The sequence below is a fragment of the Pongo abelii genome, chromosome 14, assembly GCF_028885655.2.
Source record: "Pongo abelii isolate AG06213 chromosome 14, NHGRI_mPonAbe1-v2.0_pri, whole genome shotgun sequence".
Taxonomy (NCBI): domain Eukaryota; kingdom Metazoa; phylum Chordata; class Mammalia; order Primates; family Hominidae; genus Pongo; species Pongo abelii.
This window is the reverse complement of record NC_071999.2, coordinates 32,344,312-32,405,057: the sequence shown is the minus strand read 5'-3', so window position 1 is coordinate 32,405,057 and position 60,746 is coordinate 32,344,312. Positions and strand designations below refer to the sequence as shown.

At 44.4% G+C, this 60,746-nt stretch overlaps 2 protein-coding genes across 11 annotated transcripts; one reads left to right on the top strand and one right to left on the bottom strand.

The window, feature by feature from the left end:
• The first annotated feature begins 29,776 nt into the window (after nucleotides 1-29,776).
• On the top strand, nucleotides 29,777-45,310 carry MTIF3 (mitochondrial translational initiation factor 3). Of its 10 annotated transcripts, none has more exons than XM_054528843.2 (5): nucleotides 29,777-30,076; nucleotides 35,678-35,746; nucleotides 40,503-40,963; nucleotides 43,677-43,834; nucleotides 45,063-45,310. In XM_054528843.2, exons 3-5 carry the CDS (start codon nucleotides 40,504-40,506, stop codon nucleotides 45,276-45,278), a joined length of 834 nt encoding a protein of 277 aa, XP_054384818.2. In that variant the 5' UTR covers nucleotides 29,777-30,076; nucleotides 35,678-35,746; nucleotide 40,503; the 3' UTR covers nucleotides 45,279-45,310. The 10 variants fall into 10 exon arrangements, with proteins under 10 accessions (XP_054384818.2, XP_002824163.4, XP_024086596.3 ...); XM_002824117.5 differs by lacking the exon at nucleotides 29,777-30,076 and adding an exon at nucleotides 30,198-30,292; XM_024230828.3 differs by lacking the exon at nucleotides 29,777-30,076 and adding an exon at nucleotides 30,214-30,292 and having other exon boundaries at nucleotides 35,697-35,746.
• GTF3A (general transcription factor IIIA) lies at nucleotides 45,265-57,148 on the bottom strand. The gene is given in 11 exon segments (XM_009248517.4): nucleotides 45,265-45,520; nucleotides 45,758-45,817; nucleotides 45,916-46,145; nucleotides 46,730-46,810; nucleotides 48,141-48,214; nucleotides 50,329-50,417; nucleotides 50,922-51,018; nucleotides 53,693-53,793; nucleotides 55,955-56,221; nucleotides 56,223-56,437; nucleotides 57,088-57,148. Coding segments are annotated over 11 exon segments (1,440 nt in total). The 3' UTR covers nucleotides 45,265-45,355.
• Between the last annotated feature and the right edge of the window lie 3,598 nt (nucleotides 57,149-60,746).

Here is a 60,746-nt window from a genome sequence, read left to right as displayed (position 1 = left end):
ACAGCAGAAGTTGGATTCTTTTTTGCTCTTCCATCTTCCGCCACATGACGACTCAGCAAGAAGGCCCTTGCCAGATGACGGTACCTTGATCTTGGACTACTCAGCCTCCAGAGCTGTGAGAAAAAAGTTTATGTTCTTTATAAAGTTTATGTTCTTAGGTATTCTGGTATAGCAGCACAAAATAGACTAAGAAAGTATTAGTTTTATTATGGCCTTAAAGCCTGGGCATGGAGGTATTCCAGCTGCTGGATTGAGGGCTGCTCAGGACTGAGTGTCAGAACTAGGAGGTGGCAGAAGAAGAGGCTGTGTGTATGTGTGTGTCCCAGATAAACACCAGTAAGAAAGCCATGGCATTGGTAAGATCATTCTGCATGGCCATGCTCGTCTCCTCTTCCCTGTCACCACTCTATCTTTCCCTCAACCTAGAATATTAATGTCATGTTCTATTTCTCCAATGCCTTGCTCTAAGCTAGCTGTTAATTCCTCTGAAAAATTTGCCTGATGACTACTTAAGAATTAATCAGTTTCCAGGGTATTTTTATAGAGGAAAAACATTAAAATATTTTATTTTATAGAAGAAACAAAATAAAAGGTTACCCTTGTAACCTTTTTTGATTACAAGAGTAATATAGGCTTCTATAGACATTTTGAAATAAAAAATAAAAAACCAATGATAATCCCAGCCGCTCAGAAGAAGCTGTCTTAACATTATGATGTATCAGTATGAAGTCTTTTTTTAAATTGCATATATGCACAAGCCTGTGTGTGTGTTTGTGTGTGTGTTAGGGTTGGTTGTATTCATAGCTAAGATTATATCTTATATATGGTTTTGTACCTTGTTTTATCACATAAGAATCAAAGGCTCTTTGAAGTCAGAAAGTCCCTACCTCCCACCCCAAAACATGAAATTAATTCAGCTTAACAACATCGAGTGAGTTCTCTCCTATGTTTCCCTACTAAGTGCTGGTACAAAGGAAGAATGAATTGGAAACACGCCAACATCACCATATACAGACCCCAGAAGAGCATTCCTGTGTGTTTGTGTGCACAAATCAAGTGAGAAACTGTAAAAAGGTGCCATTGGGAGGAAGTGGTCAGTAGCAGAATAGGACTGTGGGGGTGCCCACCCCATCCACCTGACCCTACCTGGCAAAGCAATGAAGCATGGTCTCACAGAAGAAAGGGTGATGTAGAAACCCCCACTTCAGCCCCCTCCTACACAGAATAAACTCTCCATCCAGAGGAGATGTGTCCTCAGTAATAAGTGTCTTTGGCAAAGAACGCATCCCCTGCACAATTTATTCTTAGGTTCTACCTAGTATCTGGCCTGTCTCATAGATAACAAGCATAGTATTGTGCACTGTGTGCATACAGGTAAAATTCACAATTCCCTTGAGATTTTGGGGCTTCTGAATCCAGGAGTAGTTCATCTCAGCTTTATTTTGTTATTTACTAAAAAATAAAGAATTTTGGATGTGGCTATGGCATACAGTAATATATAGCAGGCAGAGGAGACACGAATAAAGACTACCGCCTTAACAAAGACGCTGGTATCATCCCTCTTTCTGCTGAGCTCCGTTTGACTGTGAAATGCTTAAAGGAGAGAGGCTAGGGTGATGGCTCAGGAGATATTATGTTAATGAAAAGCAGGATAAATGCGCAAATGATTTGCATAGAAGGAACCTGATCCAGCTGATATTTGAAGAGGAAGTCCTGGGGGAGGTGCCCCACATAATGGGCCTTCCTTTGTCAGCCCTGGATCTGAAAGAAGTGTCTGAGCCTAGAAAAACAAGTTCACAGTTTCTGTCTCACCCAGTGAATGCTTGCAAGGCTCCATACCAGTGTTTCCAATCAGAGCAATGATTCTGCAATTGTGTGTGTACTTGTACTAATATTTGCTCTAGTAATGACTAATAATGGTGGGGGCACTGCTCCTGGAGGCCGGTGACGGGGCCAGCTGCCCGTGTGTGCAGATGTTCATGGTTCTGAGCTCAGCCTGCTCAGGACAGTGTAGGAAAAAAGGGATTCCTGAACCACTGTGCTCTTACACAATCATATTGAGGCTTTCTCCTGCTGGGTGTCATTCAAGTTGCCCAGTCCTAGGGAGAATTCACCCCTGCCCCAAGCCCTCACTCCTGCATCCCCAGCTAACACCAGGGCTTATGGCTCAGGACAAGGTCAGGTGGTGGTAATGCTGATGGAGCTGAGGTAGGGTGTTCAGGCCTTGCCAAGAGGGTTTCTGGACCTTATAAGGTACGCAAGGCCCCAGACCCTTTCCACCATTCTTCTCTCCAAGGGAAATGCCGCTTTAAATGTCAGCCAATACAATTCAGGGTAATTATGGGAGCAAATGTGTTCTCACCCATATCTCCCTTCAGAATAGATTTAGGGTAAGAGAAAAGAAGGGCGGTGATGTTGCTGAGCGTCTACTATATGCTGGGTGCTGTGCTGGTGTTTTATTCTCTAAATTCTTCAAGCAATGGCCAGGCATGGTGACTCACACTTGTAATCCCAGCACTTTGGGAGGCTGAGGTGGGCAGATCACCTGAGGGCAGGAGTTCGAGACCAGCCTGGCCAACATTGCGAAACCCCATCTGTACTAAAAATACAAAAAATTAGCCGGGCATGGTGGTGCATGCCTGTAGTCCCAGCTACTCGGGAGGCTGAGGCAAGAGAATTGCTTGAACCCAGGAGGTGGAAGTTGCAGTGAGCCAATATTGCACCACTGCACTCCAGCTGGGTGAGAAAGCAAGACTCTGTCAATAAATAAATAAATAAATTAATTAATTAATTAATTAATTTAGCCTGGCTCCAGCCCCATGCTCCTTCCAACATTTAGTCTTTCATCACATTCACATCTGTGGAGCGCCGCCTATCTGTCAGGCATTCAGGACTGCCGGGGTGAGCTAAACATTGGGTTTGGAGTCTGCTGGCAGAAACAGGGGTCCCCCACAGAACCAGATGTGTAATTACAGGTCTGAGCTGTGCTGGGAGGAAGCACAAGGGGCCCTGAGAGAGGAGGCTGAGCTTCTGACTTGTATGGGACCCTGGGTTTGGATTGGACTGGCGCGGGGAGTTAACCAGGTGAAAAGCTGTGGGAACAGCTTCCCAGGCCCAGGCCCCAGAGGAATGAGAGGACACTGGGGGCCTGGGATGGAGGGAGGCTGGTGATCCTGCAAAGGGGGCACAGCCTGATGGCTTTTTAAAGATTTGGGCCTCATCCCACCTGCAGTCATACAATCAGACTTGCGTTTTTGCAAAGAATATTCTAAAACCACCCAGTATCCATCAACGGATGAACAGATACACAAAATGTGGAATATGATTTAGCCTTAAAAACAAAGGAAATCCTGTCACACGCTACGACTGGATGAACTCTGAGGACATCATGCTATGCCAGGCACAAGGGGACAAACACTGCAAGATTCCACTTATGTGAGGTACCGGAACAGTCAGGTTCCTAGAGACAGAAAATAGAATGGTGGTTGCCAGGGGCTGGGGAAGGCAGGAATGGGGAGTGGTTGTTTAATGAGCACAGAGTTTCTATTTGAGAAGATGAAGGGAGTTCTGGAGATGGATCATGGTGCTGGTTGCACAACAATGTGAATGTTCTTAATGCTGCTGAACTTCAACTTAAAAATGGTTAAAATGGTAAATTTTATGTTATGTGTATTTTAACCAGTTTTTATAAACAAAGAACATCCTAGCTGCCAGGTGGAGAAAAGATTAGAAGGAGGGTTAGATCATGAAGAACAGAACCAGATATGACACTTTCAGGAGTGCAGGTGAGAGATGATACTGTATTCATCTCCTTAGGTAGGAAGCCCCACCTAAAAATTCCTCGGGGGATGTTCTCTGTTTTCCACAATGTCTGATTGGTGTTTGTTCCAATGGAGGCTGCCTCTTTCAACCATGAGCTCCTGTACAAACCCAGCAGAGCGTTGGAGCTCCGTAAACTGGAGGCATCTGAGCTTCCATGGCGTGCCGTTGGCTGTCTTTACCTGCCAGGTGGGCTGGGGCTGAGCCTGGCTATGTTTGTCATCATAGGCCTTTGAGGATGAAAGTAAAAGACTGTGGCTAGGATCCCCAGTGAATCACCTGGGACAAGTCTTTTCTACAGTTTTCAGGCTTCTGGCGATTTAAATATAAAAATGACTAAGTGATGCCAGTCGTGGGTGGGTACCCAGACGTGGGCGCGTGGGAGATTTGGCTTCTGGAGCTTCACTAGACCTTCTTGGGTCTATGTTCCAGGAGGAGGAGGCCCTTCCCAGGCATCACCCCTTTCCTCCTCTGTGTCCCTGAGCAAGGCCTGAGGTGTGTCGTGGCGGCCACGCTCTCCCTGGATGTTTTCGCTGGGGAGTATCCGAGGCTGGTCCCCGACCGTGAGGCAGTACCAGCTTAAAAATGCATATATGAGACTTGGTCTTATAGAAGTGTAATGTTCTGATTCATAAGCAAGTGTGCATCTAGTCTTGGTAATTCCCTTCAGCCCTGCTGCCCTTCCCCATTCTAACCAAACCATAAGGCCGTCTCTTTTTTTGAGACAGAGTCTCACTCTGTTGCCCAGGCGGGAGTGCAGTGGCGGATCTCGACTCACTGCAACCTCCGCCTCCTGGGTTCAAGCGATTCTTCTGCCTCAGCCTCCCGAGTACCTGGAATTATAGGCACACACCACCACACTCAACTGATTTTAGTATTTTCTTTTCTTTTTTTTTAGTAAAGATGGGGTTTCACCATGTTGGCCAGGCTAGTCTCGAACTCCTGACCTCAAGTGATCCTCCTATCTTGGCCTCCCAAAGGGCTGGGATTATAGGTGTGAGCAACCATGCCCATAAGGCTGTCTTTATCTCAGAAGTAGATGAAGCAGTAGGAAAGCTGAGGCCGCTCTGTTTCAGAAGCCAGCACATCTCTGTATCAAATGCCACGGTCATGAAAAACTCAGGCCTTAAACCCCAGATTTGGAAGAAAAGTGAGCAGTCACAGCCAGTTGTCCATGCTCTGGAAGAGATAATGACGTATTTTGCTCAGGAAAGAAGACAGAGAGTCTGAGTCCTTCACCAACCGGGTCTGGCCATTGGCAAGCCGTGTCACCTGTCTGGGCCTGTTTCTTCATCTGCACAAAAATCCAGGAGGTCATGCACTACCCCTAAATCCAGGGGGACACACACTACCCCCCAGATCTAGGAGGTCACAAGACACTCCCAAATCTAGGGGATCATACACTATCTACGCAAGCCAGATGGTTATCCACAGACCGTGAAGTTGGAAAACCCTCAGTTGAATCGTTCTTTCCAGCTCTGATATCCTGAGTCTGTCTCCAACATATCTGCACTTCCTGCAGATTGGAGCCCAATACTTGCCTCCACATGGATGCTACCTTTGCTGGAAGGGCAGTGTGGGATAGTGGGAAGGACACAGCATCTGGGTCAGACAGAGGCAGGTTTAGAAATCTGAGCCAATCACACGTTAGCTTTGTGACATCGGGCAAGCCATTTAACATCTCTGAGCCCTGATTCTTCATCTGAAAAACCAAGATAAACAATATCTTTCAGGGCTATCTTCAGGATGAGAAATAAAATGGAAACCACCCAGCACAGTGCCAGACACACATAAACGGTAGCATTAAGGCATATTGGTTAAATCCACTTTCATCACCCCTAGTTGTGAGGTGATCGGCAAGCACTAAATCAAAATTAATATTAGCTGTTATTGGGGCAGTGTTCTAGTTCTGTGCACAGGTTAAGAGGGGGTTCTTATTTTCAAGTGGGTTTTAAGGACAGCAGCCATAAATCAAAGTGCATTATGGTGCTCCAAGTTGACAAACAGAGCACAGGAAACATAATCTAAAGAACAGATGTCACAAATAGTAGCAATTTTATACAGACAAGCCTTCTTCAGTAAGCCCAAAACTTCCTTCCTGCTCAATAATCTCAGTGTCCTCTTTTGGGAAAGAATTGTTTCAGCTCTTGGGTTCTGTGCCCACAAAGCCACTTGAGAAGAAGCATGTAGTTTCCAATAAAGAAGCCCGGGTTAAAACCTGGGACTTCCCCACCCGCGATGTGGCCATCCACAGGGGCTGGGTTGCTACAGGGACAGCTGGTGGTTAACGCTATCTCGTCATTGGGGCCTATCTGGATGGGTGCTCCAGGTGCACACCACAGAGGGGGTGGTGCTGCTCCAGCCAGACCCCAAAGGTCTCTGCTGGTAACCCATCAAATCAATCTGGTTCAACTTTCATTTAACAAACCTGTGAGTTTTTCAGTTGCCACGGGTCTCAGGTTGAAGATCACATAACCTGAGCATGCCCAGATGAACCAAGCATGTAACCACTGGTGGGACCTAAGTGCTTAAGGAGACGGGATTGAGTTAAGATGCAAACATTCCACGGAAGGATCCAGTCAGATCATGCCTCCTGGCATCACCTCATTGCAAGATCCAATCAGATCACACCTCATTACCTTGTGCTTATAAAAACCCAACCCAGCACCCAGCTCAGGGAGACAGATTTGAGCATAGCCCCCGTCTCCTCGTCAGTCAACTCACACTAAACCTTTCTCACAGCCAAAACCCAGTGACTCAGTGTTTGGCTTTCTGTTGCACACAGGCAAATGGACCCACTTTGGTTTGATGACATGCTTTGCTCCCAGTGAGCAGTGCACAGGCCTGGGCCAGCCTCTCAGGTGAGTCCTCAGCAGAGCTGCTCACCCTTTAACACAGATTCTGACTCTGTAGTTTGGGGATTGCAGGGCCTGAGAGTCTGCAGCTCTCATGAGCTTGTAGGGGGTGCCCATGGACCCAGAGTCCTTATGGGGGAGATGGCTCTTCCTTGAGACTCTCCTAGATGAGTCCCAGGCAATCCAGGCAGAGGGGAGGCCCTGGAGCTGCCTCGGCCATGCTGCAGAGACCATAGGGTCTGCACGTTAGTACTAGCATACTGGGCATTCGCAATCAAAAAGAGAAAGGAAGCAATGGCTCACACCTGTAATTCCAGCACTTTGGGAGGCCGAGGTGGGAGGATCACTTGAGGCCAGCAGTTCGAGACCAGCCTGGACAACATAGGGAGACCCTCATTTCTCCAAAAAGCAAAAAATTAGCCAGTTGTGGTGGCACACCCCTGGGGTCCCAGCTACTCAGGAGGCTGAGGTGGGAGGATCACTTGAGCCCAGGAGGTCAAGGCTGCAGTGAGCCATGACTACACCACTGCACTCCAACCTGGGTGACATAGTAAGACCCTGTCTCAAAAAAAAAAAAAAAAAAAAAAAAAAAGAAAAGAAAAGAAAAATAAATCTCAAAGGATTTAAGGAAATGGATGTGCTTTCAAGGCTAAAATAAAGCTATTTTGGAGGAAGTTCTACCTTCTAAGCATCTTTAAAGGTAACCCATTCAACTATTTTAAAAAAGCAAAAACAAAATCCCATCTGTTTCTGGTCTTTTTTTTGTTACCCCTCCCCAGAGAAGAAACTGGAAGACAAGATTCCTGGCCCCCTTTTCCAGTTCTCCTGCGGTGCTTCCATCACACCGAGGGTGATGAACCATCTGTATCCAGACAGACCACTCTCAGTCCCTGGTTAGCGGGAGGGGTGGCTACTGGGCTGAATTCAGATCTGTGTGATTCCACAGAGTAGGACCACCTTCCTTCTAAGGCCAACTGTCCTGTCTTCTTTTCTGCAAACTTTACTCGTTTTATTTTGTTTGTTTGTTCGAGACAGGTTTGTTCTGTCACCTAGGCTGAAGTGCAGTGTTGCAATCACAGCTTATACTACAGCCTTGACCTCCTGGACTCAAGTGATCCTCCCACCTCAGTCTCCCAAATAGCTGGTCCACAGGCACATACCACCATGCCCGGCTAAGTTTTAAAGGTTATTTGTAGAGATGGAGTATCCCTATGTTGCCCAGGCTGGTCTCAAACTCCTGCCCACAAGCAATTCTTCCACCTCAGCCTCCCAAAGTGCTGGGATTATAGATGTGAGCCACCATGCTCAGCTTGCAACATTTACTCTTTTGTTGATTAATTATTTTGAAAACTTCCATATACAATACATACATAAAAACAAATAACAGGCCGGGCACAGTGGCTCACACCTGTAATCCCAACAATTTGGGAGGCCGAGGCGGGTGGATCACTTGAAGTCAGGAGTTCAAGACCAGCCTGGCCAATATGGTGAAACCCTATCTTTACTAAAAATACAAAAATTAGCCGGGCATGGTGGCGCATGCCTGTAATCCCAGCTACTCGGGATGCTGAGGCACGAAAATCACTTGAAACCGGGAGGCAGAGGTTGCAGTGAGCTGAGACTGCGCCATACTCCAGCCTGGGAGACAGAGCAAGACTCCATCTCAAAAAAAAAAAAAAAAAAAGAAAGAAAAGAAAAGAAACAAATCAAATAACGAACAGAAGATTCCAACCAATTCCTTAAAAAATTAAAGTGATGATTAATTATAATTGAAGTCCATGCTATTTTTTAGACTTTATTTTTTTAAAGCAGTTTTAAGTTCACAGCAAAATTATAGAGTTCCCATATAGCGTTGACCCCATTGACTCACAGCCTTCCTTACTATCAACATCTTGCACAGGGTGCTGCATTTATTACAATCCATGAACCTACATTGACACATTATCATCCAGAGTCCATAGTTTACATTAGGGTTCACTCTTGGTGTTGCACGTTATGCGTTCTGATAAATACATTACATATGTATCTACCATTATAGTGTCCTACAGAACAGTTTTACTGCAGTAAAAAATCCCAGCGCTCTGCCTATTCAACCCTCCCTTCTCCCTAACCCTAGGCAACCACTGATCTTTTTACTGCCTCCATAGTTTTGCCTTTTCCAGAATGTCATATAGCAGGAAATCAACCCCACGCTACTTTGTTAACTAGTTTTCCTTACTCATGTAAGTCAGGAATGAAAATGAAATTGGCAGATCCAAGCTGGCCTGACATTGGGACAGTTGCTCATTCTCTTTATGCTTCAGTTTCCTTATCCATAAAACGAAAGGGGTGGAGAGCTGAACTTGGACGTGCCTCAGCACTCAAGGTTGGTAGAAATTAGTTTAACTCTACAAGTCCCTTGAAGGCAGGACCGATAACATTCTTCTAATCCCAGCTGCCAAAACAGGATTTGAAACATAGTGGGTGCTCAGTAACTGAATAGTGAATGAATTTTATTCACATTTTTAGTTTAATGGTCATAATTTATCCAAACATTAAAGAAATTGATATTGAAATCTATATGAATTGATACCTCCAGAGCCAAACTATAAATTTCAACATGACCCCTTATTCTAATTGTAAAGATAAATTAGACTCTACTAAATTTCTCTACCAAAAAGTGCAAAAATTATCAAAAAAGGTACAAATGCATCACAAGAATAATCTATGTGATTAATAATTCATGTGATTAAATGTCAGAAAGATATGGATTTTGTTTAGGGGCCACTAAACCATTACCATTTTACAAATAAAGAAAACTGGATAAAACTCACTTAGCTCATCCCTGGGATTACAGACATAATTATATAAATAAATCCCACATCACTGATGTTTCACAAAATTAAGATTCACTAAGTAAGTACTTTCTACAACCTTTATAAGTTATTTTCATAAGTTTCTAATAGGATTGGTGGACACAGTTCTTTCTTAGCCCTGCCCTAAACCATACAATGAATCTATCATAGACAACTGGTATACTTCAGGTTTGAGCATGTATTTGCATTGCCATAGGAAACAGCCCTTTCTTGGTCAGTTTTTGGAACTAGGTTCCTGAGATAAACCATCACGGTCTTTGTCTCCATGGTTATGAAACCGACCCAGTGGTCCCAGAGACAGTTCTTTTGGATAAACATAGAAATGGACCTTTCTGGCTGGGCGCAGTGGCTCACACCTATAATCCCAGCACTTTGGGAGGCCGAGGTGGGAGAATTGCTTGAGCTCAAGAGTTTGAGACCAGCCTGGGCAACATGGCAAGACCTTGTCCCTACTAAAAATACAAAAAAAAAAATTAGCTGGGTGTGGTGATGTGCACCTGTGGTCCCAGCTACTCAGGAGGCTGAGGGGGGAGGATAACTTGAGCCCAGGGGGCAGAGGTTGCAGTGAGCCAAGGTCCTGCCACTGCACTCCAGCCTGGGTGACAGGGTGGGTCTTTAAAGCTTGAAATTTACATTTGTTTTATCTGAGTTCCTTCCTCAGGAAAGGACCCCCAGGCCTCTCAAAAAGTATCAAAGATCTCAACCTCACCAGATCACTGCATCCAGACAGTGAGGGCCAGGCCCCTCCCTAGTTCCTGTTTTCCAACACATTGTTACATTTCTTCCCTGCTATATAAACTCCTAATTTTAGTATGTCAGGGAGATGGATTTGAGACTGATCTCCCACCTCCTCCTCGCCTACAGCACCCAATTAAAGCCTTCTTCTCTGGCAGTAATCATTGTCTCAGTCATTGGCTTTCTGTGCAGCCAGCGGCAGGTCCTAAACCGAACGCCAGGCATTTCAGTAAGTTACGTTTTTGTTTTTGTTTTTGTTTTTTACTACTTTTTGCCATCACATTCTTGCATTTTGTATTTCTTTGCTTAACATTGTAACATAATGCTTCTATATTATACAGTGTTCACCTTTAGAGGAGAAGGCCTCTTTACTGCCTTCCACTGAACCAGCCACTCATGGTACCTGCCAATCTCCATGGCCTCTGCTGAGCATTCTCTCTGACGGCCCCCAGTCAGGGACACTGGAGGACCGGAGGCTGTGCTCTGGTGCACACCCTCACACTTCTGCTTTCACCTGTTGGACTGTCTTCTAACCAAAAGTCTGTTGTGTTTGTACCCATACCTGTTCTTGCCATCATATTTGATTTTATAATTGCTAAATTTAATTAAATATTACTTAAACCATTAAAATGTGAGTGCAAAAAGAACTATAAAGACTAAGTTGCAAATTTCAATAAAAATGAGTCACTAAAAATAAAGGCTACTGAAATGGATATAGTGAGATAACTATAAAAGCCTGGGGGAGGGGAATCTAGGTGATTCTGCATTCATATAGATCCCCAAATGTCTTTCTTACACCATGGTAGTGTATAGATGTGATTATGCACAAGATAATGTGGAAGTCAAGGCAGCAGACTTACACTGGAAGAAAAGCTTGGGTTCTAAATTGAAAGACAGGAAAGTAAATGTAACTGTATTCTCAAAGTAAAAATAAATATTTAAAATAATTTTTTTAAAATCACTGGTTTCAATTTAATTGCACAAGAGGGATTTATTTTAAAAAGTACATTAACATTCCCGTGTGTTGATGTATCATAATTTAGTAAACCTGTAATTAATTTTCACTCCATTAGATTGTTTGTAAGTTTTTTAAAAATAGTACTACACTGAACACTTTTCATACTATGGTTTTTTGCTTGTTGAATAATTTTTAGGATAATATTAGAGTAGTACAATTTCTGCTTCCAAGGATATAAATACCTTTCTAGATTTTGGTAAGTACTACCTTTTTGCTTTCCAAAAGAGTAATAGTTTCATCTTCTTAACAGTAGTCTAGTGGGTTGTGTTTTTGAGAGGTGACAGCGTGCTGGCCGTCCTCACAGCCCTCGCTCGCTCTCGGCGCCTCCTCTGCTTGGGCTACCACTTTGGTGGCACTTGAGGAGCCCTTCAGCCCACCGCTGTGCTGTGGGAGCCCCTTTCTGGGCTGGCCAAGGCCGGAGCCCACTCAGCTTGCAGAGAGGTGTGGAGGGAGAGGCGCGAGCGGGAACCGGGGTTGCGTGAGGCGCTTGCGGGCCAGCTGGAGTTCCAGGTGGGCGTGAGCCTGGCGGGCCCCGCACTTGGAGCAGCCGGCCGGCCCTACTGGCCGGGGTAATGAGGGACTTAGCACCCGGGCCAGCGGCTGCGGAGGCTGTACTGGGTCCCCCAGCATTGCCAGCCCACCGGCGCTGCGCTCGATTTCTCGCCGGCCCTTAGCTGCCTTCCCGCGGGGCAGGCCTCGGGACTGCAGCTTGCCATGCCTGAGCCTTCCCCCACCTCCGTGGGTTCCTGTGCAGCCCGAGCCTCCCCGAGGAGCGCGGCCCCCTGCTCCAAGGCGCCCAGTCCCATCGACCACCCAAGGGCTGAGGAGTGCAAGCGCACGGCGCGGGACTGGCAGGCAGCTCCACCTGCAGCCCAGGTGCGGGATCCACTAGGTAAAGCCAGCTGAGCTCCTGAGTCTGGTGAGGACTTGGAGAGTCTTTATGTCTAGCTCAGGGATTGTAAACACACCAATCGGCAGTCTGTATCTAGCTCAAGGTTTGTAAACACACCAATCAGCACCTTGTGTTTAGCTCAAGGTTTGTGAGTGCACCAATCGACACTCTGTATCTAGCTGCTCTGGTGGGGCCTTGGACAACCTTTATGTCTAGCTGGGGGATTGTAAATACACCAATTGGCACTCTGTATCTAGCTCAAGGTTTGTAAACACACCAATCAGCACCTTGTGTTTAGCTCAAGGTTTCTAAGTGCACCAATCGACACTCTGTATCTAGCTGCTCTGGTGGGGCCTTGGAGAACCTGTGTGTCGAAACTCTGTATCTAACTAATCTGATGGGGACGTAGAGAACCTTTGTATCTAGCTCAGGGATTATAAAGGCACAAGTCAGCGCCCTGTCAAAACAGCCACCCGGCTCTACCAATCAGCAGGATGTGGGTGGGGCCAGATAAGAGAATAAAAGCAGGCTGCCCGAGCCAGCATTGCCGAGCTGCTTGGGTCCCCTTCCACACTGTGGAAGCTTTGTTCTTTCACTCTTTGCAATAAATTTATCTTGCTACTGCTCACTCTTTGGGTCCACGCTGCTTTTATGAGCTGTAACACTCACTGCAAAGATCTGTAGCTTCACTCCTGAACCCAACGAGACCACAAGCCCACCAGGAGGAGCAAACAACTCCAGACGCGCTGCCTTAAGAGCTGTAACACCGCAAAGGTCTGCAGCTTCACTCCTGAGCCAGCGAGCCTACGAACCCACCAGAAGGAAGAAACTCTGAACACATCCGAACATCAGAAGGAACAAACTGCAGACACGCCACCTTAAGAGCTGTAACACTCACCGCGAGGGTCCGCGGTTTCATTCTTGAAGTCAGTGAGACCAAGAACCCACCACTTCCGGACACATTTTGGCTATCTATTATTACATAACAATCTAACTATAGCTTAAAGCAACCACGGGCTGGTCAAGGTGGCTTGCACCTGTCATCCCAGTACTGTGGGAGGCCAAAGCAGGAGGATGGCTTCAGGCTAGCCTTGGTAACATAGTGAGACCTCGTCTCTATTTTTAAAATAATTTTTAAAAAGCGACAACCATTCCATGAATTCTTACGTTTACAAGGATTGATCAGGGCTCAGCTCGGAAGGTTGATTCTTCTGCTGATTCTTAGACTGGTCTTGCCTGTGGCTGCTTATTCAGCTGCAGGATGAAAGCACTTGGGCATATCCTGAGTCTCTGGCGTGACATCTCCAGGCTCTGACACTGCTTCCAGCCTTCTGGTAAATAAACTGCCAACGTAGGAATGGGAGGGAGGCAGAGAATCCAGGAGTGCAAGAAGGAAAGATACCTTTAAGATCAAACCTTTCAGTTTACCTCTGCTCCCCTCCCACCTCACCCCTACCCTGGCTTCGTTCCACGTGAAGGAGGAGAGAGGAAAACATCACAGTGCAAAAGTCAGAAGATGGACCTGAAAACCCAAGATAGACTTATTGCATTTCAGGGGCATGGAAACCTTTATTTATTTCAAGAACCTTTTGCTTTAGGATTCCAGATTCCCCTTGAAGCAGTGGGAGTAGAATGCTTCTCTGCAAGTCTTTGTCTGCATTCATTCTGGTCCCCACATTTGAGTGTGCAATCAATAATTACTACTTTCTTTTTTAAACACGACTTCAGCAAAGCTGGAGTGTCACCAATACAAGAGGCAACTCTGAAACAAAGACTAAAACGTATAAATAGGCCCTCTGAAAGCACAACAAAGGCTGGGCTGTGACCTCCACAGAGGAATCAATATTTCAAATGAGCCTCTGTGCTCTGGGAGCGCAATTCTAATCACCCGGCCTATCTCCACCCTCCTCCTCATCAGCTTCCTCCCCACTTCCCACCTCCACACAAAAGAACAGTGCCAGAAAGCTCAGATATCACCAAATAAGATCTCTGGCAGCAGTGCCACACCGTGGCTCTCAGCTGAGACCTTCTGGAAGGAATGTGACCCTCAGCAGAGGACCATGGCATCAGGCCTACATTTAGGAAGTTGGCAATGTCTTCAGAATGTAATTGGAAGAGTTCCAAATGATCAACCTGTCAAAAACCATCTCCCCGGGGTGCTGACCTGAAATTTTTCCTGGGTGTAGAATGCAGACAGAAGAGAAGATAAGGGCGAGTTATGGGTGGGAAGACAACATTAAAACGTGGAAGAGGAAAGACAGCCCTTTGTAGGGAGCCAATTTCAGGGGCCATCAAACATAAACTTCACCTTCCTCTCAGCCTCATCCATTCTGGCCTCTGCTGTGGTCCTGCTGAAGGCTTTCTTACAGGTCAGAGTCAAGGTTCATGTTTCTTTTGTGGCAGTTCCAACATCACCAGTTTATAGAAACCCTGAACCTGCCCCCGACAGCACTTCATGTAATATTTTATCATGAAGCAATAATAATAATAATGTGGTATCTAACATTTAGGAGACATCCCAGCTATATGTTAAAATCACTATCTTCATTTTACAGACAAGTGAGAAACATTTGATAACCTGCCCAAGGTAACAGCTAGTGAATGTCCCAAGCCCAGTCTTCCCCGATAGCAAAGCCCAAGCTCTTTCCCATGTTGTCAGGGAGCTGCTGTGCAAGAAACATGCCAACGGGAGGCAGGCCGGGAGGACCCTCAGGCCTGGGAGAGCTGCTCAGTGTCCACCCCTCCAAGAACGCCATATGCACACCCTGTTGTTTGAGTTTGTCTGTTTTCCTAGGGAAGAGCAGCAGAAATGGTAGCCACTTGGCAGTGCAAGTAGGTGTCATCTAGGGCATACTGCCAAAACTTGAGCTTTCTTGAAGCAATATTCTAAGAGGAATGTTGTTTACCTCATTTTCCTCCTCATGTGCCTCAGACTCTGGACAGCAGTGATCAGAGCCGGACCATCAGTTTCAGTTGTGGATTATTACCAATACTCAGCAGAGACCTTTAGCAGTCACCCTAACTCAATCATGTTCAACCAAAGCTTTCATTATCCTAACAATGAAAGTCACGGAGCCCTTTTCCCTTTTTATTTTTTTGAGACAGGGTCTTGCTCTGTCACCCAGGCTGAAGTGCAGTGGCACCATCATAGCTCACTGCAGCCTTGACCGCCTGTGCTCAAACAATCCTCCTATCTCAGCCTCCCAAAGTGCTGTGGGCTGGGTATTATCCTAATAATGAAAGCTTTGGTTGAACATGATTGAATCTGCTCTATAGATTGAGAATTTTATACCATTTATTACATAGTCTGCTTAAATATAATTTTATACAACAAACTACAGTGATAGGCGTTGTGAGGTTCATTATTATATATCTCTTTTTGGGAAGGCTGGGTGGAAACCCTTTGTGGCCTGGACTCTTCAGTTTTCACATAGAAGTCAAAAATCCTCAGATTAAGTATTTTAGAGAGACCTGGGATCAAGAGATTAATACTCTCTTACATTTGTGTATTTCTTTATAGTTTTCAAAAGAGTTTATCTTTTTCACCGTTGCAATTCTGTGACATTATTATCTTATTTTATGGATGAAAAAGCAGGGGACCAGACCATCAAAATTACTTGCTCGGGGACCCACAGCAGGTAAAATACGGAGTTGGGAAATAAATCCAGGTCCTCTGACTCCCACTATGGAGTTCTTTCCTCCACACTAGACACAATTTTGAGAATAAAAGAAATACCGGTATAAATATTCCTTCATGGTAGGTGATTTCCATGGTCACCTTTCTAACAGTATTTTTGAGATGTCAAGGAAGTTCTGGGATTATACTCACTTTAAGAAATACCTAGGTATATATTCAGTTGAATAAGAATATATTATTATTATTACACAGATAACTAGGACACTATTATTTTAGCTACCGTTTATAGAGCAGTAGCTAAGAGCATAGACTCTGGAGACAGATTCCCTAAATCCTGATCCCAGCTCTGCCACCTATTAGTTGGGTGACCTTGGACAAGTTACTTAATCTTTCTGGCCTCAGTTTCCTTACCAATGAAAGGATACATAATAAAAACAATATTACTAAATTATAGATCTTTTAATGAGAACTAAATGAGTCAGTATATGTAAAGTGCTTGGAAGAGTGACTGGCACACATGGTAAATCCTGTATGCATTGTGTGTGCATGGATGTGTAAAGTTATTTATTTATTTTATTTTTAAATTTTTATTTATTTATTTATTTTTGAGACGGAGGCTTGCTCTGTCGCCCAGGCTGGAGTGCAGTGGCGCGATCCTGGCTTACTGCACACTCTGCCTGCTGGTTCACGCCATTCTCCTGCCTCAGCCTCCCAAGTAGCTGGGACTACAGGCGCCCGCCACCATGCCCGGCTAGTTTTTTGTATTTTTTTAGTAAAAACGGGGTTTCACCGTGTTAGCCAGGATGGTCTCGATCTCCTGACCTTGTGATCCGCCCGCTTCAGCCTCCCAAAGTGCTGGGATTACAGGCGTGAGCCACCACGCCTGGCCCACATTATTTATTAATATATGCCCTGAAGCCATTCTGCTTTTAGGCTGGGGCCAAGTGGGATCTGTAGGAGGCCTTAATTTAGAGCGGGACTCCTGGGTGTTGAGGCCGTTTTCTGATCCAGAATTCTCTTTCCCACAAACAAGACAGAATTCCTCCATCAGAAAGACCAGAGAGATAGTGCCCCTGAAAACGCATGTCAGGAATGGCCTGACCTAGCCCTTGTCTTAGAGGCAGGACAAGGCCAAAGGCCCCCAGGGGGAGCGGACATGGGGCAGCCCTGCAAGTGGGGAAAGGCCAGGCAGTTCCTGCTGGCTGAGCACCCTAATCTGCTGCAGCTCACTTCCCTCCAATGTGTACACGCTGCTGGGTCACAGGAAGTGTGTGGCTAAGTGACAGTATCATTTCCAAGAAGATGCTGAAGCTGAAAATTAGCCCGCCAGCAAATGTAGCACAGAGTATACAATGCTACCACCCAGAACACCACGTGGTTCTGGACCGCGTGTGGCTCCAACCACTGGCTGCTGGGCTCAGAGGGCTGCTTCCCCGGGTTGATGGAACCCTGGTGTCCCCTGTCCCAGGGCCTTTTGCTACCTGTTGGTGCCAGCTGACGAGTCCTTTCTGTTGGCAGTTCCTCTCCTGCACAGATTTCTCATTTGTAGCTTTCCTACAGCTGTGTGTGCTGCCTCCTCAGGAAAGCCATGGGTCATTTGTCATGGAATTAGGGACAAAAGTCACCAAATCATTTCGCTTCTTTCCTCAGAAGCCTAATTCCCATTTAGTACAGTATCTTACAGGCAAGTCAGAATTATTCAGTAGCAGCACATGCACCCCCACACCCTAAACTAGAGAGACAGGACGTTAACCAAAGAGTCGAATGGAAGAAAAGAAATTCTAGAGGATTCTAGGACAAATTTCCAGACCCAGCTTCTACAGAGCACCTTAGACACTCCAACACTTTACTTAGGAGTAATTTGTATAGAAAGTGCTAGATCGGCCGGGCGCAGTGGCTCATGCCTGTAATCCCAGCACTTTGGGAGGCCGAGGTGGGCGGATCATGAGGTCAGAAGATCCAGACCATCCTGGCTAAGACGGTGAAGCCCCGTCTCTACTAAAAATACAAAAAATTAGCTGGGCGCGGTGGCAGGCGCCTGTGGTCCCAGCTACTCGGGAGGCTGAGGCAGGAGAATGGCGTGAACCCAGGAGGTGGAGCTTGCAGGGAGCCGAGATCGCACCACTGCACTCCAGCCTGGGCTACAGAGCAGACTCCCTCTCAAAAAAAAAAAAAAAAAAAAAAGAAAGTGCTAGCTCCAGTCTAGTCCCTCTCATGAGAATATTTTAGCCAATTGTCAGTAAAAAACAGAAATCTGTATTCTTGTGAAATAGTAAGCTTTATTGTGTGTGTTAACGAATAAAACAAATTCCATTTGCACACTGACTGAATTTATAAAATCTCTCTCACCAAAACGGATTTACAATCTAATGCAATAGCTATGTTTTCATTTTCATTTTCTTTAATATTATATCAGCAGTAAGCAAAATAAAGTTATGACATCTTTTGAACATAAATGTCGTGAGAATTGACTGTTTTTCTAATTGCTAAAGCCAAAGTATAAAATCTGAGCACCCTCAATCCTGTGGGATATGGACTCACTGGGGAAAACACACAGCAGATGAGCCAGCCAAAGCCTGGCTCCAGATCCAGCAGGCTGCCATGTGGCTCCGCAGACCTCTCCACATGCTTAGAATTCTCTACTGTCCTGTGTTTTGTCTTTGAGTTTGTTACATAACAGTGCTAATGTTTCTCAGCCCCAGTTTTGTCCTTCTGTCCACACTTATTGCCTTTGCCTGGGAAAGCGGTTCTCACTCTGTAGGAGCAGACACACACACACACGCATGCACACGCACATGGCAAAGCTCATGTGTGGGCCCTCCTGCCACACTCCAGGTGTCCAGGAAGCAATCGAAGGTCTCACCTCACCAGGTTTGGGGTAAGATGCAGCTCCTGTGATGCCAACTGTCACTCAGCAGTTCTCTCACCCATTAAAGAAGCAAGTGGGCCAAGCACTTCTATAATCTCAGTGCTTTGGGAGGGTGAGGTGGAAGGATGGCTTCAGCCCAGGAGTTTGAGACCAGCCTGGGCAACATAGTGAGACCTCTTCTCTACAAAAAAAATTTAAAAATAAAAAATTAGCAGGACGTAGTGGCATGCACCTGTAGTTCCAGCTATCGGGAGGCTGAGGCAGGAAGATTGCTTGAGCCCAGGAGGTCAAAGCTGCAGTGAGCTATGATTGCACCACTGCACTCCAGCCTGAGCAACAGAGCAAAACCCATCTCTAAAAATACAAAAAAAGAAAAAAAGAAGTGAACAAGAGGCCAACTACAGACAGAATAGCTTTAAATCCATCCTAATTTGCAAAAAACAAAATCAAGTAAAATCAGTGGCAACTTCTATGACTTAAACTATTATTAACACAAATGACACACACACACCAGTGTGTCATGACATGATGGTTGAGTGTGAAAGACGGCGTGATGAATTGCCAGTGATTATAGATTATAACCTTTAAGTGATGCATCATCATGTGAGGCACACATTTTTATTAGCCCACATTATTCAGTTACATGCTCTCCTAGTAATAATTTGAAGTTGCAGTTATAATTACTAAAGTAAATCCATTTTATGGTGTCTGTTTTTGACTGTGAGTGTTAATACCAAAACATTTGTCCAAGTCGGTCATAAAATCTGCCTATTATATACAGAAAATGACAGATGTGGTTAGACTGGATTTTCTTTTCTTTCTTTTTTTTTTGAGATGGAGTCTTGCTCTGTTGCCCAGGCTGGAGTGCAGGGGCGCAATCTTGGCTCACTGCAAGCTCCACCTCCCGCGTTCACACCATTCTCCTGCCTCAGCCTCCCAAGTACCTGGGACTACAGGCGCCCGCCACCACGCCTGGCTAATTTTTTTGTGTTTTTAGTAGAGATGGAGTTTCACCGTGTTAGCCAGGATGGTCTCGATCTCCTGACCTCGTGATCCACCCATCTCGGCCTCCCAAAGTGCTGGGATTACAGGCGTGAGCCACAGTGCCTGGCCTGGATTTTCTTTTTTGAGACAGTCTCGCTGTGTCGCCCAGGCTGGAGTGCAGTGGCACGATCTCGCACACTGCAACCTCCGCCTCCCACGTTCAAGCGATTCTCCTGCCTCAGCCTCTGGAGTAACTGGGACCACAGGCGCACGCCAGCACACCCGGCTAATTTTTGTACTTTTAGTAGAGACGGGGTTTTACCATATTGGCCAGGCTGGTCTTGAACTCTTGCCCTCAAGTGATCTGCCCACCTCAGCCTTCCAAAATGCTGGGATTACAGGAGTGAGCCACCACGCCCAGTCTAGACTGGATTTTCTAACACACTGTGAGCCAGATCTGATCTTCCTGATTTGGATGTAGAAAGCTCAACCAGAGTTACACATATGTGATCATTTAATAACCCTTTTGACAATTATTATGATTATATTGAATGTAGGTTGCAGATTATTGAGTCTATAATATAGTAACTAATGCAAGCAAATCCAAAGACCTCACTGTTTCTCCTTTATGAGACACAGACTTTCTCTGACTTTTTCATAAATTATTTAGACTTTCTGTGCTTCTAATTCAGTTATTATATGTTACTACAGGCATAAACATGATACTTAACACAGAAGTTTATTTCAACAAAAACCCCTATTATCTCAGCAGAGCTTCCCATGATGATTTAGAAAGTTTCCTCTTAACACTGTAGTAAAACACCTAGTGGCATCTATGCAGTACTCTCAACTCAGCCAGAAAAAGAAGAGGAAGCCCCTAAAAGACACAAAAGCCTACACTAAAGCTTGTATACTCTACTCAGAGACAGCCTGTTCTTTTTTTTTTTTTTTTTTTTTTGAGATGGAGTCTCACTCTGTCACCCAGGCTGGAGTGTAGGGGCACGATCTCGGCTCACTGCAAGCTCCGCCTCTCAGGTTCATGCCATTCTCCTGCCTCAGCCTCCCGAGTAGCTGGGACTACAGGCGCCCGCCACCGCGCCTGGCTAATTTTTTGTATTTTTAGTAGAGACGGGGTTTCACTGTGTTAGCCAGGATGGTCTTGATCTCCTGACCTCGTGATCCACCCGCCTCAGCCTCCCAAAGTGTTAGGATTACAGGCGTGAGCCACCGCACCCGGCCTATTTATCTATTTATTAACTTTGAGTCCAGGATATGGAACCAGTTAGGTTAGTTTTTGTATTTTTTTAGAGACGAGGTTTCACCATGTTGCCAAGGCTTGGATCGAGGGATCCACCTGCCGTTGGCCTCCCAAAGTGCGGGGATGACAGGCGTGAGCCTACCGCACCCGGCTTCCCCCTCCACCCACCGCCTGTCTTCCCGATAGTTTGACGGCAGACTGTTTGGCTGGCTTGCTTAAATTCATTATAAATAGAAATTTAGGATGTCAGCTTCTGGCCTCATGGACTCTGAGCTGAGGAGTCCCTTGGTCTGTCTATCATAGGACCGTACACGTAAGGAGTAGAAAAATCAGCCTCCCAAGTAGCTGGGACTACAGGCGCCGGCCACACGCCCGGCTAATTTTTTGTATTTTTAGCAGAGAGGGAGTTTCACCGTGTTAGCCAGGATGGTCTTGATCTCCTGACCTCGTGATCCGCCCGCCTCGGCCTCCCAAAGTGCTGGGATTACAGACGTGAGCCATGGTGCCTGGCCAGCCTGTTCTCTCTTATCCAGAGACCATTCGAAAGTCTTTGTTGTGTATTTTATAGCCCACAACTGTTCAACAAATACTTAGTGTACACTAAGGATATACAGACGAGCACGCCAGCTGCTGCAGACAACACACAAATTAGTGAAGGTGTCGCCCCTGCCTTCAAGAAGCTGATGATGTCAAGGGTGGGATATGCCAAGTATACAAGTAACTATGTTGAGAGACAGAGAAAAATAAATGCCACAGGATGGGCAGACAAAATGGCGGAGGTCCAAAAAAGGGAGAGATGCATCCCTCTGGGCTAAGGGAAGGCTTCATGGAGAGGTGGTATTGGGTGAGGGCGGGAAGGCTGCATTCCAGGCAGAAGGGAGGGCACATACAGCCACAGAGATAGACAAGTACCAAACACGGTTAGGGAACAGCAGTCATTTGGGTGCTCAACAGGATTGGGTGAAGAAAGAGTTAAAGCTGGAGCGGTGTGGTTGCCATGAACAGAAAGTTGTTGTAAAAAAAAAAAAAAAAAAAAATCCACCTAGGGGTTATCTAAAGACAGAAAACAAAGACCAGTAGACCCCACTGAGACTGGAATTAGAAAGGTAGAAAGGAAGTCTCCTTCCCCGATTTCTCATGGGGCCCCTCTTTCTGCATGGTTCTCTGTCCATGTCTATTTCATTCTCCTCCTCTCGACCAACTCATCTGCTTGAAGAACTCCAGCACGCACAAGGCATTGGCTTGTATCGCGAAAGAAACAACTTTATAAGACTTTTTAGTTCAAGTACTGTGTTGGTTAGGAGTAAGTTCAACTGCAGTATAAGAGTGTGTTTCTCTCTCACATTCAAGAAATTCAGAGGTAATGAACCTGTTGCTGGTGTGATGTGCCATGGTGTGAGCCCCCAGGCGCCTTCCATCTCTCTGCATTTCTGTGCAGGGTTTCCACTCCATGATCCCTTATAAAAAGCAAATTCAAAGACCATGATGGGATGCTCCAGGATGACTTCGAAGCTCAGCTGTTGTGTCTGCTTTCCAGCCAGCAGAAAGGAGGAAGAGGGGAAGAGGACTCCCTGGAAGTTGCACATACCATGCCTGCTTATTTAAGGTGACCATATAATATGTCATCTAAACTGAAATCCTTGTGTGGATAACAGGCATAAAGTAGGATTTACCATTATCTGCCTCATATAAATTGCTAGCCAGAGCTTGGTCCCATGACCACACCTTTCTGTAAGAAAGGCTGAACATACTGTTTTTATTCTGGGCAGCCACGTGTGCATAAAACCTAGGAAAGAGGAAGACGGCTATTGAACTAGTATCTCTGCCACAAGTACCCTTTGACACCCACCCAAGCCCTCTGACAACTCTAATTTCCCAGAGCAAATTCGCAAGCTGTCATAGTCTGTGAACTAGTTTCCTATAGGCCAGGCTTCTATCCCAGTCTAATCGCAAGGTACAAGAGGAGGAGGTGGGACACAGGACATTTCGGTGCAAGGTGCCCCTTTCAGAGGCTGCGTGCAGGAACAGAGACCCTTAGAAAAAGGCCTGAGTGTTGTAGTGGAATTGACTTGTTTCACTACAGCAGCTAAAGATCTGTTGCAGACAGCAATCAATACTAGAGTGGAAAATCACAATCCAACAGGGCAGGCAGGCCATGGAAAACCACCAAAGTTTTTTTTTTTTTTTCAAGGAAATAGTGTGCATGAAGCTTTACTAAGACAAAGTTATCCTGGCAGTGGTGTGGGGGCTGATTTGGATCAAAGCAATATGGAAAGCTAGAAGACTCCTTGGGCAATACCTGTATCAGGCCAGGTGATAATGAATTTGACTTTGAGCAGAACGTTAGAAGGGGAGGAGAACTATTAAAACTGGGTAGGCAGTTATAGCAACAAGAAAGGCCAGATGACAGCCTAATGGTAAGGGAGGGGTAGGAAAATCTATAAAAAGCAGAATTTCAAATTCAGAAACCATGATGGTTTGGCCATGTAGTTAGTGGCACTTAATACACATATGAAGTGTTGTATGTCACCATATCATAATGTACAATCATGATACTCCCAGTTCTTTTTTTTTTTTTTTTTTTTTTGAGATGGAGTTTCGCTGTGTTGCCCAGGCTGGAGTACAGTGGCGCAATCTCGGCTCACTGCAACCTCCGCCTCCCATGTTCATGCCATTCTCCTGCCTCAGCCTCCTGAGTAGCTTGGACTACAGGCATGCGCCACCATGCCTGGCTAATTTTTTGGTATTTTTAGTAGAGATGGGGTTTCACCATGTTGGTCAGGCTGGTCTCGAACTTCTGACCTCAAATGATCTGCCTGCCTCGGCCTCTCAAATTGCTGGGATTACAGGGATGAGCCATCATGCCTGGACTGATACTCCTAGTTCTTAAAAAATATCATACCATACTTCAGAAAGCAAGAATGTAATACATTATATAAAATACTTTCATTCATAATGGTAAAAATATAGAAATTTGTATTGATTTGAGAGGTAAGCTTAGGGTATCTGGAAGATTGCCTTATATAAAACATCTTATTTCCCAAATAATACTTAAATGAGTCCTCACCATACCTGAAACAAACATGTTTTCAAATGCAGATTATAGTTCAGCACTTAGATGTGTAGATTACATTTTCCTTGCTGACCATCAGGTAGAAACATGGCTCTGAAAACCCAAGTTCAGCATTTGAAAATCTCAGCTAAATGAATGATTAAACTCATTCAAAAGCTAAGCCTCGTATTTATCAGAGAAACACAGCTGAAAAACACATAAGGCCTTAGTATGATGCGGGACACTGAGTATCAGTCCTAGGTAATCATACATTTCCAGTTGAAGAGTTAGAATTTACATGACTCTCTTTTGAAAGCCCAATTTCCATAACAGTTCAGTTCTTGAACAGAAAGTGCAGAGTAACAGAATTTTAAGAGCGAGCATAAAGGACATACACAGAAATCTATGGCTATCTTTCTTTGCTTACATAGAAATGCAATAAACAACTAGTCCTGCCCGGTATTATGTTCTAAATTTGAAGAAATGCACCTACAGAGAAGGCCGCTTTGATAATTTTGAATAACTGGGAAAAGTTTACTAGGATGGCCGAGAGAAAAATTCACACAAAGAATCTTCTAGAATTTGGAGCTCTGCATCTGACTGCTGGAGCATTCCTCCATTTCCAATAGGGATTTTTTTTTCACAGATTATTTTTTACTTAGCCAAGCAGGGAGCCTATTTCAAAGCTCCCAATTTGGAAATCATGGAAGCTTTATAAAGTTTTCCACCTGCATCTCTTTTTAGGAACACAGTTCTTTATTCTCTAAGGGATGAAAACCTTTAGCATATAAAAACTTTGTTAAGCTGTCACTATCAATAGGGGGAAAAAAATAACAGTGGACAAAGAAGAAACAAATTGCATCTTCGAATAAGTTTTCTTGAAGCTCTTGTTAAAAGCTATAACCTCTGATGTTAACTAAATTTAACCCATTCTGACCCTCGTGGCGGCCCTTAACCTCTTCTTTCTTCTGTTTCCTGTGGCTGCTGGAGAGAACTAGCCCAGTTATTGGAAAAGCGTTCTCTGTAGCACACAAAGGCCCAGCCTTCCTGCTATCCCATCAGGAGGCCCCGAGTCGACCGAGGGGTCAGCACCTGTGCCGAGAAGCAGGTGACAGTGAACTGCCTGCATCCTTCTTGGGCAAGTTTGTAAGAGTGTCTACCCTTCAAATATCACACTGCAGTTTCAGGCATTCAAGCCACTGAAGTTTAGATTTTCTTTGTGAATGCAGACTTTACACAAATTAATCTATTGCTGTTCAACTGACTGTAAAATTAGTAGATTTACTGTTGCAAAAAAAAAAAGAAAAAAAAGAAGAAAAACTAAGAGCTTTCACTTTCACTTTGGTAAGGTCAGGGATGTGTCCTAGGCTGTTAAAAAGCAGGCTTTAAAAATCTTTGCAGCAGAACCTAGCAACTTGCAAGGTGAAAAAGCAGCAAAACAATGACTCCAATGTACAGTCGAAAGTCTGCTTCTCTATACAGTAAACATCTGAAACTCCACATTTGAGGAACTTTCCAAAATGGAATAATTTGCCTTTAATTCCATTTGCCTCAAAGATGGGAAACTGTGAGAGCACAAATTTATTTTATCACAAACATTCTATTTGCTGTCAGTCCTCCCCTCCTTAAACAGCCTTGTAACTACAACACCTCACATAGGTGTTTAAAAATAGTATAGGGTTGCATTTTTTTTTTTTTTGAGATGGAGTCTCCCTCTGTCATCCAGGCTGGAGTGCAGTGGTGTAATCTTGGCTCACTGCAACCTCCACCTCCCTGGTTCAAGGGATTCTCCTGCCTCCGCCTCTCAAGTAGCTGGGACTACAGGCGTGCACCACCATGCCCAGCTAATCTTTTTTCTTTTTTCCTTTTTTTTTTGTATTTTTAGTAGAGATGGGGTTTCGTCATGTTGGCCACGCTGGTCTTGAACTCCTGACCTCATGATCTGCTCGCCTCGGTCTCCCAAAGTCCTGGGATTACAGGCCTGAGACACCGTGCCCGGCTGGGTTGCATTCTAAATGTAAAATGCTAACTAATCATTTGGTCCTGTTTTGCTTTATCTACACAGCAGTCAGCATGGTACATTTTGTACTAGCTCTTTGTTGTTCTGCATGATGTCCTATGATGGTAATAGAAATTATTTTCATTGTTTCAAAATGATCAAAGTTAACTGAATCACCCCAAAACTCAACACCTCTGAAATGGAAAGACATGTCTCTGTTGTGTTCCAAATGAAACTTCTGAACCTATTTTCTGCTTCTGCAGTTGCAAAAGAGACTTTTCACAGAAGATAAGTGGATCTTCCATATACAAATATTTTTATTTGGCAGATATGAAAGCTTTTTTAAAAATTTATTACAATATGTCATTCATTTTAGACAAACTTATTTTGCTGATTCACAACCACCACATTTTAATAACGGAGGCCATCATATTCTGACAGGAGAAATGGTTAATCTGGAGTCTAATGTTATGGGAAATCTCACTCATGGTAAGGAAATCTATTTTCAATCTAGCAAGTAGTTTGAGAGCACACAAAGGGTTATAACACAGATGTGGTCACCAGATGTTCTCCAGCTCTACTGCAGAACCAGACTAAGTAGCAACATGATGGATTTAGGTTATGTAAAGGAAAAGACTCCCGTCTTATAAAACATTGAAATGAGAAGCTAAATCTCCTTGCCTCGAGTTTTGTCTTGTTTTAAATATAGAGATGTTTTACATGTTTGGAATGGATTAATTATAGTCCTGCCTGAGGAAAATGGTAGAGATTTCATAAGAAGGCTTTCAGCTTTAATAGTTTCTAACAGACAATAATAGACACAAAATATTGGCCTGACAGTATCTTCAGGAAGTTTTGAACGAGTTACCTAACACTCAGCCAAAGCCTCTCGCATGCCTTGTTTCTATGACTCTTGACAAGTCTGTAAACATCAACTAAGGAGAGCATGAACCCTTTTGGCTATTAAACTGGCCTTGTAATGACAGAGTTGCTGCCGTTTAAGATAACTGCTCTCAGCTACATTTAGCTGGCACTACATAGGATCTCACACATAATAGACTTAAATTCCCCCAATTTTAGAAAACTGCCCAGGTAAGAGTTTATAATCTGGAGAGGGAGGAGTATATAATCTATGAACAATTATTTGTTGAAGAATATGCTGAATATCTGAACCCACATGGGCTTTAAAGTTTGAAGATGCTTCGTATCTTCAAAATAAACCCAGGATTTTGACTGGGCATGGTGGCTCACGCCTGTAATCCCAGCACTTTTTGAGGCCAAGGCGGGTGGATTACCTGAGATCAGGAGTTCGAGACCAGCCTGGCCAACATGGTGAAACCCTGTCTGTACTAAAAATATAAAAACTAGCCAGGCGTGGTAGTGGGTGCCTGTAATCCCAGCTACTTGGGAGGCTGAGGCAGAAGAACTGCTTGAATCCAGGAGGCGGAGGTTGCAGAGCCGACACGGTGCCACTGCACTCCAGCCTCGGCAGCAGAGTGAGACTCCGTCTCAAAAAACAAACAAACAAAACAAAACAAAAACAACCACCAGGATTTTTATTATTAGATTTTTAAATGAATTGTTACAGTCATTGTGGCATTATAAAGATGCAGCCCAGTGTTCATAACTTTTTAAAGAAATCACCCACAGACTGATTCTTTTGTGGATCAGATATGTTGTACCTCACTGACCTCGGGCTAAGCAAGTAAATCTCACATACAATCCTGTTTTGGAAGGTCCCTCGGCGTTGGGGAAAAGTGGGAGGACTTGGAAAGCTAACAGGCAAAGGGAGGGACGGGATATTTCCATTATTCCTTCATCAGAGCAAATCACCAATATATTCATTGAAAGAGAAAGTTCATGGGCATGCTATGGAAATTAACGTAGAAATTACTATGTAGTAGAAAACATAGGCATTTTTAGAGTCACCATGATTTGAGTCTTATTGAGTTACATTTTTGAGGGGGTTAAATTATGTGTAGAAACGATAGCAATTGGGAAAGCTCTACACATGTCTCAGAGTCCTCTTCTATGTATATAACGGAGTAGTTTATTAAAGATCTGTGGCATAGTCATAGCATTTCCCCAAACCAAAATCTTCATCTTTATTCAAGGATCTTCAAAGTCTGCCCCTACCAAGCAGAGCTTAAGGCTCTCAATGACTCTTTAAAAGCTGCCAAGTGGCCGGGCGTGGTGGCTCACACCCGTAATCCTACCACTTTGGGAGGCCGAGTGGGGTGGATCACCTGAGGTCAGGAGTTCAAGATCAGACTGGCCAACATGGTGAAACCCCGTCTCTACTAAAAATACAAAAATTAGCCGGACTCAGTGGCAAGCGCCTATAATCCCAGCTACTCGGGAGGCTGAGGCAGGAGAATCGCTTGAACCCGGGAGGCGGAGGTTGCAGTGAGCCGAGATCGCGCCACTGCACTCCAGCCTGGGCGACACAGAGAGACTCCATCTCCAAAAAAAAACAAACAAACAAAAAAAAGCTGCCAAGCTCCATTTCAGCTGGAGGTCAAAGAAGAGTTCAAGGGAAAAGATGAAAAAAATGGCTTCTCTCCATCTGTAGGCATGTCTGTAATTGCCACCCCATCTCTGCATGTCTCCTCCCAGGAACACTAAAGCACCATCTTCTAGGTGTGGAGACATCTGACAATGGAAGTCTAGAAAGCTTCCTAAACCACCTGCTCTGGACACAGCTGCCTTCAAAGAGGGACTGCAAATGGATGCTGGCCGGTAGCTTCAGTTACCAGTGATTACTTGGTGTGAATCTACCTGTGCCATTACCTTAGCAAATTTTAAGTCTTTAGTTTGGGCACTGAATGTTTCAGTTACTTGTACATACTTCGCATCCTTTAATGTTTTCATGGACTCGTAACTTTACTGTTTCTCTCACTACTTCAGTCTAGCAATGCAAGGCACATTTAAAGTTTGCCTGGGTTTGGGGTTTTTTGGCTTTTTAAAATTATTATTATTCTTGATTCTGCTACTAGTTGTGCGACCCTGGGCAAATTTGTTTCAGTTCCCTCATCTGTAAAATGGGTAATAATAGTAATTGGCTCATAAGGTTGTCCTGAAGATTAAATAACTTGAGATATGTTCAGTGCGTAGAACAGTGTCTGGCACATAGGCAAAAGCAATCACAAATATGGGCAATTATAATTGCTGAGCACCTAACTTTTCCCAGGTATTGTGCTACTCAGTCTATCCCCGAATCTACGTCACACAAAATATCTTGGCATTAAGAAATAATTTTGATAGAATAAAATGAATCCTTAATTCTTCTTGATTAATTTGGAAATGGCCAAGATGCACACCTGGACTTTCGGTCTCACACAAGAGTTGTTTCATCACCTCCCTATTTTAACAGTGAGCGTCGAGCTACCAGCAGCTAAAAAGGAAATGGAGATTTCATCTTTGCTCTCAAAGAACTATTTAAAGCTTTAGTAGTTTTGTCATCTGTAATAAAAGACGTAATGCTGATTCAAGGAGTTAATGAGAAATAAGACAACGCCTTCCAGTGGACAAGTAGCCAACAAATGTTAGTTTCTCTTCGTACCAGGAATCCAAACATTCCAGGTATGAAGCCAGACTAGGTGGCTTCACGCCTGTGGACTCGCAGTCGGCCCTTGAGGAATTTCTTATTGAAGAAGAAAAGGAGGGGAGACAGGGGGCCCACAGCCCCAGCACCCGGCTTTCGAGCAGGCTCCACGGATCCGGGTCCGTTTTCCCCTTCGCCAGCTGGGGCCCCGTTCGAACCTCTCCCAACTACAACGCGGAGGCTCCGACGCCCCGGCCCCAGCTTAGTTTTGCCTCCGGGAGCCGCGCGCCACCGGAGACCCGCGGGGAGCCGTTCGCACTCCGAAGCTGTCTGCTCACCTGCAAATCCGAGACAGCGCCCTTTCACTCACGATCCTTATAAAAGACGCTTATAAAACATTTTATTCAGTGTTACATTAAAAAGACGTTTATGAAAGCTATTTATAAAGCCCTTGTGGGAGACCGAGATTGGTGTTAATGTAACTGGAGGAAGGGCTGCTCTGACTGCTGCAGAAATTCGACATTACCCTTCATCGCACCTGTGGAGCAGCGGGAGCCAGGTGAGCAGCAATTTCCCCTCAGGGACTTCCTCCGCGCTCTCCGCATTTTCTGTCGGCGGAACTGAATCCCAACAGTAGAAAAGCGTGGCTCCGCCCATCACTTCCTTTAAAGGACACGGGATGAAGCCCCGCCCACTACGGAGAGCGAAGGGGACTCGCCGGGGATCCGCTGTACTTGCGTCCGCTAGAGTATACCAATCGCTTGCCCCAGCACAGGTAATACTAAACATGAGGCGTGCGGAGCGGTGCGCGGACCGGCACCGGGAGGGCGTGGTCTTAGGGGGCGCCCCTGTAGAGGAGGCACCTGGGAGGTCAGGGCCACCCCCTCCCGCCGGTACCGAGGGCGGAGAGGCTCCGCAGGTCCTGCTGCGGAGTCGGGGGGGTTCTGCCGGGCTGTAAAGCCATTTTCAGCGACGCCGCTGCACGAACTTCCCAGGGATGTCAGACCTAGAGTCGGCGCCGGCCCTACTGAGCTTTTCTAGTTCCGTCCCGCCCTGCGCGCCCACCTTTGTGCGCACGCACGCACGCAGTACGTCGCTACGTCCGGTCTCTAGCCCGGACGCTCCGCCGGTCGCCTTCTGCAGGTGGGCGTCGCCGCCGTCCTACCCGCAACCGGGTCGGGGGCTCCCGGAAGTGCTCTTGCGGATTACTGCCTGGCACAGGTGGGGCAGAGCGAGCAAGGCGAAGAGCGCCTGCGCAGGACATGCTGGACAAATGCATTGTTTTTGCTGCCTGCTGCTGCGGGAGGAGGCCTTATGGGGGAAGGTCGCGAAGTGACTGGGATTTTTTTTCTCATTTGTCATTTAGTGGGCTCCGTGGCTTAAGACTTGAACCAAGTAAACCAAGTTCTCTTACTGAGAAGTCTCAGTTTCAAGTACGTGTTGTGAAAGGCCTAAGTCTTAGAAAAGTAGAGGGTGGAGAGAAGAATCTGAAAATCGACTAGTATTTATTCTGCCAGGCACAACACAGTAACGAATAAGTCCATTTTGTTCCTGCTTCGTAGAGTTTACGGTCTAGTGATGGAGAGCAGTAGTACTAAGATCATCACAAAACTGTAATTGTAATGAATGTTTTAAAGGAAAGATAAACTGGATTGTAGAAGCATTCAGTGTTAAGCTCAGTAAATTGGGGGAGGGATGGGAGAACTGGCTTAGTTTGGGAGGTAATCAGAAGGATGCGCTAAGCATTGATCTGGCGTTTCCTAAACCAAGGACAAGAGTACTGTATTTCAAAAACCGAATGGCCAGTGTGGCCTGGGCATAAAGAAGAAACTGGAGAGGTGGGAAGGGCCTTTTGGCCTGGCGAAGGTGTAGATCTTTAATCTCGGGGCAGTTTTATTTAAGGTGAGGAGGGTCCTGGGTGTAGTGACCGCAGTGCAGTGGGAACTGGTTGCCAGGGCTCAAGCCGAGTTAGGAGACTGGCAGGAATCCAAGCAAGGTGGTCGATGTTTTAAACTGACGGTGGTGACAGTGGATACGGAGAGGACTGAATGGATTCGAGTGGGGTTTAGGAAATGAAGTCGATGAGGCTTGGTGTTGGGTTGACTGGGAAAGTGGAGGCGTCAAAGGTTCTTGGAGGTGACTGGAGGTTGTGGATGGGTAGTGATTCCATCACTAGAGTTCTGGAAGAAGACTAACATAGACATAGGATTAACATAGGAGAATAAGTTAAATTTTTTTTTTTTTTTTTTGAGAGTCTCACCCTGTTGCCTAGGCTGGATGCCTAGGCTGGAGTGCGGTGGCACGATCTCAGCTCATTGCAACCTCTGCTTCCCGGGTTCAAGTGATTCTCCTGCCTCAGCCTCCCAAGTAGCTGGGAATACAGGCTCACGCCACCAGGCCCGGCTAGTTTTTTTTGTATTTTTAGTAGAGATGGGGTTTCACCATGTCGGCCAGGCTGGTCTTGAACTTCTGACCTCAAGTGATCTGCCTTCCTCAGCCTCCCCAAAGTGCTGGGATTACAGGCGTGAGCCACCGCGCCGGGCCGTAAGTCCAATTTTTAATACAGAGTCTTTAGCTCTGGGTTTAAAAGCCTTTTAAAACATATGGTTATTACTTCAATTTAATAGCTAAAGAAATATGGTTAAATAGTTGGCCAAAGATATATGTTGGCTTTTTCCAGTGTTTTAAATGGGAGTTCTAGCACGTAAAAGCTCAGCCTCATTATGGAGAGTACACTTTGTGCTCCCTGTGGAAGAGCAAAACCAGAGCCAACGGAGGGTAGCATGAAGGCCCAGTAACGGTAGCGCAGGTCCTCTGGGATTAAGGCTGCACTGCTCAGGCCAGAATGGGGCAACTGGGACAGTTTGCAGGCAGAAGCAAGGACTTTATGAAACTTCTTTGGAAGGTATAAAAGAGTTCTTAGAGTCATGAGAATTGGCAAAATTAATTTCACAAATATTTAGTCTGCTAGAATCTGTGCAACTTTGATCCAATCTCCCAGGAAAGAACAGATAACAGTATGAGCTTGTGAATATCAGCTATATGAGAAAAGCAGTGGAGTGAACAAATAATAGAAGTTATTTTCGTCTCTGCAGTCCACATGATTTCAAATGCATGCAAGCGATTTTTTATAGGACAAGAATGCCCACCCACCCACCCCTCATATCTATTAAACCACATATTTAAATCATGTTCCAGGAAGTTTCCCTGCAAATATTTTATCAGTACTTCTGGTAGAATGCAAAGTAATGAATTATACAGGGAATACAGCTGTACTTTGGAGCAGTAATAATTGTCTTTTTTTTAGTACAAGAATGTTCACAGCAGCTATTCATAAGAGCCAATAAATAAATAAATAAATAAATAAATAAATAAAGGGAACAGCCTAGGTGTTCATTAACAGAAAACTAGATTTAAAAACTGCGATATATTCATATACTTGGAGGACACTTCTTAGAAATAAAAAGGAACAAAGTAATGATCCATACAACGTGAATGAATCTCGAAACATGCTGAGATGTCTTACAACAAAGAGTAGATACTGTTTGGTTCCGTTTATATGAAGTCTTAGGACAGACTATGATGGGAAAAAATCAGAACAATAGTTGCCTCTTGGGGATGGAGATTGACTTGGAAATGGCAAGAGGGAACTTGCCATTTCCTATCGATAGGAATTTTGTCGATAGGAGTTTTGGTTACAAAGGTGTATGCTCTTGTCAAAACTCAGATAAAGTCTGAGTAATCATCGAATTAAAAATGGATATCTCATACTATAAAGTTATGCATTATAAGTAATTGACATTAAGATAATTGGCTTTTAGAATATTGTGGCTGTCTCGGAGAGTATAGTTGTGGGAGTGAGTGCAGCAAATGCAACAGGATTATCATAAGAACGTAAGCGTTTGTTTCTATTTTGAGTTAGTCTCCTGGCCTCTTCAGCCTAGTGTTGTTTACCTCACAGAGGCATCAGAGAGTTTCATCAGAGAACATGGCTTCCTATTTTTATTCAACTTTGAAAGGTTAGGGGCAGTCTCAGGCATCCTAGCTCAAACTGCCCTTGACCCCACTTATAGTGTTTTCTTACTCTTTTTCTTAAAGTTCATCTTTTTTTTTTGGCCTAACCCAGAGGTTCTGAACAGGATAGGGAAGAGGAAACATCTGTGTTTTGAAAAGCATCCCCAGGTGATGCCGACAGGCCCTGGTTTCTGAGAAACACCACCCCATTGTAGACCAGTTAACTTTTAACCGTTCACTAGCAAAAAATTGTGCAAGTTCTGCCTCAAACTGAAACCATCACCATTTGTTTTATTCTTCTAAAATTTTTATTTCAGTAGCTTTTGGACTGCAAGTGGTTTTTCATTACATGGACGAATTATATAGTGGTGATTTCTGAGATTTTAGTGCACCATCACCCGAATCGTGTACATTGTACCTAATGTGTACTTTTTTTATGCCAGCCTCCTTCCCATCCGCCCCCATCACCATTTATGATGAGACTTTTAGACTTGAGTTTAAGGAAAACTAAATGAAGAAATAAAGGCACTACACATTACAAAAAAATCAGAATTTTAAGTTTATAAAGTTCCTTATTTATGGGTCACTTAGATATAGGCTTGAAACGAATAAAGGGAATATTTTTTTAAATTATGTACAAAGCCAGAATGCCAATGTATTAAATTACAGTGAAATTTAGAACTTACACCGACTAGAATAGTTACATTGACGTTACTAGTGAACCGTTCCTCCCTCTAGGCTATTGATTTGTTCTTTAAAAATGTATTAATTATTGAACACCCGTATAACCATAACCTAAATTCAGCAAATGCTGCCATAAGTGCATTGTTTATATTTTCTGCTGTGTGGTTTCAAAGCAAGTGATAGATGTCATGACACTATCCTAAATACTTCAGCATTTGTTTCTTAAGAATTCCATTTTCACACCTAAGAAAATTAACAGGCGGGTGCCGTGGCTCACTCCCGTAATCCCAATACTTCAGGAGGCCAAGGCAGGTGGATCATTTGAGGTCAGGAGATCGAGACCAGCCTGGCCAACATGGTAAAACCCCATCTCTACTAAAAATACAAAAATTAGCCAGGCGGTAGTGGTGCACACGTGTAATCCCGGCTACTTGGGAGGCTGAAGCAGGAGAATCACTTGAACCTGGGAGGCGGAGGTTGCAGTGAGCCAAGATTGCCCCACTGCACTCCAGTCTGGGTGACAGAGTGAGAACCTGTCTCAAAAAAAAAAAAGAAAATTAACAATACATCTCTAATAGTATCTAATACCTAGTCCCTATTCAGATTTTCCCCTCATCCCCAACATTTCTTTTCAGCATAATTATGTCTCCTTGATTTTTTTTTTTTTTTCTCTCAAGAATAGCTTCCCTCTTCCCTTTTCATTCCCAATGGCATTGGCTTTTTTAGACACTAACCAGGTGTCTTGTTCCATCTGGATTTGTCAGATTGTTTCCTTGTGGCATCTTCTGTTGTTTCTCTGAGTCTGGCCCTTGTATCCCCTGGAAACAGGAAGCTAGACCCTGCATCAGGTTCAGGTCAAACCTTTCTGGCAAAGCTGCTTAATAGAAGGTGCCATGCACTTTGGGTAGCTTCCCATCCGGAGATATGGCAAGGATGGCAGGTTGTCCCACTGTTGGAGATGCTGAGTCTGACGTTGGCTTAGGATGACAGACAGCTGTCTACCCTCAGCAGAGTGTGCTTTTCCCTCTCGGTCTGAAAGTAATCTGTGTGTGACCCTTTGGCATCAGCTCTCTTGCATCCATCCCTGCCTGAATCAGTAGTTTCATTGGGGCTGGAAAAATGGTGATTTTCTTTTTTCTTTTTGAAACAGGGTCTTGCTCTGTTGTCCAGACTGGAGTGCAGTGGTATGATCAGAGCTCACTGCAGCCTCAACCTCCTGGGCCCAAGTGAACCTCCTTCCTCAGCCTCCCCAGTAGCTGGGAGTACAGTTGCGTGTCAACAAACCTGGCTAATTTATTTTTTGTAGAGACTGGGTCTTGCTATGTGTCCCAGGCTGGTCTCAAACTCCTGGCCTTAAGTGATCCTCTCGCCTTGGCCTCCCAAAGTGCTGGGATTACAGGTGTGAGACATCGTGCGTGGCATGATTTTCTAATTACTTTTACTTTTCTTTTGTGTTTATTAGCTGTCATTCTTCTCTACAGAAGAGCTTCTCCTTATCAACTGGGGATGATTACAGTTCTTCCTAAAAAAGGTAGGATAAATGCTCAGTTCTTTTTATTTAATTACCAATTTTCAAAGTAAAGAATCAAGATAATAGTCCCATGCAGTTGTGGCAAATTATCATTTTCATAGATTTTTGTATATTCAGTGTATTGAAATGAATGACAGTAATTATGCCTTACTGTTTAAATTACACCAAAATTGACCAGTGGGAGTCTCTTCATGCTACCAAACTGTGAATGACATGTAAACAAACAAAATCATAATACCACCATGGAAATCTGAAAGCTAAATATTTGATGAAATAAAGGAACGTTTTTTAATTGGGATAATGTTATTGTGAATACTAAAAAGATTAAGGAGTACCTCTTAGAGATACATACTATTTCCTGAAAAAGTAGGATTTACTTTGAAAGCATTCCTGGATGGTTAGGGGGAGATAGTTGAGGGGTAAAGATGAAACCCAGCTGCTGTTTATTATCCATTTCTTTCTGTACGAGGTTAAAAAGTTCCCTAATAAAAAGTTTTTAAATTATGAATTTATGTTGATAGCTGCAATTTAAATGTAATATTACAGGTTGTTTTAACTTTGTATTTATATTTTTATCTATAAGGGCCTGTTTGGAAGAAACATATATTTTCAATTTTGCTGATTTAAAGCCGGTATTGAGTTAGTATTAAAGCTTAATTGCAATGAATTGCATTGTTTGCTGTATACATTTAAAAAAATTGAAGTTTCTTAAAAATTTAAACTAGTGGCAAAGAACTTTAAAAGTTACATACTCCCAGTGTTTTTCTTTTTTTTTTCGTTTTTTTTGAGATGGAGTCTCACTCAGTCGCCCAGGCTAGAGTGCAGTGGCGCAATCTCGCTCACTGCTAGCTCTGCCTCCCAGGTTCACGCCATTCTTCTGCCTCAGCCTCCCGAGTAGCCGGGACTACAGGCGCCCACCACCACACCCAGCTAATTTTTTTTTATTTTTTAGTAGAGACAGGGTTTCGCCGTGTGAGCCAGGATGGTCTCGATCTCCTGACCTTGTGATCCACCCACCTCAGCCTCCCAAAGTGCTGGAATTACAGGCGTGAGCCACCACACCCGGCCTACTTCGTTTTTCTACTCTTTCCCTTTCCTTTGTTTCCTTCTTGGAAAGTGTTTTTAAAGCTTTTTAAAAAAACCTACATCATTTTTCTGAAATAGTCTTTATTTTGTAAATAAATAAAATTTATTTTCAAGTATAAAAATAATACTTATAAAATACTTATAAAAACTTGAGAAATACTGGCAATTAGGAAAAATAGGGGAAAGAATTGCTTTTGTCTTCAACATTTTTATAAATTTTTTTCATCTTTTCCTATATCTAGTTATTTTGTTTGCTTGTTTGAAAAAAATCAAATTTTGAAATTTTTTATATTTTAATATGTTGATAATTTATTAAACAAGGCACTTTAGCTTTTATTCATAACTACTAAGGGAAGAAGATAGCTAATATTGAGTTAGTATTAAAGCTTAATTGCAGTGAACTGTTTTGTCTACTGTATACATCAAGAATATTTGAATTTATATATATATCTATTTAGTAACATGATTTTACATGTGATAACTTCTACATCATTGTCGCTAATACAGACTTCGGAAAGAAACAACACTGATTTTAGACATAAGGTTTATAGAGTAGGCTTGTGAGCAGGAACTTAGAGTCCTCTAGCAGAATACCTAGTGACATTTGGGACTGGATGCTGATGCTAGTTTTCTGATGATAAGTGAAAAAAAAATCTTCTCTGATCTTTTCAGATTTTTCTTCTTTTTTTGGTTTGGGGGCTTCCTCCATTCACAAAAGATCTGACTTTTTATTAAACAGTATGTCAGTGATTTAAAATCACTTTGCTCCCACTTTAGAGCCTTTACAGCATCTACAGCTGGAGCCACCAAAAAAAACGGAAAAAAAAAAAAGAAAAACACTGGAAGTATATAACTTTTAAAGTTCTTTGCCACTAGTTTAAATTTTTAAGAAACTTCAATTGATTTAACCATAAATCAATGCATGTCATACACTGTGGATGGAGCATCTGGCCACAGATCCTCACCATTACTGACGGGCATCTGAAATGCCAGCTAGAAATGTGAAGGGTGTAGCTTGTAGGCATTCGTGACGCATCCGAAGGCATAGAGGTTAAATGCCAGCAGCCCCGCCATAGCTCCTTGGCTGTTTCCTTCGGCCCGTGCATTCATTCAGCATGTACTCGCTGAGCCAGGCTCTGGGCTGTAGTGCTGGGGAACATAGCAATGAACAAAATGGACAAAGTCCATGTTCTCATGAAGCTTTCATTCCAGTGAGGAAAGATTATGAACATATATGCAAATAAATACAGAATGTGTCCAGCAGTGATAAATGCAGTAAAGTTTTTAAAAGGCAAGGTAATGGGCTGGAGAGTGTTGGGGTGTGCTCTTTTATGGAGGGGTCAGGGAAGGGCTCGCTGAGTAGGTAGCATTTGAGCAGAGATGAGGTAAATGAACCATGAGGCTATCTGAGGGAAGAGTATTGCAGGGAGAGCGAACTTCTGGGTGCCAGGACCCAGAGGAGGGATGTGTTCACTGTTCACAAGGAACAGCAAGGAGGCTAGAACAGAGTGAGCCGGAAGAAGCACGGTCGGCACACGCCAGTGGGCATGGTAGAGAGCTTAGCTTTTACTTGGAATGAGATACTAGCCAGGGGAGGGTTGTGGGCAGAGGAGGAACGTGATCCGACTTACGCATTTTTAAGGATTGCTCTGTGTGCCCTAGCAGTAATAAACTCTAGGGCTTGAGGTCAGAGGCAGGAAGAGCAGTCGGGAAGCTGCTACTGTGATGCAGTTTTACTGTGATGCAGTTGAGCGGCGCAGCGGTTTGGGAGTGGGATGATAGCAGTGGAGAAGGTGAGAAGTGGTTATACTGGTTGAACAGTAGGTTTTGCGGATGGGTTGCTGAGAGAAAATAAAGAGTCAAGGATAACGTTGGTACTTTTGGCCTGAGCAACCAGAAGAATGTGTTGCCATTACATGAGACAGGGAAGACTTGAGGGAGGAGCAAGTTTTGCGTGGAAGGCAAAGCATTGAACTTTGGACACGTTAATCCTCAATGACTATTACATATCTAAGTGGAGAGGTTGGGTAGGCGGTTAACTCTACAGGTGTGGAACTCAGAGAAGAGACTGGCACCAGAGCTATAAATTAGAGTGTTGGGTATTACCAAACTAGGTAAGGAGGGTGTTGAGAATATGCATGTCCATCACTTTCTGTTTAATTTACCATATTTTTTTGCATATCACTCTTGAACATGACAGGTGAGAGATTAGTGGGTTGTACAGCCCGGTGGGGTCAAAGCCAGGGACCAGAGGGAACTTCCAGTTTTAAACACCTCAGGAGATTCTGGGACCATTCTTTGAGAAGCACCCTGAAGACACCTTCTGTTTTCCTCTTTCATCTTTGACAAGTCACACCTCTCCAAGTTTGTGATTCTCTAATGATTCCTAGCATGCGCTAGATGAGATGAATGGGTCCTCTCAGCACTCTTTCAGCCTGTACTTCTAAGATTTACCAAATGCATGAATGGAAGGACAGAAAAGCAATTAAAAAATCAATGTGCCATTTGTAAGTGCTTCAAATTCAGTCTCATAACCATGAAGTAAAACCACTGTCACCATACATGCCTCTGTTAACATTTGGTAGTAATTAATACCTGCCTTACCTTGAGAATGATCTTTGTAGTTTATGAGGTCAGCACTTTGATTTATGTCACAGTGTTTTCTGACAGTCTCAGTTATTCTTGCAGTGGGCTGGCGTCCTTCCTGGAGAGGTCCCTTTCCCATAGTGTGTTCCTATCTGCTATATACCATCAGATGTACTGAAAAATTGTTAACAGTTAATTATATTAGAAGTTTATCAATTGGTGTTTATGAATCACCAAGCATTTTATGTACTGCATCCTCATAAATAAACCCCTAAGATGATATTCGCTTTTGGAGTTGGCACTAGAAGATGCATGAGAAATACACTTGACCCTAGAACAACACAGGTTTGAACTGCATGGGGTCCACATATATGTGGATTTTCCTCCGCCTCTGCCACCCCTGAGAGAAGACCAACCCCTCCTCTTGCTCCTCCTCCTAAGCCTACTTGATGTGAAGACAATGAGGATGAAGACCTTTATGGTGATCCACTTCCACTTAATGAATAGTAAATATATTTTCTCTTCTTTATGTGATTTTCTTAATGACACTTTTTTTCTCTAGCTTGCTGTATTGTAAGAATACAGTATATAATACATATGGCATACAAAATATGTGTTAATCAACTGCTTATGTTATTCAGTAAGGCTTTCAGTCAACAGTAAGCTATTAGTAAGTTTTTAAGGAGTCAAAGTTATACACAGATTTTCAACTGCACAGGGGGTCTGTTTTCCTAACTCCCAAGTTGTTCAGGGGTCAACTAAGTAGTCAAATGAGATCATGTGTACAGAAAAAAAAAAAAAAAGTGAAACCAAAATGCTATGTAAATCCGGTTTATTCTAATAGCCACTTGTCTTGGGGACAGTACCACCATGAGTTAGTCTGGCCAGAGTCACCTGCTAGTCCACTTTATCAGTGTAGACTTCCTGTGTGTGGATCTGAAAGTCTAGAGAACAGCATTTCCCTCACACTTAGACTTGCAGTTACAGCCTCCACAACCTCACACACACCCTGCCATGTACCACAATGTCAGACCAAGGGAATAAGTGATTGAATTTTAATGAACTCTTCTTACTACTTTCTTAGGATGGCTGCTCTTTTTCTAAAGAGGTTAACACTACAAACTGTAAAGTCTGAAAATAGTTGCATTAGATGTTTTGGTAAACACATCGTGCAAAAGACAGCACCAACACAGTTGTCCCCTATTGCTTCTGCCCCAAGACTCTCCTTCCTAATTCATGCAAAAGCCTTTAGTACCGCTGAAGACACCCAGAATGAAGGAAAAAAGAAAAAAAAGAATAAAACAGCTTTTAGTAACATTGGAAGAAAAATTAGTCAGCGAATTATTCACTTATTTGATGAGAAGGGCAATGATTTGGGAAACATGCATCGAGCAAATGTGATTAGACTTATGGATGAGCGACACCTGCGACTGGTTGAAAGGAACACCAGCACAGAACCTGCAGAGTACCAGCTCATGACAGGACTGCAGATCTTCCAGGAGCAGCAGAGGCTGAGGGAGATGGAGAAGGCGAGCCCCAAAACTGGTAGGTGTTTTGCTGTTGGCTCCCTGAATCCTTTAAGAGCTACAAATCAGCAGTTTAAATTCTAGCATTTGTCAAGGTGCCTGTGACAATAGGGAAATGAGAAACTAGAAAATTCACAATTGTACCACCATTCCCAGTGTCTGTCTTTCCTCCTTTATCCTGCACTTACTCCTGTTCCCTTTTTTTCACTGTTTTTCCATAATACCCTGCCCATTATCTCTTCCCTTTAAACCTGTGTAAAATGTGGGAGAAACCAGGCAAACAAACCAAAGTGAAGAGAACTCTTTCCCCTGTCCTGTGGCCTTCTCCCAATGCCACGGCAAGCTGAGTAGCTGATGGGTGAAACGGAGTGAGATTGGGAGGGGTACGTTCAAGTTCCCTGCCCTCTGCCCTCTGCCGGGCCACTCATTTAACCTCCCTCCTTTTGTTTTTCTTCCCCTTCTTCAACTCTAAAGTGGAGGTGTTTGGTTAATTATCTGAAAGCACCTTTTTATTTTTTTGAGACGAGTCTCTGCCTGCCGCCCAGGCTGGAGTGCAGTGGTGCGATGTGTGCTCACTGCAACCTCCGCCTCCCAGGCTCAAGTGATTCTCCTGCCTTAGCCTCCCCAGTGGCTGGGATTACAGGTGCCCGCCACCACGCCCGGCTAATTTTTGTATTTTTAATAGAGAGGGGGTTTCACCATGTTGGCCAGGCTGGTCTTGAACTCCTGGCCTCAAGTGATTCGGCCTCCCAAAGTGCTGGGATTACAGGCGTGAGCCACTGCGCCCAGCCTGGAAGCACCTTTTAAACTCTAAAGTGATTCACAGAGCATCTCCCATGCCAAAGCATTTTGTTACAATATCAGTAGCAACACTCTTAGATATACAACCAGTCACTTGATGAGGCACTTGTCATTTAAGCCTCACAGAAGTCATGAATTGGATATTAAGCAAAGATGTTTGTTTTTCATAGTTCCTAAAAAGTGTTAATCATTATGAAAGTTCAATGGATGGCGCACGGGGACAGGCATCAGATGACTGCTCCCAGCACTGCATCATGAGGTTGTGTGCCTTCAGAAAACCACATGTTATCTGCGGCTCAGTTTTGTAATGCCACATTTAACAAGGATGTTGACTGGAAAACAATATTCAGAAGAGACCAACCAGGGAGGATAATGACATCAAACTATGTCACTTAAGAAAAAAATAGTCATTGGGCGTGGTGGCTCATGTCTGTAATCCCAGCACTTTGGGAGGCCAAGGCAGGTGGATGGCTTGAGCTCAGGAATTCAATACCAGCCTGGGCAATATAGCAAAACCCCATCTCTACAAAAAATTTTAAAATTAGCAAGGTGTAGTGGTGCAAACCTGTGATCCCAGCTACTGGGGAGGCTGAGGTGGGAGGATCGCTTGAGCTTAGGAGGCAAAGGCTGCAGTGAAGAACCATGATCATGCCACTGCACTTCAGCCTGGGTGACAGAGCGAGACCCTGTGTTTAAAAAAAAAAAAAAAAACGGTCTTGCTCTGTTGCCCAGGCTGGAGTGCAGTGGTGTGATTTCGGCTCACTGCAGCCTCCATCTCCTGGGATCCAGCAATCCTCCCACCTCCGCCTCCCATGCAGCTGGGACCACAGGTGCACACCACCATGCCTGGCTTTTTTTTTTTTTTTTTTTTGTAGAGACGGGGTCTCGCTATGTTGCTCAGGTCTTGAACCCCTGAGCTCTAACGATCTGCGTGCTTCAGCCTCCCAAAGTGCTGGGATTATAGGCCTGAGCCAGCACACCTGGCCCCCAATCTTTATGATGAACCCTGGTGCATACTCTAGGGTCTATGAACCTAAATGGATCAAACTGCTCTCAGCAGCAGTGTATGCAGTTTCTCTACCTCCTCCCTCATTTGTCATTTTAATGGTGAGAAATTAATGTGTATTTCACTATCTTTTTTCTTCTGTGAATTGCGTGTTTATATTCCTTTATTATTCTACGTAGATGGTTTTTCTTCCTGATTTATAGGGTTCTCTGTTGTGTATGATGCAAAAAACCGTATCCCAGTTATATTTTTCCCTTTTTTTGCCTTTTTTTCCTTAATGAATTCCTTCCCCTATCCTGAGATCACAAACCATTCTGTCTTTTCTCCTGTTTGTTTTAAAGTTGTATTTTTCACCTGTGGAACATTAGTACATCTGGGGAGACCTAACTTTTTGTCAGCTATAAACTTCTCAATTGTCCCAACACCTTTATTGAGTAGCCGGTTCCTTCTCTATAATTTTCCAGTAGGCAGGATTTCTGGAGACAGAGGGCATGAACACAGGACATAGGGACCCTTAGCTGTCCAACAGTCTGGCTGACCCCTTAGTAGCAAGGAGAACATCTCAAAAGGAGTGGGTAGTGCACTCCCAGATGCCAACCCACAGCTGATAGATAAGGATATTAAGGGCACCATGAAGCCGAACTTGATCCTTTAAACGACTATCTTTTGGTGTTCTTTCAACAAACGATGGTTAACAATAAATGGAAGCATTTCAGATTTAAGTACCCTTCCAGGGCGGGTAAAAAATTGGTACCTTTATGTGTATCTCCCCCATTTGAAAAGACATTTACTGGTCTGTGAAACTGAAACCCAGACGAGAAGATTGTCAGGTGGCAACCTAGGATTTTATGATGGGCATGTTGGGAAGTTCAGGGTTCACAGTGGACTAGTCAGTAGTCCTTGCACCCTATCTTTTTCAAACCAGGACCAACCGTAAGAAAGGAGCTGATTTTGTCTTCAAATATTGGACAACATGATTTGGACACAAAGACTAAACAGATTCAGCAGTGGATTAAGAAAAAACACCTAGTCCAGATTACTATAAAGAAAGGAAAAAATGTAGACGTGTCAGAAAATGAAATGGTAAGTAAAGAAGGTACAAGCCACTGCTTGTGCTTTTGGTCTTCTGATCTAAAAATACAATTGTAGGCCAGGCGCGGTGGCTCACGCCTGTAATCCCAGCAGTTTGGGAGGCCAAGGTGGGTGGATCACAAGATCAGGAGATTGAGACCAACCTGGCTAACATGGTGAAACCCCGTCTCTACTAAAAATACAAAAAATTAGCCGGGCCTGGTGGCGGGCGCCTGTAGTCCCAGCTACTGGGGAAGCTGAGGCAGGAGAATGGCATGAACCCGGGAGGCAGAGCTTGCAGTGAGCCGAGATCGCGCCATTGCACTCCAGCCTGGGTGACAGAGCAAGACTCCGTCTCAAAAAAAAAAAAAAAAAAAAAGAAATTGTAGAAAACCTGAAATATAAAGACAAAGTGACTGGTAATTCTTCCACCCAGTGATGTTAACAGCTTTCTGGTTTGCTTTTCAAAACTAAGCATACTGTAGATATAGTTTCCATTACAGCGTATGTTGCCATATGAAAATTGTTTTATTCTTTAAAAGCAATATACTATTTTATAAATTGTAGAATAACCCTTAAACAGGAAAATTAGAGACTTTATAGATTGATCTTTTGTTTCTTCTTTGTACTTATGAGGGGCATTACTTACGTAGACTGTCTTCTAGAAAGTGTGTAATTTCCAATCCCATGAGTTTATGGAATACCTATTTTGCTTTTTTTTTTTTTAAAGTTAGATAACTTTATCATCCACTAAGGGTATCCTTAGGAATCCAGCTCCACAGTAGAGTCGCTTAAGCATAGGTCGCAACCCAGCTGATTCAGAATTTCTTGAGCCCAGGTATCCATTTGTTTTAGTCACTGAGAGAGACTCTGTTAGGGGCAGTAGACAGTGCTGAGAACTGCTCGGCTGACACCTTGGGGATGAGGAGGTATTTTACCAATGCCCAAACCCAGTGCTTTCTGTTTGGGGGAGAGGGTAATCTGAGCCAAACATAGCCTCTTAGTGCCATGACAAAGTGGAGATTTAAAATTAGGAAGCATTCAGCATGTCAGTTTAGTTACATGGTGTTACTGTACAGATTTCAGTCAACTTAACCAGATACGTATGAACTGATTAGCTAATCACTTAACCGACAGCAGCAATTCAAGGGTGCCGGTTTTTGTGAATGTTCAAGCAGAACACTAGAAAGCACCAAAGCCTCTGATTTTAAATTAATCTTTGGCTGTTTCCCTTTTTTAGGAGGAGATATTTCATCAAATACTCCAGACTATGCCTGGAATAGCTACATTCTCATCTAAGCCACAGGCTGTTCGAGGAAAAGCTTTAATGTGTGTTCTTCGTGCTTTGAGCAAAAATGAAGAGAAGGCATATAGAGAAACTCAAGAGACCCAGGAAAGAGACACTTTGAACAAAGACCATGGAAATGATAAGGAATCAAATGTTCTGCATCAGTAATTTTAATAAAGAAAAGTATGCTCTGAGAGAAAGCTCGCTCTTTGGTCTGCAGTCCTTTAAACAAAGCAGTGCAGTTCTTAGCAGAGGGTAAGTACTGCAACTGTCGAGAGCATCTTGTCTTCCACACAGTTGGGTGACTCTCCGTTTTGACACAAAGATAAGCCTTGCCCTTGTTTCCTTTTGGGAGGGATATATCCACTGAGACGAGAGGCCAAACTCCGTTTTTCACGAGATTTTTTGACCTTTGGGAATAAGGAAGACACACGATTAGAATTCAAAATCAAAATTGTCTGAGTTAATTTTACAATAGTCATATGTACCACCAGATATAGTGTACAACATTGCTTTATGAGGAAGTAAAGTCTTCAACAGTAGTGCAGACTCAAACAGTAAAGCAGCTGAAAAGAATTCCAAACAGACTCCTGGCTTTAAGCAATTTCCACTTGAAAACTAAGCTTGCCTAAGTAGTTTCAACTTACTTTGAGCTTCATTTTCTTCTTGTCAGGATCATGTACAACAGCATGCCTAGTGAGACTTTGCTACAATGAAAGAGAAAGTTATTAATGAAATATTAATATGAAAACCATGTTGTGAAAGCATAGACTATAGGACCATGAGTATGAGGGTGAGTGCTTACTTTCATTGCAAATGTTTTGCCACAGCCAGCATGTTCACACACAAAAGGGCGGCTTTCCTCATGGAAGGAGAGGATATGGCTTTGGAGATTAAACACAGTTGTGTAGGTTCTTCCACAGCCTTCTCTTGGACAGCGACATACATCCCTTTCTGGGGCATGAGTTTTCATGTGTTGCTTAAGGTAATCTTTGCGTTTAAATGTTTTCCGGCATACTTCACATAGTATTTCCTCTGGTGGGACAGAGACAAATTTCACCAATTTCCCCAGGTATTACCATTTAGAAAAAATTAATACCTAATATATAAGTAACATTCAGTGCCTGAAACCTGATCACTATATACAAATCAGAAATTCCCAAGGAAACAACCCCAGTTTTTATCACCTAGGAAGTTTGTCTCAATTCTCTGAAGTTCTTAAATGCCACACAGTCACTGTTCACTTGCCAAGAGGCAGGGCTCTCAGGAAGGTGACTGTGGGGAGGTACAGAAAATGAAGCAGACCAAACAGTGTCCTTCCTTGTCCCCCAGTATGTAGGGTACTGTTTCCCAGGCAGTCCCACAGAACAGCAGTGCCTCCCAAAATTCTTCACTACAGACCTGCCACCGCCTTCAGCATGCTAATTGTGCATGGTGGGGTGGCTCAGAGACCTGGCACAGCTCTGCTCACCTTTCCAACATCATACGCAGCACTTCACAAAATATCATAGAGAAACCCTTTTACTTTAAAGCACACAGCATTTCACTCTTGAAAAGCACTAAATCAGTTCTGTGGAGACAAACATTTACACCATGCCTGCCATTCATGCCTGCCTTACCTTTATGGGTTTCTCTCACATGTTTCAGAAGTTCCGTCCATGTTTTTGCCACAAAGGAACATCCTTTTTGACATACATAGCCTATTAAAAAAATTGGTGCATTGTCTGTCATGAATACTCAGTGTAAACACTGACCATAACTAGAAAGGAAACAGGTGCCTATATAATTTTCCATTCCCCGCCTAATAGTATTCAACTCAGCCTCTTGAGGTGGGAATAAAAACTAAAAAAAGATTGACGTTATAGTAAAACTGAACAGTGGCACAGCAAGGTGCCTCCCTTTAAGGATTTTACCTTCCTGTGAAGCAAACTTCAGAGTTCCCATCTTCTCAGCGTGATCATGGAATGGGCAAACTTCACAGGAAGGATGCCTAAGGATGCTTTTCCCTCTCTAAGCGTTCTCAGGAAGTTGGGTGGGCTGTGTATGGACTCCCAACTGCTTTAACCTCCTATCTCCATGTCTCATTTCCCTTCCCCTGCCTGCTCTATCCTCGCCTCTATTTTCCTCAGCAAACATACTCTGCGGTCAGTCCCTTGTCCATGGCACACCACCAACTTTTCAGTAGTGTTACCATGCCCAACTCTGGCTTCCTCTAGTCTGGCCATCTTGTAAGTGTCATACTGCACAAAAAAAGTAGGGTACATTATATTTTAACTTCATCACAAAAAAAAAACAAAAAAGTTTTTTGTTTTTTTTTTTAAAAGAGTACAGCTGAGGAAGAAAATAAACTGGAAGGACCCAGAGAAAAACACTGAATAACAATGGATATGTGCAAAGCACTAAAATGGGATTAATAAGTATACAACAGCAGGGCTGAGTTCCACCCAACTAGAAACTAAAAACGATGAGGCTGCCTCTCACTGTTAGCTACTAACCTCTTAAAAAAAAAAAAATCATAAATTCTAGGACCTGGGAAATTGAAATACAGATTAGCAAAAATCCCTCAAGGAAACAGATCATAGATTCAAATAGTTAATATAATCAAGTCTTTTTGTTTTTTTTGAGAAATGTAACATCTGATGGCTCTCAAAATGTCACACTATTATCCAAGCCTTGTGAATGGCCAACAAGGAAAAGAATGGCACAGGCAGTAAATACTAATAGAAGAGGTTAAAAATGACAGAAGCATCAAAGCCATGGTTGGAGCATCAGCACATTTGTCAGTATAATGTGTAACCAGGCGCTTGTTGTGAACAAACAACACATTACATGTGAACAGCAATGATACGCTAGTGGAAAAACAGACATACACAGTGCCTCTTTGGACAAGAGTGTAAGACCCAAATAAGCAGGATGGTGTCCCCTGCCCACAGGGTTCCCATCTTTTCAGCGTGATCACAGAACAGATTCAAAGGCGCCCAGGATTTGGCATCCCCCTCAGAGGAGCACACCCAGGCTATCCGTACACACCCTCGTGGGCCTTGGCATGTCGTTTCAGCTTGCTGGGTGATGCAAAGTGTTTCCCACATCCTTCCTGGGTACACCTGCATTGGCAACACATGAGGTATTAGCCAATCCATTTTCACAGAGAACTCCGCTCAAGGTCAATGGCACTTTGTCCTGTTTCTCCCACCAAAGTTTTGCCTCTTCCCATAACTAAACCCATGTTAAAATGTAGACCTCATCACAGGTGAGATTCAAGTTACTTGACCAGCTTTAGGGCAAAACAAACTGTTGGAGAAAAAAGTCACGTTACTTTTTTTGACCCATTTAAACAGTTTTCATCTTTATACCTCTGGAAATATACTCTGCTTTCATGGCTACAAAAAGATACATCAAGAGGTTATCTGACTTGGCTTAGGTAAACCCCTAAGCCATTCTGAATCACTTGTGTCTAGCTTTCCTAATGATGCTGCACAGGGGGTGTGCAAGACAGCACAGCAGTAGATGCATCTGCCTCTGGTGAGCAATAAAAAGCACAGGCCCCCTCTGTGCTAAAGCCATCAGCAGCAAAGCAGCAGCAGCAGACCCACAAGCAAGGACAGGCAGGGTCACTGCAGCAACTCCAAGGCACAGGGCAGCCTGTGCAAGCCAAGGGAAAGTGCCGGACGGCCAGAGCCATGCAGAGAGCCGCTGGCCCTTTTGCAGGTCTACCCAACTTGTCCAGCCACCCTCACGTTCCTCAAAAAACCCTAACTGCAGATAAACCCAACTACTTGTTTTGTTCTACAGGAAAAGCATAATGAGTGTCTCCATAATGACATTTCATATAGTTGCACAGGCTCTATTTGAATAGTTAAGTAATTTCTCAGCCTTTAAGCTTAACCACAACTAGAATAATCTCAAAAATTATTTTGAAACACATTAAATATTTTCTTTTAGAGCAAAGTAAACCTTTAAAATGCTCCCAATATATAAATGTGCATATGCAGCACATATTAACAGAAAAATGTTGATTAGGAAGCTTTCAGAAGATTTGTCCCACCGTTGCTTTAAATTTCAATGGCTTTTGGGGTTACAAGTGTTTTTTCATTACATGGATGAATCCTATAGTGGTGCTGAGATTTTAGCGCACCATCACTCAAGCAGCATACACTGTACCCAATATGTAGTCTTTCATCCCTCACCCCCCTCCCCAAACTCCCCACCCCAAGTCCCCAAAGTGCATTAAATCACTGTGTCTTTTTGTCCTCATAGTTTAGTGCCCACTTAGTGAAAACTATGGTATTTGGTTTTCCACTCCTGAGTTACTTCACTGAGAATAATGGCCTCCAGCTCCATCCACGCTGCTGCAAAAGACATCATTTCGTTTCCTTTTATGGCTGTGTAGTATTCCATGGTGTATATACATCACGTCTTCTTTATCTACTCATTGGTCGATGGGCACTTAAACTGGCTCCATGTATTTGCAATTGTGAACTGTGCTGCTACAAATGTGTGTGCATGTGTCTTTTTCATATAGTGACTTCTTTTCCTTTGACGAGACTTCAGATTATACTACGAGGCTACAGTTACCAAAACAGGGTGGTACTGGTTTAAAAATAGGCACTTAGACCAATGGAACAAAATAGAAATAAAGCCAAATACTTACAGCCAACTGATCTTCAACAAAGCATATAAAAACATAAACTGGGGAAAGGACTCCCTATTCAATAAATGGTGCTGGAAAAACTGGATCCCTATCTCTCACCTTATACAAAAATCAACTCAAATTAAGTTTATGACCTGAAACTAGAAATTCAAAAAGAAAACATTGGAAAAACTTCTGGACATCAGCCTAGGCAAAGAATTCTTACTAAGACCCTGAAAGCAAATGCAACAAAAATAGAAATAAATAAATGGGACCTAATTAAACTAAAAAGCTTCTGCACAGCAAAAGAAATAATCAGCAGAGTAAACAGACAACCCACAGAGGGGGAGAAAATACTGGCACATTATGCATCCAATAAAGAATGTATATCCAGAATCTACACGGAACTCACATCAGCAAGAAAAAAACAAATAATCCATCAAAAAGTGGGCAAAGGATATGAACAGACATTTCTCAAAAGATACACAAATGGCCAAAAAACATGAAACAATGCTCAACACCACCCTTGCATTTCCAATCTTATTCACACCTAGAATCCAGGCATTTTCAGCCACATGAAGTACCTACTTGAATAGAGGTTCATTGGTATGCTGGCACTGATGGATTTTCAGCTGCTGATGTTTCTTAAAGGTCTTCTTACAGTCTTCAAAACCGCACTGTTAAATTGTAAATTGTAAAGGCTCATTAGTCTTATGGAAAGTCAAAACAAAATCAACAGTTCATAACAGAATCCTCAAGATAAAACAGTTTTGGAGATTATATAAAATTTCTGCTTTCACCCATTTTGTTACTGTAAAATTCTGCTTTATCTCAAAAAGGTTTGAAGAATCATATAACATTTGAAAAAGCAAAACTGTTTCAGTTGGAATAGTCTCCCAATATACTTTAATTTGCACAATGTTTGCTTCCAAAATAAAACCTTTATCATTATGATGGCATTAAGTAAATTCAGACATTTGACAGACAAAATTTGGTTGACGAAAACTTTATTTTTCACTTTTATTTTTTAGAAACAGGGTCTCTGTTACCCCAAAATTTTTTGTTTTGTTTTCTGTTTTTGTTTTTTTTTCAGAGACAGCATTTCACTGTTTCCCAGTCAGAAACACAGGCAGTGAGTGTAAAAATACTCAAAAAATTTAAGCATATAAAATCATACTTACTATATATTGTTTTTGTTGATTTTCATGTTTGCGTTCAAAATGTTTCTTCAAGTTTGATTTTGTGTTGAATTTTTGATCACAGCCATTAGCTGCACAACTGTAAGAAGTTGTATAAACCAAAATATTAATAAGCCAAGGGAAAAGAAGTTTTAAGACACATATATCTTCCTACTTTATAAAAGCTAATTATTCCAAAGAATAGTAATACTATAAAATAGTCTTAGCAAATTCCAGAGTGTTAAGCCATACCACATAGACCTCTAAACCTGATGACTATCATGTAACAAAATGCTTTCTCATATTAGGCTTCTGAAATTGTACACACTACATCAGTCATCTTTTATACACACTGGGCAGATAGGAAGGTGAAATACACTAGTCCCAAAAGCCTACACTAGGCCTAAATCATGCTTAAGATAAATTATTCTCAGCTTAGAATCTGACAACCTTAATGCTGCTTGAGATGTCATTATAAACTGGATTTCCAGAAAGGCCTCAATAAAACTTGTCTTGGCTTATCATTAGAGGTAAAACAGATACTTAGAGCAGAACCATAACCATTATGTTCCCTGGCTTATCAAGCCATTCTAGTTCCCCTTATCTTGGCATCTTGGCTTTGAATGATCTAAATCCTCTGTGAAGCCTTTTCGTTTTTTTTTTTTTTTTTTCCCAAAAGAAAATTTGTGCCTCTTGTGATGAGCCTTCGTAAGCTTGAGGGATGAAGCAAGACTTCCTTTCCCAGCCTCAATCTTAGCCATCACTCACTGATAACCCTGAGGCAGGCACTGTCCCATTCCTAGGGCCAAGCAGAGACAAACAAGCCAGCAGTGACCATGGGAGGCACAGCGCAGAGGCCCACAAATGGGAGGGGCGCTGTGGCAGAGACCCTAGAAGCCCCCATAACTGCAGGGACAGAATGCTGAGTGTTAGCTGGGCAGGTGGCCGACCGCGCACTCTCCAGCCTCCCCTGCAATTAGGGCGGCTCATGGCTGAGTCCAGCCCATCCTGCTCAACCCCCACAAAGTCTGTAAATAAGGGGGCATGCCTCTTACACCCTTTCCTCCTTCCTGCCAGTGGCATGCTTATGCGACAGCTGGGCCCCAACAGGCATCACGGTGAGGTTAAAGCCCAAGATGAGGATGGCAGAGACCAGTTAGAAGGGGCTCCAGAGCTCCTGCCTCTGTATTTCTGTATTTCAGTCACAAGACAAAGAGCCCATCTTGTTTAAGCGTCTCTTGTGCTGGGTTTCCTGCCATTCTTCACTCTAAACCTGACACAGGCATCTAACCCAACCGAGTGTGGGGCAGGAGGAAGGCCAGGAAGAGTCCTGACAAGACCCAAGTGGGCGTGAGAGACCCCGGCACACTTGGAGAGGGGGCTGGTTAGTTAGCACAGCTGGACCACAACTTCATGCCTGCAAGTCAAGCAAATGGGGCAAGATAAGCAGAAAAGGGCCAAATCACGCAGGTCATTGTAGGACACACTTGGAACCTGGATTTCACATGTAGGCCGTGCTTGAAAGCACTGCACAACTTTAAGGGAAGCACATGGGAGGGCACTGGGGGAGAGGGCTGGCCTGCAGACTGTCATTCCAGCCAGAGGAAGAGACCAAGATAAGACAGTGGCTGCTGGATCTGATGGGTCAGTTACAGGACCTGGCAACCCACCTGTTGCAAGGGATGGGAGAAAGAATGGAGAGTCCAGGGGGCTGCCTTATCTTTGCTATGGGTCACTGGACAGACAGCGAGGCCACCTCTCCAGACAAGAACATGAGAGAAGATCAAACAGAAAAGTGAGCTCAGTTTGACTGTGACAAATTTGGGCCACGTGGAATTTTTTATTTATTTTATTTTTTTAATAGAGATGGACCTGACCATCTTGCCCAGCCTGAACTCCTGGCCTCAAAGCAATCCTCCCACCTCAGCCTCTCAAAGTGCTGGGATTACAGGCATGAGCCACCACACCCAGCCTACCACATGGAATTTAAGAAGACACAGAGATAGCCAAGTAGCACTGTCCAGTGAGCAGTGGGAAATGGGGATCTGTAGCTAAAGAGGGGCAGGGTCTGGGTTAGATCGTGAGCTGGAAGAGTCACTGTCCAGTAGTTCCTGGTTGCATGGCATTTCCTACCATCCCCACCCCCTACTTGGCCAGGATCCTCCACTGCTCCCAAAACAGATGACATTTTTAGTTTTGTTATGTAACTTTTAAGACTTCTTTACAAATAGGAACAAATACAAATATAGTTGCTTCCTGCCTACCCAACACCCACTACTCACCCCTCCCCCCACCTCCTAGCTTTTTTACACACATAAAAGTAGCCTAAAGAGGACTCTTCTGCACCTTGGTTTTTCAATTAAAGTGCCCTGGTGATTTTCTCATGGCTTTGCAGAGAGCATCTGCATTCATTTTCCTGGCTGTAGGGTATCCCATTGTGTTGATATACTTCAGCTTGTCCCCACCCATGAGCATTTTATTTTAGCTCAGCCTGCTGGGTAGCTAGGATTACAGGCACAAACCACCACCCCTGACTAATTTTTGTATTTTTGTACATACGGGGTTTCACCATGTTGCCCAGGTTTGTCTCAAACTCCTGGGTTCAAGTGATCTGCCCGTCTCCGCCTCCCAAAGTGCTGGGATTCCAGGCATGAGCCACCGCGCCCTGCCAGGCTTCACGTTCCTGATCTCGTGAGTTAACAATCAATCTTCTTACTGGGTCTATATGCCCAACACAACCCACTTCAAAAGCCTAAAAACAGGTCTCTACTTACACAAACGGCTTTTCTCCGGTGTGAGTCAGAATGTGGCGGTTCAGATGGTAGTCCCTGATGAAGGCCTTGCCACACCCTTCATAGTCACAAACAAATGGTCTCTAGCAGGAAAAACGAAAAAGCATGTCACTCCTGCACTAGTTAGTAACTCTGGTATTATTTAAAAGCTTAAACTGCCTAGTGTTAAGGCCACAGGCTTCCTATGAAGAGGTGGTTTATACTCAGTAAGAGCCGTGCACCCGCTGCAAGACAGTGTTCCTGCACAAAGTTACACAACATAAACACCACAACTTCTCACAAAGTCACTACACAGATTTTTGTTCCATGAACAGCATTTAAAATAAGCAGGCATAGCATTTTTAACCTGCTCCCAACCCGGCAGCAGGCTTTCACAGCAACCCCCTCTTGAAGACGCCCTGGCTGTTAGCATGGTTTGTCTGCATGGATCCTCACCACCGCATGATTTAACATGTAAAAAAGCAAGCCTAGGGCAGAGGAACGAGGGAGGCCTGTCTCATCGCAGACAAGCCCAGGGTCTGTGCTAAGATAATGCCAAGCACAGCTATAGGAAAGTGTGTCACACCTGAAAAAGCTCACAGGTGCCAGGGTGAAGCAAAGAAAACAGCTCAACACCCTAAATGCAACCACCTTTTGTGACCCAGGAGTTGGGAGGGGGTGACTCATTTTGAACATATAGTAAAAGCCAAACACACACCCCAAATAACCAGTTTGGTGCATCGAACTATGAAAAGCATACTACCAAGGCGTCCAGGAGGGAGGCACCGAGGCCTCCATGAGAGTACTAGGAGCAAAACAAGCAAACAGGAACACAGTGAGCTATATACCACCAGGCGCGGAGCCACAGAACCTTGCACAGCGGCAGGCGTGGAGTAGGCTCAATAAACATTTGTCAAATTAATCTGCATGAGAGATTTGGGACAACAAAGATGACTCCAAGTTTTTTAACCTGTATTAAGGAAACTGGTAGCGCCAGTATCCAAAATACAGCACACCGGTCTAAAAGGAAAGGCAAGCTCTTACATGGATCTACTGGTAATACAGAGCCCAGAATTTAGAGGCTAGAACAGGCAAGAGGAAGGGCAGAGGGGCAAAGCATAAAGGATGTTATGAGTGATGCCAGTGGCTATGTAAGACTGCAAGAGGGAGCTGGGCGGGGTGGAACATGCAGAGGGCAGAAGAGGATCCAATGAAAAGGGCAGACGAGGAAGAGGAAAAGAACCAGAGAAGGTCTCAAGGAAGAAGCGGTCGGCCTTCCAGTGCTAGAGAGGGTAAGGAATGGGGCCCTGGAGGACACCTGGAGAAGGTGGCCCATAAATTAGAGGAGGTGCAAGGGGCAAAGGTATGGACTGCAGCCCAGTGGTTTAAGAAATTAAGGGCTTTAAGATGAGGCAGTGTGAAGCCTAGCTCTGCCAAAAACTGGGAAGCTGGGCAGATTCCTTGACCTCCATGACCCTCGTTTTCCTCACTTGCGTGTGACATGGGCTGCCACGTCATATCATGGTATCTGACATTCTCCCGCCCTCAAAATAAAATCCAAACTCCTAATGGGCCTACTTCTAAACAGACCTCATATGGTGATCTCCGCACCTAAACACACCCACCTGCCTCCCACCCCGAGGGCCACAGGCTCCCTTTGTGTTCTCTCCGCCCAACTCAAATGTCTGCATGGCTAGATCCTTCCTTCTTATACGGCTCACACAGAGAGGCCTTTCCTGACCACAACACTGCATGTCATTCCCACCTATCCTGTGGTCGGCTCGACCCAGCAACAAAGGTCCATGGCAGCAGAAACCCTGGGTTTGCCTGTTTTGCTCACTGCTCTCTCCAGTGTGGAGTTACGAAGAAATGAGCACATGCTGCTTTCACGACCCCCGGTACATGTAACCCATTTTCTGTACCAGCTCCAGGGGCCACTGTTTGGCAGGTGTCTAGTAGTGGTGGGCCCCCTCAAACCTCGCACTTATTTGCAGATTACAGGAGGCACTTGGCTGGCCGAGACTCACGATCAAAGAAGGGGAAATGATTGCTTAGTAAATCCCGAGCCCCTGCCATGGATATCAAGGTCGCAGAACGAAGGTCCTAGAACTTCCTGTCTACTTCCTCAGCTCCTTCCCTAAGTCCTGGATGTCAAAGCTGAACGCGCCGCACAGCTGGGCCTGCAGGCCTGGCCACTACTGCAGTGGCTACCCGGGGGCCACGCGCCATCCCTAGGCCCAGGGTTGGCAGCCTCGCTCCCCTCACCTCCCCCGTGTGCTTGCACAGGTGCGCGTCAAGCTTCCAGGCTTTGCTGTAATTGGCGTTGCAGTCAGGGAAGGAGCAGATGAACCTCCTGGGAAGCGCGGGGCGCGGCGGGGTCGGAGCTGAGCTCTCGCCGGCTGCAATGAACGCGTCGGCGATGGTCAGGGACGACACCGACTCGGCGACCATGGCCGGCGGATCCAGGGCGCCAGCGCCTCCAAGCCCAGGGCCAGGCGCGCTGCCACGTGCCGAGACACGTGCGGAGAACCGGCGCGCCCAGCCCACGGCTCCCGGCTGAACCTTCGCGCGACGCCGGCACACTTCCGGGAGAGCGCGCGGTCACCAGGCACCGCCCCGCGTCGGCGCCGCTGCTGCGTATGCGCCGGAAGATCGCGCATGCGCCAGGAGGCCCCGCCGCGGCTCGCGGCCGCGCCCTGGCAGCCGTGGATGAGAGGCGGGGGTTTCTGTGTCTTCGGCGAAAGGCTGCTGCGTTTCACAGGCAACTCAAATGCCGAGGCACTGCTTAAATGGGACTTGTTTCTCGTCCTCCAGTACACTCTGGAAAGCACTAGCCTTACATAATTTAAGTTAGCCTGTTGCCACATTACTAGTGTGTCCTGTGTGGTTTCGTTTCTTCTGCTGCAAGCCCCAGTTCAGAGGTTCCTAAGCTCAGATTCACGTGGAGAGCTTTACAAAATTCCGAAGCCTAGAGGATACTTGGACCAATTAAATCACAATTTCTGGGGGTAGGAAACAGGCATCAGTATTTTTGGAAACTTCCTAGGTGATTTCAATGCGCAGAAATATCCTGGCACAGTAGTGCGCACCTGTAGTCCCAGCTACGCGGGCAAATCGCTTGAGCCCAGAGTGAGACCCCGAGCTCTAAAAGACTAAATACAGATGTCTCCCCATCCTACCCTTCCCCACCCCTGCAAACTGACCAGATGGTTGGAAAAAAAAAAAAAAAAAAAGGAAAAGTTTGGGAACACTGCCCTAGAGCCTTGAAGACCTACTTGAAACAAATCTCCAGGTGATTCAGTGCATGTTAAAACCTGAGAAGCACTTTTGAGAGGCCTGAATGAATATGCGTATCTTAGTTTATGAGGACCACATGCCTAAAAAATGTCCTTGGATACAGATAACCGGCAGGATGACTTGTGGGATGTTCGCCATATCCATATTTTTCACATCCTGCATTATTCCGAATCATTAAACCCTTGTCGGAATCTGATGAACAGGTCCCTGCACAGCAGTGCAGTTCTGGAAACAAGCCAGGGCTTAACATCAGTGCTTATGAACTGAGTATTCCAGTTCATAAGCACTCCTTTGCCTCAGTCTCCTCATCTTGAAAGTGGGAGAGTTGATAACGCCTGTCTCGTCCTCCGTCTCAAGATAGCCGGGCTGTGAGAGAATGTCTATGCCTTGGGTCCACCTGTTGCTTTCTTCATTTGCCACTCTAGCCCTTGTCCGTGAATGGCAGAATTCTACACACATCCCTCCCACAACTCCGGAATTCTCAAATGGTTTCCCTTGCGCCAGTTCTGGTTTTCTCCTCCCCATGCCTCATGCCCAGGGCCAGGGTGCGCGGTAAATCTCTGAGATTCTCATTTCTTTTGGCTTTTCTTGGCCACTGACCCCATGCGGCATAGCCATACTCATGGCTTCCCCATGCCTTCCTGACTTGTCCTGTCTCCTTGGACAATCGTTCTTCCACCTTTTTTGGTTGGTGTGCTTAGCCCTGTGCGCTGATGTATTTATAGCAGGCGAGCGCTGGCTTTCAGCCTCAATCCCCTGACATTGAATTCCAACTCTAAATTTACTAACTAGGATTTTGGATAAGGGTTCTTTGAGTTTCTTTTCTTATCTTTAAACTGAGACTGTTAATACCCACCAGTAAGGGCCATTTTTAAAATTAAATGAAATTCTATTAACCAATAGTTGTATTTATTATGTGCCATCCCCTGTGCTAGACACGTTTACCACCAATCTACAGCTCTTCCAACAACTCTCCATGTAAAGCAGCTAATAGGATCCAGGTCACTCTGTATACTCAACAACTTTTGGTCTTTTTTCTTTGTTCTTTCTCACCCTGTGATCCACGGCTCCACCTCCTTTCTCTCTGCAGTTTGCTTCCCAATGTGTTTTTCTTTCTTTTTTCTTTTTTTTTTTTTGACAAAATCTTGCTCTGTTGTCCAGGTTGGAGTGCAGTGGTGCAATCTCGGCAATCATAGTTCACTGCAACCTCCGCCTCCTGGGCTCAAATGATTCTCCTGCCTCAGCCTCCTGAGTAGCTGGGAGTACAGGCACGTACCACCACACCTGGCTAATTTTTGTATTTTTAGTAGAGATGGGGTTTTACTACGTTGGCCAAGCTGGTCTCGAACTCCTGACCTCAAGGGATCCGTCCGCCTCGGCCTCCCAAAGGGCTGAAATTACAGGCGTGAGCCAGTGCGCCTGGCCCCCAATGTGTTTTTCTAATTTTTCTAATATCCCACATTTCTAGATGACAGCTGGGATTTGGTCGTGTGTGTGTGTGTGTGTGTGTGTGTGTTTTACTTGAATGTCAGGTGGTCACCTTAAACTCAATATTCTTTGTAAGTCAATCTCACTGCCTTTGTCTGGCCACACCTCTTTTTGCCCTTTTTCTCTCTGTCAACGGTGGCATAATTCTGTCTCCAGTCACGGAAACTTATAACAGTGGTTCTCAACCCTGGCTGCACATTAGTCACCTGGAAGCTTTTGAAAATGCTGTTGCCACCATACCAGTGAAATGAGTCTCTTATGCGGGGTTGGAAACCATTGACAGTATCACCTGCTCTCTCCTCTGCACTTCCCTAGCTGGCTTCTGCACCCGTCCTATCCATTTTCCTCCTTCCCCACCTCTGCTAGGCTTTTCTTTGCTCTAGGCCTTGACACCTGTAACAGCCTGTCAACAGATTTTCCTGCCTTTACACTCTCCTGCCTTTAGTCTCTCTTGCCTATAGCTGCCCGTGTCATCTCCCTAAAACACCCGAGACTTTATAGGTTTAAATTTACAAGACTAGTATTTGCAAAGCATTTGTATTCCTGCTAGCTATTATTCCTACAAATCAGGTAACAATGCTCAGGTGGGACATGGAAGCCCAGGGTGCAGGCCTCCTCCAGGTCCCTTCCTACCTGAGGCTCAATTCCAGGCCCAGATCAAGTTCTGCCTCCTCTAGATAAGCATCCCCTGGTGGCTGCAACCCGCACCCGCCTTCTCTTCCTTTGAACTTTTGTGGCCCTTTCTTTCTATAGAAATGCTCAAATGTGTTGGGCTATTTTTAACTATTTAGGCACATAATTTCTTATTTCCCTGATCTTGATTTAACCTCTACAAGGCTAGAGACTGGAAGATACTCTTTTCGAGTCCTCAGTAGCAAGATGACATGCATACATGAAGGGCTAACCTTACTGTTAGTTGAATGAACAACTATGAACTCATTGTGTGAAGCCTTAAAGATTTTACGTGAATGTCTTCAGCAAGGAATCTTTTGTGTGCAGGGAACATAATTCCATTCAAACTAATCTAATGAAAAGGGAGTTATTGTAAGGATACAAGGGGATCTCACGGGACCAACTACAGAAAGGCCTCAGGGTGGGAGAGTTGTCTGCAAACGCTTTGGGTCTCAGTCTGTCACTGTTGGGATCTGCTGTCCTCCTTAGTCTCACTCCCCCTTTGCTCTCCAGGCATCTCTTAGACTGCTGCATTCATGTCCTGTGTGCACATGTGTGTGTGTTGCTCAGCTCTCCCTCCCGTGACCTTCCCTTTCCTCTCTCCTGTCCACCTACCCTCCCAGGTTTCAAGTCCTCGCAGGCCCAGTCCTCTCCTCACCTCTGCCTGTCTCTCCACTCTTTTCTCTGCAGATCAGCTTCGTCCGTAAGGCTGAGTTTCTGCCTCTGTGAGTATAGTTTTCTGAGGGCTTTGGCTCCACCCAAGCAGCCCAGACCTTATGTAATCTGTTCCCTTAACTCCCCATGGCTAATGACCCCTGAAAGAGAACCTTTGGCCCAATAGGGGTTCAAGCTCTTCCCCAGGCCCAAACAGCTTCGGTCTGGAGGGGATGAAACTGGGGGTCATGAAGGTCAACCTCGAAGGTGAACTTAAACAGAACTATGGTGTACCTGCTCAAGTGAGTACTAGCTGCCCTTTGCCATGTGGCTTTGTTTTGCCCGTAAAGGGGGCTGGAGATATTTTCTTACCTATGTCTATGAGTCCATCCACATGACGTGCTTCCGTTCTGTAAGTTGGAACTGACGGTGTGCAGGTTCCAAGCCTAGGCCTCAAGAGATCTCATGTGTTGCTCCCTGTGCTCTGCCATTGCCACAAGGACCACATTTCTGCATTAGTCTGTCTCAGGAAAAAGACAGATGTGAGGGGCAAAGCCAAGCCATCCCAGCTGAGCCTGGCCTCCCATCAGCTGACCATCAGCCAATCCACAGATCTGTGACCATAAATGACTATAAGCCAATAGCTCTAGGGTAGTTTTGTTATGCAGCAATTTTGTGGCAATAGCTAACTGATACACCCTCTTTGCTGGTGCTTCCCCTCAGCCAATATATATGCTCAGGTCTCTTTGTCTTAGCCTATTTTGCATTGATATAAAGGAATACCTGAGGCTGGGTGGTTTATAAAAAAAAAGAGGTTTATTTGGCTGATGGTTCTGCAGGCTGTACAAGAAGCATGGTGCCAGCATCTGCTTCTAGTGGTGGCCTTAGGAAGCCTCCACTCACAGGGGGAGGGAAGGGGACCAACATCACATGGTGAGAGGAAGGG

What these genes read in the sequence shown, in the direction of transcription:
- MTIF3 (XM_054528843.2), top strand. Translation starts at nt 40,504, where the DNA reads ATGGCTGCTCTTTTTCTAAAGAGGTTAACACTACAAACTGTAAAGTCT. An exon ending in GAAGGCGAGCCCCAAAACTG is followed by an intron (nt 40,964 to 43,676) that starts GTAGGTGTTTTG and finishes TTTTCAAACCAG; the next exon opens with GACCAACCGTAAGAAAGGAG. An exon ending in ACGTGTCAGAAAATGAAATG is followed by an intron (nt 43,835 to 45,062) that starts GTAAGTAAAGAA and finishes TCCCTTTTTTAG; the next exon opens with GAGGAGATATTTCATCAAAT.